Genomic DNA, 72,089 nt, shown 5'->3' on the forward strand with positions numbered 1-72,089 from the left:
TCCAAACATCTCCCTCCCAAATGTTAAGACTCATGCCAAGAACAAGCATGTCGGTAACAAGCATGACAACAGCCTAGAGATTGGACTTAGGTTCATATTTTCCTAATGATCCAGAATAATGGATCAGGGAGCATTTAGTAATGAAAACACTTTTTTTTACCATATTCGATTAAATGAATTCAAAATCAGAGCAATATCATTAAATGTGTCCGATCCTTTGACCATATCCGTAAAATTAGGGGTGTCAATACCTGTCCAGAGATTTTTTTTTTTTTTTTAAATGGTGCTCGAGGAAGAGAGAGAGGCCTAATGACGTCTCTCATCTCTTTTAAAATATAAATTCCAAAAAAAAAAAAAAAAGTGGAACCACCTGATGCAAAAAACCACCCTCGACAGCACCTTGCGAGGGTGAGGATGTCGCGACAGCGATCTTCACTGTTTAGTAGGTATCTAAAAGAACGGAAAAATAAAGTTCATAAGCTTATGAAAAAATTAGGTGGGGCGTTGCGAGAATCGAACTCGCGACCTCTCGCACCCGAAGCGAGAATCATACCACTAGACCAAACGCCCGAACGTGTGATTAACCTGCAATGGTTTTAGTAACATAGGCTAACTTTGGAGCGACGTATTTATTCCCTTCTACAGTGGAACATTTCATGTCCATTTCCAATTTTCCTTGTACACATTTTCCTAATATGCTAGGGAGAAAGGTGGCTGAACATAAATGTTTCATGACATGGAAACAGGTATTCTGAAAATTTTTGAAAAAGGTGTACAAACTTTCGCTATCATAAAATACACAACTTTTTAAACATTAATGGAAAATGTAACTAAACTTTGCACCATTTACAAAAAAAAAAAAAATTAAATGACTTTCATCAATTGAAGTGACTTGCTTGGAGGTTAGGCCCCTTACCTTTATTCTAATAAAATGGATATATACCAATACACCTTAACACTAGACAAAAACAAAGGATTGGCCCAACCCTTCACCAAAAAAATTAAAATGATACATAGCATAAAAACTATGCCTATACATTGAATTCAGCAAACTATTTATGAGTCAGCATGCTCTAGGTTAACTGTGACTTCTCCCTGTTTTACCAAAATCCTTTCCTAGAACCCACCAAAGAACCCAAACCAGGTAGCATTTGTCCTTCTTCCTTCAAAAGTTTGTCGTGTTTTCTTCACTCAATTTTTAATTAGGGAGACTATAAAGTAATCTCCACCATATTCCTTATGAAATCTCAGAATGCGCTCCAACACCTCCATTTCTCCTTCATGGATCCTGCCCTTGTCCTAAATAATCACCATACAGCCCATAAGCCCATTAACTGCATAACTGAGGCCAGCTATTTTCGGTCCGAGTCTGGTATGTGCTCTTACAATGTTAATTAATATTCCACTCCTATCTGAAACAATAGTGTCAATACTATAAAGCCCAGTTTGCAGCCAAATTCTCAGTTTAAGATCAGTCTCTGGTGACCATTTAACGGAGGAAAAGCTATATATACAATTCCTCCAAACTTCTTTTTTGAACCTATTAATCCGAGGTTGGACACTGTCGTAAAAACAACTTTCATCAATAAAATCATTAGTTTGGCTAACATTAGTGAGATGAGAGAGAGAGGGAGAGAGAGGAGCGCCATGACTGTCCATTGTCTCAAATGGAGAGTTAACGAGAACCATCTGATGAAAAGATTGGACGGTTCAAAACCTTCTTTTCTTTTCTTTTTTTTGTTTCCCCTCCCCGACTGCCTCTCCCACCCCTCCCACCGCTGGCCCGCCTGCCAGCAGGCCCGCCATGGTTCCGCCTATCAGCATGGGGAATGGCACCGGTGGATAGGGATATCAAAGGATCATATTTGAATTAGATATTCACATATTCATATTTGAATTCGAATTTAAATAAAGAAAAGTCATATTTGAATCAGAATCCAATTCCAATCTGATTTTTATATTCATATCTGAATCCAAATCCAAATTTTGAACTAGATTTTGTCAATTTTCAAAATTTAATAGCAAGATATTTGCCTAAAAATGAATCTGATTCAAATCCGAATCCGATCATATATTTATGCATATCCGAATTCAATCAAATGTCAGTTATTAAATCCAAATCTGATCTGTTTTCTTAATCAAATAATAATCTTTTTTCATATCCAATTTATTCAAAATGGTTTGGCCAAATATCCGATTGAAATCAGATCTACTAACATCCGGCATGGGTGTTGTAAATGAACATCTTTAAACATTTATTGTGGTATACATATAAGTACCCCACCAGATATGAGTATTTTTAAACGAGTGTCTCTCTAGCCAATTTTTCTGGCTCTGCCACACCTCCAACCAATTTTGCCACCCCTCGACCATTTCACGGGCAAAATCATGTGTTTGGTCATGGGCACACATAGAAGCCACACATTCCTTCACCGCATTTTGATGATGTTCATGCTTGGGAAGCGCGTTCGTCTGAAATTGAGTTTCTTAAGTTTGACAAGAAGAGATTCCATACATGGGTTTTAAAAGCAGAACAACATTTTATCTGTCAAGTCTGATGGAATTGAAGCAACGGAAATGGTGACCTTGTTCAACTCTGTATCTGCGCAGCAACATGCGGTTTGTAGCAGCAAGGGAGAGGCAGCTAGCAGATCCTATATTCAGAAAAGAAGTAGAGAAGAGGAAGAAGAAGATGATGCAGGATTCAACCAGTTTGCTTCTATAAGGCTTGACGGGTTTAATCCTTTTGGGATTAAACCTAGATTAAGCAGCGCTGGGAACTTTATACCAGCCTCATAGGTTTTCCGATTTTCTAGCTAACGGTGATCGTTTATTTTCGACGAGAGGGAGTCTCTCTCTCTCTCTCTCTCTCACACACACACACACACATTGATAGACAAACACAAGATCTATTTTAAGACAATATAGGTTGTTTTACTTGGTTGAAAACTTATTATTCATTATTTATTCGCTTTTGTTCACAAAAAAAAAAAAAAAATTCTAAACCTACTTTCAGTTGTTGATTTTTTGGCTAATAGCAATAATCTTTGGTACATTTCAAATTTAAGTGATTTAGAACCCGGCCTTTACTTAACCAACGTGTAGATCTGGTGTATCGGTTTCAATTTATTGGAAAGAAAAAATTATTTCTAAACCCAAAAGGAATAGCCAATTGTACGTGCAACTGAGTGCATGCATAGATATCCCTGCAGTTCAAGACTTAACTTTGTAGGAATAACTCTTGGTTTTAACTTGGGACCTCTTTTCTAAAGTTGTACTCAGCAAAGGATTGCGTAAAAAATAAAATAAAATGAGACGAAGAAAAATTTCATGAGGCAGGCCGAATTAAGTTTCTAAATTTTGACTAGGGCCGAAATATCATTTTTTTAAATTTTTAAATAAAACAATTAAAAAATTTAAAAAATTACATGTAAATTTTTTTAAAAAAATAAATTGAAGTAGGGTGAAGGCCTATGCAGGCCCTACATTGGCTCCGCCCTTGGATAACTGTGTCTCATTTTGCTTTGCAATAAAAGTAAGGATAGTTTTGTCAGTTTGACAGTCTAACTCTAACCACATGCAAAATATGCACCACGAGGGAGCCCAATTATAGTTTTAAAATTTTGACAAGAGCCGCTTCAAAATTTTTATATAATAAACGAAGTTTTTAAAATTTTACCCAGAAGTTGTGCGCTCAAATAGAAAGTAACTTTCATTTGCACTTTTAAAAATATCAAAAAATTAAGCGGGGCTTTTATGATTTTTTTTCTTTCTTTTTCTTAGAAGATCATTTCATTGCTGCAAAGAGTTTTCTTAGTTCTGCTTTCACATTCATAACTGCACCGAAGCTTTGGTACCACTTAATGAATTAGGAAGCAAAGCATCGTCTTCTCCATGCTTTCTTGAATCCTGAGAGGAATCTGAACCAGGCAGAAAGCGTGAGAGCAAGGCAAGCATCATCTTTCCAAATCTTAACAACTCGAAACCGGGCAGGAATCTGAACGGAACTCTGCAATATGAAGCACGAATTTTGCAGGATTAATGGCATACAGAATGCAATCCAAGTTGGCTTACTTCACCGAATGAAATGAACGGTCTCAAGTCAATTTGTATATTTTGAAGATGAATTGATCTGAAACCGTAGAGCCATTTGTTCCACCAGTTTGGTCCTCAACAAGATTAAGAAGAGGCAACAAGGAAGGTTTAACTTGAAATCCATGAATTTGAAGATGCGAGGTTTTCAAATTCATGGTATAATCCTCGCAACTTAGATTTGTGCATCTTTGAAACATAAGATTTCATATTTTTTGTTCAAAATCAAGAATATAAGATCCTAGGACCTAATATCCCAGATCTCAACCAAACCCAATATCACATTGAGAGATTACAATAGGTATCCTATTCAGTCAGATTTTGGAAATCTAATATCTTGGAGTTTTAAACGGCGAGGTTTTTCTCGGGTATAATACGGCAAGCTTGAAACAAATGGGAAAAATACAGTGAATTTTTAAAAAACTAAAAATAGAGAAAAATAAACTAAGTGAGAAACTAATACGAGTTTTCAGTGACTCTCATATAGAACAAAGAGAAGATAAAGACTCCAATCTGCCTGGTCCAAATAGTAGCCAAGATGGCCAGCTGTGCATCTTTGCATCTCAAATGCAAGTTCAAGCCCAAGTAGGAGGTATCCATAATTCAATGGCCCAATTTAACCAGGACCCAGTGTTTGATTGGTAGAAAAATACAAAAAAAACTTAGCAAAAGTTAGGAAAAAACAGAATTCATCACATCCATTTTAAGTTGTGCCATCTAATTGGTACTTCTTGTCAAGGCCTGAAGATAAATCTGAAACAACAATGATGGATTGTGCCCCTTATCTTTACATGTGCACTAGTGATGTTCCTGGTGAAGATTCCTTCCTCTTTAGATATTTTAAATGTTGGTCCACCATGGGTGTAAGCAGGCGCGGAGCCAAGGTAGGGTCCGCATGGGCCTTGGCCCCACCTCAAATTTAAAAAAAAAAAATTACATGTAAATTTAAAAAAAATTCACTTGTTTTATATAAAAATTTTGAAAATGATATTTCGGTCCTAATCAAAATTTTAAAACTTTAATTCAGTCTGCCTCACAAAAAAATTCTGACTCTGCCCCTGGTTGTAAGAAAGTCATTTGCTAATGCATGGGCTATAGAGATTTTGGGCTGCCCCGTGGTTAGGATGCAGCTAATCCAAGATTCTGAAGGCCACTTAGATGATCGTTTGGAGAGGAAGCTAAATGAAGAATTGCAACTCTTTTCAGGAGGAAGGAAGCATGTGGAGGCAGAGATCTAGAATTCGATGACTACGGGAGGGTGACTGTAATATGGCCTTCTTCCAAGCCATTGCCCATGGGTAGGGTAGAACACCAGCCGAGTCGAGTCAGAATTCATTCAGCTCGAGCTTAGCTTGACTAATGAAACTTCGAGCACGACAATAGCTCGTCAAAAGCAGTTCGAGCTCGACTCGGCAGTTACATGTTGAGCTCGAGCTCAACTCGATTAAGGCTTGACAAACTTGAATGAACTTTTATGATAACTTATATATTTAATTAATGTCAATATACTAATTTTTTAATTAAAAAAACGAGTTGAATATTTAAAAAATTCTTACACATCATTTTCGAGCCAAGTCGAACTTTAACCGTTTGAGTTCAGTGAACTTGAACTCAACTCGATTATTTAAACAAATCGACTCATGAACTCGAGCTCGACTCATTAAGCAAATGACTCTGTCACGAGTCGAGCACTCGTTGTCCATGGGCGTAGATCTAAAAACTATATTCATGAAATTAAAGCAGATGGTATCACTCTTAAGGACCAAGAAAGGACTTTGAAGGCCTGTTGCAACTTTTATGAGGAGGGAGATGGGTTTTTTTTTTTTCCATATGTTTAAGGTGGTCCCTTCGTTTCAAAGGAAGAGAATTCTTCTTGGCAGATGACCAAGTCAGAAGCAGGGGCGTAGATAGGTGGGGACTCCGTGGGTGTGGGCAACTTCATAAGTTCTTTTATTGGTTCTTATATATATAATTTAGTTTATTGTATATTGACTTGGCATGTGTTAGTTTTCGCAAAAGGTAGGCACATTTAGATTTAAACCAACAACTGGAAAGACCTTCTCAACAGGGCCCCAGCTAGAAAATTTAAGTTGAGGTGCTCTAAATTTCTAATTCAAGATCGTCAATATCGTTAGGGCAGCATTATATAATGAGCAAAAAATTGAATGCATCGATCTTAAAATTATATATATATATATATATGAAGAAGCATTTCTCCTTTTTTTGATACTTTTTTTCTTTAATTTTTTGTGCATGTTAAATTGTAATTTTTATGAATGGATTGATGGGATATGAGACCCTCCTCCGCGTCTCAAGGGCCTTTTTGGAAACTTAGTTCCCCTGAATTTAATAGGTATTTTGCCTTTTAAAAAAAAAAATTTGGTAATTTTGGAAAAAAAAGTAACTTTTTTGTCATTTCCCTTTCGTCTTTTTATGTACAGGGGTCTTTAACTAATATTTTAAATATTAAACATGTAGTATGAGGGTCCAAACATATAACCTTATCCGATTAGTTATAATTATATTTTAAATAATTAACCTTATCCGATAAAATCTAATTATAATATGACAGAGTGGCTAAGACAAATGTGAGCTGGTGGTGGGGAAATTGCTAAGGACTGAACATCAAGCAGGACTCTGACCGCAGCTTGGGCTCGGCCCAGCTACCCGAAACTTGGGCTCAAGGCTCTGTTCAATATATATATATATATATATATATATATATTACTTAATATAATTTAATATATAAATATACGTAATTATAATAATATAATAATGATAATAATAATAATAATGAGTCATTCGACCAATTGAAAGAGGCCCATAACCCAAGTTTAGGGTTTCGGCCTGGGCCAAAGTCAGGCTAGATATCCAACCTGATGCACGACGCTAGTAATTAAAGCTGCCCATTGGGTCGGAGCGCCGCCAGGTACTTGGTTCCTGCCCCGACTCGGGCTCGAGCTCGGGCCCAAGAAAATGGGACCCGGGCCGGTCTGGGTGGACCCGATTTGGACTCCATAATTGGTTTTAAATTTGTTTATATACATTATATATATATATATATATATATAATATTCTATATTTAAAAAAAATAAATTTAAACGAGTCGGGCTGGGCCAATGCCCAGACTTAGGAGGACCAATCCCACATAAAGTATATGTTTTCATATTAATACCTCATTTATTTAATTTTTTGCATGCTAACTGCCCCTTAAAACGTGTAATTTAAAGTGTTAGAATAAAATTACTTAATATACAAGAATAAGAGACAAGCGTAACCTGCATGCTTTTTGATATGGCTAAATGAAATTATAATTGCATCAACTATTTTTTAAAATGTGGCTCCATTAAAAAAGAAAAAGAAAAAGAAAGAAGGATAATGGGATCGAAAAAGAAGAGATGCTTCCGAGATTGTAGTTAGTATTTAAACGGGTTGGATACGAGTCAGGTTTAGATCCATGCATGTCCACGTGCATCGCTAGATATCGGATGTATCTGATTATCAATTGGATCTTCGATCTATTTAGTTACATTTGGTTAATTTCATAACTGAATCAAAACTCCAGTTCCAATACGATTCAGAATCAATTGTAATCTGGCTTGGTTACATATCAATTTTGGACCTCATGCTAGTCGGATTCGATTTTTCTTTTTCAAAATAAGATCCGAACATTAGCACCAACCTAATATGATTTGCACATAATTAATTGAGCTCGACAGAAACTGGATCCGACCCAAGTCTGAACGATTCACATCCAGAATTGCAAATCACAAATAATTGGATTCAAAGCTAATACAAGAACCCGACTCGTCCACTTAGTCTTGCATTAGTTCCGAGGAGCACGACCTCATGGGCATAGCTGGTGGATTCACGGACTGATGAAAGTCTGGTCATCAGCTCGATTCTCACGAGTTTCCTACTTTTATTGAATTGCAAATGATGGATGTGATGCACTTAATTGATGAATTTCTTATTTTCCATCCAAACCCTGAGAGAGCCCTGAACATGGAAGGTAGGAAAGGGGCGATGGAGGTAAACTTGGGCATGGGGCCCAATTCGGCCCGATTTATTTTTTATATATTCTTTGTTTAACATTGATATACATTTTATTATTAAAAATATATTATATATTTAATTTTTTTTATTTTATATTAAAAAAAATATATATTTTTTTTAACCAGCCCGAGCTTGAAAGTCGGTATTGGGTTGAGCCTGGACTCAATCTTCGGGTGTTGGCCGGGGCCAGACTCGAAAGTCGGGTATCAAGTCTGGCTCAAACTTGATTTTTGGATGTCGGGCTACTCCGATGCCCAGACATGGGCTTCAACTTCTTCAAGGTACCTCCATACTCAATCTTGCATTTCAAAACCATATCTCCATTTTAGGTGAGATTCCATTGGGGAAGACCGGGTCGGACTCAAAATCAAACCCACAGAGATCTGGATTGAAAACGGATTGATGTCCGACCCGATCCGTCTCACGGAAGCGTGACGTTGTCACAATCATTGTGTGGACCCCCAACAAAAAAACAAAGAACAGATGAAAAGTCAGATGCAAAATCAATCGATATTTTAAGGAAGACTTGACTTAAGGGGGGGGGGGAATATGTCAATTGTCATTTTATTTTATTCGTTTAGCTTAAACCAAAGCCGATTGTTGCACTGAGTAATGATGCGATAAGGAGGTGTCTTATATATTGATGGTGGGAGCACGTCCATTTCTTTCTTTCAGATCCCCAGCAAAATTTGTGGCCTCACAATAAGGCCATGTTTGTTAAACTAGATCAGAAGTTTGTGGAGGGAAACATGGATACGAGATCCAGATTTTCTCTTGTTTTAGGGATCCATTGTTTGTTTAAATAGTGGGTCCAACAATATATGAGACCAAAAGTGAAGTCTGGAGTGATCTTTAGTCACCAAGATACAGTGGCAAGGTCAAGGCGGAGCTAAAAGGGGGCCGAATTAAAGATTTTAAATATCATTTTTCAAAAATTTTATATAAAACAAGTGAAAATTTTTAAAATTTATATTTAATTTAAAAAAAAATGAGGTGGGGCCAAGGCTTAAGCGGACTCTATACATATAAATAAAACAACCAGCAGCGCTATGTCCTTGGGGTGCTCGCACATCTTTAGGGGCACCAATACTTATAAATAAACAAACCCCTAAAGACACCAACATGAAAATTTAAAAAAAAAATGTGAAGATCCCCACTTTGTTTAAAGAGTGGACCTCACGTAGTGTGGATTTCGAATGAGCCTCGGATCAAAATTTCCCAACCTATCAAGCACCATCACAGGGTGCATTTTTTAAGCCAAGGATCTCAAACCTTTGGTGATTAGGGACACCATGAATATCTGTAGACTTCACATTTTCACTTCTTATGGAAGTCCATTGTTTGTTTAAAGAGTAAGTCCTACAAAACAAGGATTTGAGATCTATGGGCAAACAAATCCACTATAAGGAGGTGTCCGGCAAAAAAAACACCAATACACTATTTCATAAATCTGTCCTAAAAAATGCAATAGATTCATAAAACACTACAATATAGCCCTCTACGCCCCTTCTTGTCCTTTCTCCATTCTAATGGAAAAAAAAAATTACAGTCACCCATCAACGGAAGGCATGAACTTAGGAAACCTGGAGTCATGGGGCAGTTTTCATATATATATATATATATATATATATATAACCCCCACCCCAAAAAAAAAAGTTAATGCATCTTGCTACTGACTATATATATATATATATATATATATATATATATATATATATATATATATATATATATATATATGACCCCTACCCCAAAAAAAAAAAGTTAATGCATCTTGCTACTGACTGCTTTTAATTAAAGTGTGACAAGTGTTGCTTTGACTGCTTTTAATTAAACTGTGACAAGTGTTGCTTTGATGAGGGTCATGTCTTTTTCCCTCGTTAATTAGAAAGCAAATTATCTATATATTTAAAACTTGGTTTTAGGCTTGTGATTTTACAGTAGCGTCTTCGATATTTATTATTTGTGATTTTCTAATGAACGCTACTACGGGTTCAGTGCACTTTTCTATTTGAACTATGTTTTTACTTATTTTATCTATTTATAAATTCCAAACTTTTTTTCTTATGATATCTCTTATTTTTCGGTACTATAGTCATTTTCTTTGGGCTTTTATCACCTTAGTTTGTGCTTCGATTTATTGACTATCATATTAAAAAGTAATTGGTATTTGTCACTTTCATTGCCTTTGCATTTATTTTAATCAGCTATGGGAATTGTGTTCGTCATTTTGGTCTATATGTCCATTTTAGGCTTTAGCTAGAAGCTTCATAAAATGTGTCATTTTTATCATGTTTGTGTTTATTTTTATCATTTGTCCTTTTTCTTATCATGTTACCATAATCAAGGGTAAATACAGGCAATTATGAGCATGCATGAAAAATTTTTTTATGTTAATAAAATAAGAAATGTTGAACATGGGACAATATATTGCTCGTTTTTCTATTGTTGTATTTTTCTTCAATGATAATATAAGAGCTTTTAATATAACAACTATGTCATCTTTTGAAGGTCATTTGACAGTCTCGGATCTCATATGCTATGTCGGATCTGATGGGGGATCCGAAGGCATCACAAAACGTTTGATTTGAGATTCATAGATTAAGAGCCAAAATCCATTCCTCTCAGGTCCGACAAGTCGAATATATATATATATATATATATAGAGAGAGAGAGAGAGAGAGGGAGAGAGACACTGAATGATATGGATGGCGTGAAATGTCATCGGATTATATTCGAATCATAATACTATTTAAGTAGCTGTTTTTTCATATGTCCAAGAAGAACCTATATATACCATATCTGAATTTGGATTTGGATTTGAAAATCCAAATCCAATTTTAAGATTAGCAATATTGGAAACTGCTTAGATTTTTTAAATAGAACCCGGACTGCATTACAATGTTTCAAGATATTACAACTTTCAAAACTTATGGACATTAATTATATGATATTCATTTAAAACTATATCCAATTCAAATCTGAATTTGAATTTGACCAGATATTTACTTGAATTTGAATCATAATCTAATCGGATGTCATTTCCTAAATCAAAATCTGATATGATTCCTTAATTAGATATCAATTTTTTTTTTTTCATAGCCAATCTTTTTTAATCAGTTCAGTCGGGTATTCCACATCTAAATTAAAGCTTTTGGTTTTTTTTTTCTTGTGTATCAAAAGATTGTGGTTCCTTTTTCACGAGTAAATTTTCTGCATTATTAAATGCATGTGCTGTTGATGAAATAATTTTTTTTTATTGAATGTCATCATATATCGTTGGAGGAAATGAACGGTCATTTGTCTTCTTTGTAATATTTCATGACAAAAATTGATTTGTGCCAATCATATGCTATCCTCAGAAAATCTTATAAACTATAGTTTTTTTAGACAAGATCTTATTTATATATCAACAACTAGTGGCAAAGTAGGAAAGTTTGAGTCCATCTTATTATTGCAATTGATTGGGTGCATGTAGAGTTAATGTCTGGGTGCATGTAGAGTTAAGGTCCAGTGTGGACACCCCATTTAGCTGGACCTGAATCCCACACGTGACAAAATAAAAATTTTACAACGGTTTACACAAGCTAGGTGGGCAGTTGCCCACACCAACCCCATGGTAGCTCTATTACTGTTAACAATCCACTGCCTCGATAAAAAAGGCCCGAACGTTTTCTTATTTCCTTAACTTTGGGGTCTTGGGTTGCATCGAGGTTACGATACACCCATCAACTACAATGTTGCGACTTCATTATTTACTATCAAAACAAATAATATCCACAAGAATTGAACTGACTTCTTGATTGTGTTCAATGTCTACCTTGTTTTCACATGAGAGTTGTACACGAGCAGACAAGCGACTACAATGCATTTAAAGAGGAACGGCAGGTAATTGGATGTCTACTGGAGGCAGTTGAGCGTGCATTGAATTCACCACCAAAGTGAACCTATTACCTACCCATTATGGCTTCAATCCACAACAGTCTCTTTCTTTTGTTTTACACGCTCGAGAAAAAGATGGACATGTAATGATTTTTTTTTTTACCATGGTAAAACTAGTCCATCGGTAAAGGCGCCTTCGTAATTCATCATGGGAAGGTTGAAAGAATCATGGGAAGGTTGAAAGAAAAACAATAAAAAAAAGTTGTGAATTAATATTAGATTGTAAAAATATCATTCTTTTTTTTTTCGTTTTTCTTTCAACTTTCTATCATGACCTTTATGAGTGGGTTATGTGACTCTTGATAATCAGAATTAACAGGTAGTGATTTTATATATTAGACATTGATAGAAATCATCCATACTACCAATTTTAATGAGATTAAACAATAGACGTTAAGTTACAAATATAAAAGTTAAGTTATCTTTTCATAGTCCAAAATAGTACAATTCAAAATGGAGAGAGAGAGGAAACGAATGAGTTTTCTTAATTGAAACCATGTGTTTCCTTTGAAGGGTACTTCAGATTCTTGTAAAAACAACTTAATTTTTTTAGTCCCAACTTGATCCTTACTGTGTGATGTTCTTCGCATCGGCGATGTAAGTGATATATATATATACATATATATATATATATATATATACACACACGCACACACACACAAATGACATGCCGAGAATCGTCTAGGTCATCAATTTCATAAAATGAGAGAAAGGAGGTTAAGTTGCAAATATAAGCCTGGTAATTTGTTTCAAGAGTTTGAGATACCTTTCGAATGGGGTGGGGGAGAGAGAAAAAAAAAACATAGAGAGAGAGCATATGCTTGTTGTTGCCATATGAAAAATGCACAAGACTATGCCACTAAAAGTTGCACAAATTGTTGTCGAAAACATAATGAGCCGTTATTGCATCACAACTGTTTCTAATGCTCATGTTTTTCAGTGACAAATTTTTAATGTTTTAACCATCTAGTAGCATCCGCACCTAACTAAATGTATGTTAATGGTTTGCATATGGTGTAGTGCTTGGCTTGAATTCATATCCAAATAAGAAGTGTATCAAATATTATCAAACTGATGAATCCAGTTATATAAAAAATTTGGACTATAGATTTGTGTTTTACATCTAAATAGAAATTTTAATTTTAATAAAAATATGATGAGGCAATAACTCACTACTTGAATAGCCACAAACTGATCCTTATTGTCAAAGTTAGCTCCTTATTAAATGAATTCAAAATAATACTTTTGCATTTGTTTAACATGATAAGTTGCTACACTTTATGAACAACAATAACCCATTGAGAATGACCTTAATAAAAAAAAAATTGGGGCATGCAAAAATGTTTCATTTGGATCAATAACAAATCAAAAGTTACATTTACTTATTATATTTCAATGTTTTGAATAGTGCAGAAAGGTCATTCAACATTCAAGTGTGTAAATGACTTTAAAGTAGTGGCATATATAAGACTTGTGGAATTTTGATAACTATATGAGATTGTCACCCAGTTTGGTGCAAAATCAAACTAGCAATTACTGGATAAATTGGCATCTAGGTTGAAAGTAGATTTTATTTACAAATTATATAATAATTAAAGTTCATATTTAAGCATACAGTCTATGTTAATGCCACAAAGTTGTACATTGAAGGATGTGAAAACTTGACATTGCTAAAACAATAAAAAAATCACTACTACTTAACAGCATGGATTTTCAATAAATTTTTTTTCCTATGATTGCAATAAATGAAACTGTTTGACTTGCAATTCAATTTTTTTCTTTTGAATTGATGAGTCTAACCCTAGAAATTAAAAGAAAAAATGAATTAATTCAATGACATGCAAGTATTTTCTCAAATGGCATAAAATTGGTCTGTTAAGTACATCGGTACAAATAGCAACCGGTATATCGATTTATTTGAAAAAAGGTTTACTTGCCAATTGTGTTATTGTAAAACCAATACGAGGATATCTAACATAGTCTTATATTGATTAAAATGCGAATTAATGATAAGTTTATCGACTCTCAAGCCCTATTATGATTGTCCTAGTTCATACTCCTTTTCAATGTGAAATGAAGCTGAACATGAGATCTACGATGCTTCACTCAAGACAATTTTGAAACTAATCACTGAAGTTGGTATCAAATATAAGTTCAAAACTCCAATGTTTGGTATAACTTTTTGAGAACACTTAAACTAAAGCATGTTTCATATCCAATTAGTGTTTATAAACAATTAGGAGGCTTTTAGTTTGATTAAAACATTTTTTTAGTAAAAAATTAAACGGTCTAGTTTTTATTCCTATCTAATGGCTTGGGTTCTATCAATTATTTTCTCTCTCTCTCTCTCTCTCTATATATATATATATATATATATATATATATATATATATATATATATATATATATATATATAGATTAAGAAAGAGAGAATAGATTTAAGCAAGTCAGCAGAACAGAAATTAAAAAGAAGAAGGGGCCCAAAAAGAGAAAAAGATTTTAAGGTGGTCCTTCGCACCATGCATCATGTGGCGTGTTCTCTATGAGACCATTGCCCATTCTCTCCTTAAACAGAGAGAGAAAGGAAAGGAGAGAGCGGACGAATAAGGGAAGAAATACGAAGGAAAGACAACGGAAAAAAAATATAAGAAAGAAAAACAGAAGAAAGAGAACGGAAAGCGGAGGACGTGCCCTTCTCTCTCAACCGCTGCCGGCGGGGGGCACCCTTATCACGCACACGGACACGCACACAAAGGGGTGAACGGCCCAAACACCGAGGGAGAGAACAGCGCGAACGCCGAGGAGACGTTCTCTCTATTCGCCATGGCCGTTGATGATCTGGAAATCCTTCTCTCCAGGTACCCGCTGCCTCCTCCTCTCTCTCTCGGTAAGGAAAAACTAGGGTTATTGGCGAGTTTAATTCAAAGAACGCGTGTTGTTTTTGTTGAACGAAGTTGCCCTAAGCTTTGTTTTCGATCTGGTTTTCCAGTCCTTAAATGTCTTTTGAAAATCTATTGCGAATCAAAACGTAGTGCCTTCGATTTGATTTTGTGTTTTTTTCGATGGAATTTTGGACGGTGGGTTCTTTCTGATTCTGGGTGTTTCGTGTTTCCTTTATTGGGTTTTCTGGCCCTAGCTATAGGGAATTTTGAATGGTAAGTTGGCTATGATGTCGGTTATTCCTATCGAATCCGGGGTTTGCGTGAGGCCGGCGGACCCTTACGGCTGCGGAGGTTCGAGTGTTGGGATGAATGGGGCTGGAGATTCTGATTATTTCGACGACGCGGGGGATTCTTTTGCCGGAATTTCTGGCGGTGGCGAGGAAAGACCGGCCATTGAAGGGATTGGGCCACGGATGGGGGCCGGCGCGTCTGGGATTGGGTCATTCCCCGAGGATGATGCGGACGTTGCGAAAGGTTCTGATTATAATAGGGTTTTCTCCGGAGAGCCCAATGTGGGAATTGGACAAGATCGTTATGTGGAGAAAGACAAAGAGATGCCAATCGCTAGGTCTTCTGGGGAGGCCAACGTGACGGCAAATAATGAGGGTTCAGGAGATTGCGGTGGACTGTTGGTGATGAGGAACGAATATGGGGTTCCTTTGATTTCGCCTGAGGAGAGCAATGTGGATGAAGCATGCTGTAGTTTGGGGACTACATCCAGGCCTTGTGAAGAAATAAATGGCGAGTTGCATGAAAATGTCGTCTATCGTGGTAATCAGTTTGGCAACGACTGCCCCTCTGCCCATTGTGATGTGCTCAAGGATCAGTCCACTTCAGACTGTCAGATTTCTATTGTTCAAAGGCATGCCGAGAACCAGTCACATTGTTCCTGGACAATGGAGGGGACTTGTCAAGAGAAAACCGAGCCAGTTCAGGCGAATGGTGCTTCTAAACCTAGTCCTTACAACGAAAGTATGATTACTGTTGAAGGGTCAAATGAGTTTAGTAAGCTAACGCTAATGGAGAGAGAATGTGGTGGTTCGACTCTTTCTTCTAAGCATAACCTGTTGGGGTCCCAAATTTGCACCTCGGAAATCACAGAGGAGTTCAGTGTGGATGAAGCTGAAATATCACAGGCAAATGCTTATAGCCTTGTTGGTTGTCCCCAAGAACATAGTTATACTATTGATGATGAGGGTGTCAACAATAGTGGTCACACATTGGCAGAGCAGAAAACATGTGGCGAGTCTTTAGATGTTTCTGCAGATAGCCATATGGGGCAACAGTTAGGTACTTCAGAGATGACAAAGGATCCTTGTGAAGAGGAAGAATACATAAGTATGGAATTCTTTCGTGACCCTGCTCACTGTCAAGAACATAATGTTGTTCTTGAAACAGGATCTGCAGAAAGCAGCAAAAAGATGGCATTAGAAAAAGAATGTGGGGCTTCTGCTCCTGTTTGTGATAAAATTGTCACGGTGGAATCATTATGTAGTCTGGCATTCATTAAAGAACAGGTGAAGTCTGCTGTTGTTAATACTTGTCGCTGTGGAGGAGGCAGCATCGTTGCTGGCATTGATGCCGTGGATGGTTTACCAAGAGAAACTAAAATCGGTCTTGAAGAACGTGCACCAACTGAGAGTGACAGTGAGAAAACATTATGTAGTTCGGGAATCACTCAAGAAACTTATCAAGGTAGGACAATGTTACACCAAGATATCAGTTCATATGACGCCGATTACTGCAGAGAAAGTGTGGGTCAAATTGAAGAGGCAGTGGATAGCAATAAATTACCATATGAAGAGAAGAAAATTTCTACACTATCAGTGGGCTATTCCCCCGAGACAGCTTCTTATGATCCTGCGGAGGGATCTGGGTCACCGCCATCAAGGTTATCCATGTCACATCAGACTGATACAGATGGTATAATCACATCAACTTGTGGTAGCAGTATTCTACCTTCTATACTGCCTTTGAGTTGTGATAATAGTAGCTGTGTGCAAGATAAAAAGTCCTTGAAATCAAAAAGAGTGGAAAGAGCATACTCTTCAAAGGCTGTTCCAAGTAGGAAATCCACTAGATTAACTAAAACAAGAAATGTTTCAGAAAATGGTAGGCAGGCATGTAGTTCCAAGATGGTCCCTGATATCATACATGTATTGTTCTCAAAAATGGCTAGGGGTAAAAGAAGTGGGCTTCGTAAACCAATAAGTGTGTCTTGTTGGGGAGCATTGGAAAATTTGCAGTTATTCAAACAAAATGGAATACCTCTGGATTCTGATCCTTGCTTGGCTATTGAAAAAGGGGCAGACAGTGAAGTGCTTAAAATATCTAAACGTTCTACTTCAAATGGTCGCCGACGCACAAAAGGTCGACCGAATGCCAACAGGCAGGTAAAAAGAAAAGGCTCACTACCCGTGGTTATTGAGAAACTCTCTGCAACTGGAAAGAACACTTGTAAGGGTGAATCTCTGCCAAATGAGGAATGTTCTAATTCTTTGAATGAGTTTGGAGGTTCTGGGATTACTGATCTTGAACCAGAGCCAGCTGAACATGTTCTTTCTTGTAAAGCTGCTGAAGAAAAATTGGGATCAGCTGACACTTTTGCGTGTCTTTCTGTTCATCACGCTCAGTGTGGAGGTGAAGATAATGAGAGTGCTGTTGCTCAAATAACATCTTCTGAGAAGTCTTCCCAGGTTTGTCAAGGATATTCGTCTGAAGCTTGTGTGGATGAAGTTCAAACTAAGCATTCTGAGACTTCGCTTTGTACTAGTCAAACTGATCCTCCTTGCAATGGTGGAATGCCTGTTCCTGTATCTTTCAGTGTGGCAACAGGTAAAAATTCTGAGGTTCAATTGGTGCCTTCTCACATAAGAACTGCTTCCACACTTTGTGAAGGGGCTTGCTCAGTAGATCTAGAGAAAGCCAGCTTATCTACCAAAGAGCCCGCTGTTCATGGAGACCCACCTGATGTAGTCTCAACTTCCTCCAAAGTTGGTGTTCTTGAAGGCATCCCTCTACCATTGCACACCTATTCCAAGAAAAGGAAAAGAGAACCTAAAGCTAGAGGAAGACTTAACAATTCAGGAGAAGCCACAGAAGCGGAAAGAATCTTGGATGAACAATTGAAGCAAAAGGCATCTAAGAAACAATCAAAGCAGAAATCTAAGAAGGCAGATAGCCTTAAGAAACAATCAAAGCAGAAATCTAAGAAGGGAGATAACCAGGAGTGCTTAAAAAACATTCCTGTGGTCAGAAAAAGAAGAGCAAGAAAAAAGAATCAAGCTGAGGCTTCAACCGATGATAGACTCGCTGACAAGGCTTTGATTTCATGTCACATTGATGAGAAGGGTGTCAATGACAGTCTACATGAAGGTATGAAAAAGGATTCACCTACATCTTGTGGAGTTCCTAGCAAAGGTGATCTTTCTGAAGAATGTGCTGCAGAGGCATTTCAGACACTAGAGAAGCACAACCCAAAGAGGCTTTTGAAGAAAAAAAAGGATGGATCAAAAAAATGCAGACCTAATTCCTCTGCCCCAGCAAGGCATAGAAAAATGGAAAATCATGAGAAGGGGAAGGTGAGAACAAAAAAAGCAAGCAAATCTGATGGTGTGGTAAGGGCACGCCTTGTGAAAACATTTGACAAGGGGAAGGCAAAAAATGCTGTCATCACGGAAACTGGAAGCAAGACATCTTCATCAGAAGCGGCGACAGAATGTGGTAAGTACAGTTTTTCAAATGTGTTCTGCATTCTTAATGAATATTCATTATTCGGACATTCAGTGTCTTGGTTTTTACAATTTTGATGAAGCAGCTAAGACTGATTGCAATATTTAAACTTTTGTTTTCAGATGATAGGTTTCATGGTAAAGCATCCTCGTGTGGACTACATCCCTGTGTTGGTGATGCTGTTTCTGTTGATAATAAGATAAGTTTTGTTACGATAAACCATGAGTCTGGAGGGTCTTCAGCACCACCTCGTCAAGCATGGGTGTTGTGTGATGATTGTCACAAATGGCGTAGCATTCCAGCAGAGCTTGCTGATAGCATAGGAGACACGGACTGTAGCTGGTACAATTTGCTTCACTGTCTTCTAGTTGTTCTTCTAGTCATTCTTTTTGACATGTTGGCATAACTGTTGCTTGGACTTTCTGGTTGTTATACTTGTGAACTAATTGTTGACATAAACATATGCCATACTAAATTACATTCCTAGATAGAATACATCGTCTTTAGGTTCTCTAGTTAGGTAGCAATGTGATAGTAATTAAGGCCTGAAGAACTTATAAGCCTGTGCTAATGGGTAGGCTTGGCCAAGTTACTCCCAAAATATTGTCCCACAAGAAGTTTGTATTAGTAAAATCTGTGCAGCTCTTTGTTTGCATAATGTTCTGGTGTGCCAGCATCAAACCCATAAGAGCCTACGGAATTAAGTACCTCACCAGTCTCATAAATAATTCCTGAAAAATCATCACAAAATAAGCCTTCTGATCTGATTAAATTCCCAATGTGACTTTGTAGGTTCAATTAATGAAAAGGAAGATGGAAGGTAAATAATTTAAGGACCAATTTATCAGGAAAATGAAATCATATTCTTTCTATCTGAGTGACACTTAAGGTTTTAAAAATGTTATTTGTAGGTAAAAGGGATAAAAGGGAAAGCAAAGTTGAGCCGAACAAGTTGTACTTTGGCAGAGCTTTTTTTGTGTCGACTAAAAAATTCAGTTTTTTCTTGGCAATAGTTGGTCTAAGTGATGCTATCGAATGTAGTTTAAAAAATTATGTTTTTTGAAAATAAATGGAATGTAAAGGATTAGCTTCTTGAGAATTACTTGTATGAAACCAATATTATTGGTGCACTCTATATGATAGTGATTTGGCAAAAGAGGGTTTTGGTTTTTGTGTATGAGATGAAACTTCTTCCTTTCCACCACCTAAATTTGAATAAAGCAATCAAGAAAAACTACTTTTTATTTGGTTATTAAATGAGGGTTTTGGTCTTTGTGTATGAGATGAAAATTCTTTCTTTCCACCACCTAAATTTGAATAAAGCAACTAAGAAAAACTACTTTTTATTTAGTTATTATTACATATTTTTTACTGTTGTCAAGTTTGTTGTTCTGACCATAGAGAATCAGCTGTTTCCTCTGAGCTAAGATTCTAGACAACCAGTAAAGCAATACATTTATGAAGCTGTCCATGCTAGAGCATTTAGCAGCCGATGGGGTTTTGCTTTTTCCCTGGTTGCTGGGAAATGTAGTGTTTTTTCTTCAATACAGGTGTACTTGAAAATCTAATAAAAACACAGTGGACTTTGAAATGCTTTACCATCACTTCTTTCTGCTCTAGGGTTATATATATGCGGGCGATGCATGTTTAACTGTCCAAGAGAAAAAAAAAAGGAAACCTTGCTCGTGCATGTCCAAATGCATTTGTTGCTATATGGAGTTGATGGCATTTGCTTATAGCTATTACCACATGCATTATTATACACAATACGATTTTATGTCGCCTCTACTTTGCATTGTAACCAACGTCAGTCTTTAGCAACCTAGTGGTGAATCATTTTTTAAGCGAATTTAAAATACTAAGTTTTACTTGTAAAGTTAAGAAAGATGTCAAGAAATTGTGAGGATGAACAGGGGGAACAAACTCGTATGTGTGTCTGTGTTTGCATCTTTTTAATTCACAACAAACCCATCCAATTTACTGAGAAAATTGTTGGTAATGTATTGAACAGCTCCATGTTTTCATTGTTGGGATGCTAACATATTTAATATCATTTCTTCTTGTCACATAAAAATTAGAAAAGTAAAAAAAAAATCCAGTATTAATAATGACCAGTTTCTTAAAAATCAAAGGCTGTCAAACATTGTACAACTGACAAATTTGCTATTATTTCTACTGCATCTTTTGTTCAGTTTTCTCCTTGTGAGTGAAATTCCTGTCTTGCTTTACTAATCATGCCTCTCATAATGCTTTCTAATGGTTCCACTGCTTCCTGTATTAAGGCGCGTTCATGTGCACTTTAAACTTGAGGGCATTATCCTTTATGACAATCATTGACATATTCAATCATGCCAGAAGATTCTGTGGGAATTGAGCATTTCCGTTGATGGAAGGTTGTCATTTCCTTCTGGTTGATCTTTTGATTGCCTTGTCATCTAAGAATCTGTGTCCTGGGCCAAATAATCATGTTTTGCTAGATTGTTCCCCTCCCATATCTATGGGCTGAATCTGGATCTAGCTTGCTTAGGCTCATAATTAGTATGATGACATTTATGATGAAGCAACGGTTCTTGACGAATAGGCTCTGAAGTGTCCTAATAATCTTTCCTGAAATACTTCAATTGATTGCTTTTTTTCAACATTTCTAGATCATAAGGTGAGTGAGTTTATGCACTAATCCAAAATAGAAAGGTAAAGATGAACTGTTTGTCAAGTGAACTTTAATCAAATGAACTTTGGGACCTTTAGAATCCCTATGAAGATCTTCAATTTTTATTTTCTGCCACCGTGACTTTGGGACCCTTTGAATAATGTTGTTAAAAGTATCTTTGCTAAAGTATTTTGTGAAAGGCATGCCTAAGCTTGCCGAGGAATGTATGCAGCTTATTGAAAATGTCTTGTGCTATTCCTTAGGCTGCCTATGCACTTAGCAACCTAGTTTTTTTTTCTGTTTAAAAGCCTAGGTTGTTTTTTTCTTTCTCTGCGTCTTTTCTTTATTTCATTTGGCCAGTTCTTTCTCTTCTTCTTTTGTAAACTGAAGTCTTTAAACCTTTCATTTCATTATCTTCTTCTTTTGTACTTACACAGATTTTTTTTTTCTAAGTTTTTGGTAATGCATTCAATTTTGTATTAGATGTCTGTTACTTTGCGTGTTTGTTGTGTATCTGTAGTTATAGTCGCAGTTATAATTTATATACTATTATACTTTGATTGGTTATGCTTTGCATGTGTGTGTTTTTGTGTGCGTGCATCTATTGAACTTTGTCTAATACATTTTCTTGTTTATTAAAATTATAGTAAAAGTCAGTGCATGCAATGATAAGATGGAAGCTGTGATTTTGTTGAGAGTTTATGTTACCTTTCTTTCTTATAATTAGATAGGTACTTCGTGTTTTTTTTAGGCTTTTAGGTTTTGGAAAGTAATTTGATGTAGCAGTTGATATTTAGTAAATTAGAAGATTTTACATAATCTATAATTGAAAATAATTGAAGTTCAATTGTAAACTTGGTCTCTTTATGCTATATAACTTTCAAACTTTAATTTTTTAACTTCATCAAATTTGATCTTTTCAACTTTTAAATATGTTTCTTATCATGTTACGAATGCTTAGTGTTAGTGTTATCCTGCATTTTGATGGTGTTGTTTTCTAAGTTGGTAGCCATAGGTTTTTCATGAAATATAATGCTTTTCCTTTTTTAGGACAAGATAATTCTCCTACCGCCTGAGCTCTGGGCTTAACTTACTAGCTATGCTGCAGTTAGCATTTTTGACAACATAGCATACAGCAAAAATAACATGGATGCAATTATACCAAAATAAGCAAAGGGAATAAGAATATGTAATGTACACCCTAAAAGTTTATATATTTTGTCTAATCTGCAAAAAGGAGCAACAGTCACCAACTTCTTAGAATTTATGAGTAGCTACAACTACAAGCTTATGCTGCTACTTTGATCCACAGTTCATTGTCTGGCTCTTGTTAGTGTAGGAATCAATGGTGACTTGTACCATGATCACACTTCAATGGTGACTTGTGCAACTGTGCATAAGAGAATCATATAGTGGTTTAAACTGCTGGTGCATTTTCAGTTCTGCTTCATGCCTTGGACCATGATCACACTTCTTGGTGTGATGTTTATCTGGTCTGTACCATCCAATGGAGAACTGTGGGAGATTTTGGCAAAAAAGAGTATATCATGATCCATCACATTTACTTTTTCTCATAAGTGCTATCCTTTTCTTTTAGCACTAAAAATTTGCATAAGCTATAAGTCTATTTGTGGAATCTCATTTTCAAGGCACTAGTGGCTAATCTACAGTAGCCTTTGTGAAAGTAGATCTGCAACTTGATGGAAGTTTTCAGCTTTAAGTTTTGTTCCCCCCTGGCTTCTTTCAAATTGCATGAAGTCACACGGTACTCAGATCTGTCTTAGTTTCTGTACACTTAATGGGCTATTTTGTTCTTTTCTTTCTTGAAAGGACTTGCAAGGATAATGCGGACAAGAGATTTGCCGACTGTTCAATTCCACAAGAGAAATCTAATGCAGAAATTAATGCTGAGTTGAATATATCAGAAGCTTCATGCGATGAAGATTTTCCCAGTACACAACCACATGCTAGCAGCTATGAAAGCCCACAATTGCAAGGTGTGTACTGTTCGGAGATGTGACCTTTTAGATTGAAAAGGCCATGTTGATCTCCCTTCTAACTTCCTTTTTCCTTTTGCTCAGTTCCCCAGCAGGATACTTGGACACTTATTAAACATAATATCTTTCTTCATCGGAACCACAAACATCAAAACATTGATGAGGTAGAGGCACAAGGGTTATTACTTTGTAATGATGAATCTAAATGCAACTATTGCCTTGTTTAGCGCTGAAGATTATTCTTTATTTTTTCTTTGTCTTCTATCAATTAACATGTTTGTCACCAAAGTCAAATTCATGACAGTAAAATTTCTTGACGCAAAGATCGTGGATGTACTGTACTTCCTGTTCTAGGTTTTGATACAGATATCCTGAACAAGGGCAAATAATTAATTGGATTTTGTTTTGCCTTTCTTCCCTTCATGATCAGATTATGGTGTGCCAGTGCAAGCCTCCACAAAGTGGGGGCCAAGGCTGTGGGGATGGATGCCTAAATCGATTGCTTAATATAGAATGTGAACACGGAACATGCCCTTGTGGTGAACTGTGTTCAAACCAGCAGGTTTCAGTTCTCTCTTTTTTATAAAATTCTTTGTTTTCCTGGCCTGATAGATGTTTCTATTATCTGTTACAAGCATAAATGGCGTTTTGCAGTTTCAGAACCACAAATATGCTACATTTGAGTGGGTCCGCTGTGGAAAGAAGGGATATGGACTGCAATTGCGGGAAGATGTCTCAAAGGGGCAGTTTCTTATTGAATATGTTGGAGAGGTATTTTGATTGGTACCTCAAGTTTTCCAAAATTTTTATTGCACGAGATATGTTCACCTTCTGAATGAATTTTTGTGCCTGGTTGGCATTGGCTTGCAACCCCTAATAGTTTTAGTAGTTCAACAAGTTTTTGTCAACCTTCCTAGTTGCATCTGCCACCATGTCCTTTATTCCTTTTACACTATGGAACTTTGGCAGCATGTGATTGTTGTTTGATGGTTTTCATTCCTGAATTTTGGTCTAACCAGGTACTTGACACACAAACATATGCTGCTCGGCAGAGAGAATATGCAGCCAGAGGTCAAAGACATTTTTACTTCATGACTTTGAATGGCAACGAGGTTTGATGTTTACCTGCTTATACATAGTTTGAGCAAGCACACTTTACTAGCTTAGTCAAACTTGTGTTGTAAGATTCTTTTTTAATGTCCATTAGATGAAATTTCAATGCCAATGCCTTTCCGGGATCATCTCTTTTCTTGGTTGCTTTGAACTTTTAAGCTGTGCAGTTTGAAGCCAAAAGCAGACCTAGCCCCTGGGTGTTAGCAGCTTGAAAGCCTAGTCAAAAATAAAAATCATATAATATTAATTATCTTTCATACTGAAATATAAGGTTTTATGTTTTTTGATGTGTTTTGCTTTATTTTACTTTTTTTTGCAGAAGATGGTAAAGGGGAAGGGATGGGTGCAGGGGGAGAGGGTGGAAGTGGGTTTTGGATCCCATTCTATCTCCTCTTCTTACTGTTGATCTTCTTCTTCTCCTCTTTGTTTCTTTTCTTGTTCTTCCTACTCTGTTTATTCACCTGTCTAGGCCTATCAAGGGAGTGTGCTATTTGGCACTTTTTGTTGTTGTCTTTTAGGCAATTGCTTACATTGCAAGTGGTTTTTAAGTGCCAATGGCTGGGCAGGTTTTATTTCATATGTCTAGATAAAGAAATTTGCTAATAAAAGTTCCAGATATTCTTATTTACAATCTTGGTAAAGCATTTCACATGGCTTCATTGCTGCTGCAGTAGATTAATTCTTTGAGGCCATTAGGCCTTTTCCGCTTCCCTTCTTTGAACATGATATAAGCATTTATATATGTTTCTTAAACGTTTCAGTTGTTTTACTAAGTAACTTCAGGTTTGCTGAAACATTTTAATATATCAATGCTAGTTTTGGTAATGCAAATTTCTTCCCTATATTATCTTTTTTCTATAGTATAGGATTGAGTTTATCTGTTTAGAACCTTATGTGCTTTTTTTATTTTGTGTTGTAATTATCCACCTACTAAATGGTCACACTTGGAATTACAGTCAATCTGAGTGTAAACTTTAATTGCGAGATTAGCTTCAATTGTGAGACTACAGATGTTTGTAGTGAAAGTGGAACATGAAATTAAATCCAGGCACTCCATCTAGGAGTGTAGATGGGGACCATGGTGTTTGGATGTGAGTACACCTTTTTTGGTTAATTGGTTGTGGGTCAGATTCATATTTGCAAAGAGAAGGACCACTGTATTGCCGAACTAGTCTTATGGCCAGGTTCAGATGCATCCCGACTATAAGCTAAATGCAATTACTAACTGGATGTGTTTTTTTTTTTGAAATAAAACTTGGCTAGTTAAGAGTTAGATCTATAATTGGTAACTCTGAACCCTGACTGGCTTTCCTGATTCCAACATAAAAATAGCACGACTGACATCGATTGAAAAAAACACTTCTGATCTTGAGTTGATTTCACGTTGTTTGGTCAGACTCATATTGGTAGCTTATGAGATGCTAATTGCTCAGACAACTGAACAACCTGAAGCTAACTCCATTTACATCCATTGATGAAATTTAATAAGCATCCATGTCGTGTCTATTTGAATTGTACCAGTTAAACGTGGATATTCCTTATTGGCCATCATCAGTGGTTCACCCATAGACTAGGTAGGTGCTCATATATTGTATAAATTTTATTTTTATTTCCTCTATAAGCCTTTAAAGTTTAAACATTCAAACTTCTTAACTTGGTTCATGTCCTTGCTATGTTCTTGTGTTATTAGTTGTACTTATGGTACTTGATTATTGCTTTTGTGTCTTTGCACAAGTCCTGCACTTTGATATGTGCAGGTTACAACTTGCTCTATCCACCTATGGGTGCCTACTGCTTTTTATTGTATTCTCTGAATAGATCTTAAGTTGTTGGAGCTTATTCATAATTTATTTTTGTTACTGAGTATTAGGAATTCTCAATGCTTCTTTTTTTGCATTAATAACAGGTAATTGATGCCTGTGCAAAAGGCAATCTTGGGCGGTTTATAAATCATAGTTGTGATCCTAACTGCCGTACAGAAAAGGTATTTGGTTACACTATTATGGATTTTCTTCTCTTCATATTTGTTGATTTACTTATCAAAATTGTATAATTTTGATAATCCGTAAAACATTCTCTTTGACTAAGTTCTCTTGTCTGAGATGTCCTGTTGTCCATCTTATATATATGTATATATATTACCTCTCTTTTTCTCTCCCCTTCCTTTCTTTTTCTTTTCTCATCTCTACAACCAATATTCCCCATCATAGAACTGGTGAATTATGGGGAGGGGCAAATTCCTGCAAAACGAGTCCGATTTTGGGATTATTGGTTTAAAACACATACAACACTCACACACACACATAAATATATATGTCTTATGTATATACATGTACATGTATATAAGTGGGACTGGTTTAACACACACATGCACACACACATATGTCTTTAATATATGTGTCTATGTATTTTCAACCAGTCCCGTTTTGTAAATAAACAGACCAATCTCTTTAACTTCTGATGTTGTCGACTAGTTTTTTCTATGATCTACCTTACATATGTGATATGCTTTTTTGGGTTTAGGAGATCCCATCTGTATACCAAAAACCATAGCTTCCCATGAATTGATAAGTTTTTGGACATGTGGATCACATCCATACAGTTGGATTTCTGAAAGTTCATCCTAGTCAATTGGCCGTAGTTCCAGTCCTCACACTTCCCATATTTCAAGACATGATATGCTTGCCTATCTGTAAACATATATATATATGTAAATACATTAAATATGCAAACACATACTGGCTGAGATACTTCTGGCCTTATGTTCAGGGTTCTGCCTTGCATTTTGTTTAGCATTGTTCATCATTTGAACAAACTAGCTCTTCCATCATGGAATGGAAAAATTTGACACTTGGTTGACCTTTAAATACTTGTGAAAATTATGAAATCTGAACCCGTCTTTTCATGCCTTTAAAAACTTATGCATGTGTTGATTCTGGAAAAATTCAGATGTTGGTTCCCATAAAGCTGATCTCAGATTCTCAATGATTGGATTCTTTGAGGGGACGTCTGATTCACTTGGAATCAATGGAATTCTAGAATCAAAGAATGAGAATTGCTTTATCAAACAAAGAATTTTGATTATGGAATTAGAGGCTCATTCCAGAATCAAAATTCTAGAATTATGATCCCACCCTAGGGGGTGGAATTGTGATTCCAGAATTTCTGGAAGTTTTTTATCTCTCTTTGGGGCACAATGCATGAAGGCCTTTTAAGTCATGATATTTAGAATTTTAATTCCCTTTTCATCAAACAAGTTATTCTTAATTCTAGAATCAAAATTCCATACTATCAAAAGAAAATTGGAAATGGGATATTCATTCCAATTCTAGGTTGAGGTGGAAATTTGATTTTGGAATTTTGATTCCTAAATCAAAATTCTAAGCGATTAAACGCCTCCTGAGAAAACAAGTCTACAATTCACCCTACAGTCAACATGCTTCTGATCCACATATTCTACTCTCCTTCTCTATCAGGCACCACACATGCATCCACATCTCTCTCTCTCTCTCTCTCTCTCTCTCTATATATATATATATATATATATATATATATATATTAAGGAATTGAAATCAGCCCGCTACTTCTATGGCTAGATGGTTTTTTCTTTTTCTTTTTTTTTTTTAAAATTGTGTTACCAAAAAGCGTTGCAAAGGGTGCATTTGCAATGGCCAGTTGCTTGGTCATGGTTTTGAGCGATAAAATGCACCTTTTTTAGCGACCATTAATCTTAAAAGTTAAAACCCTTAATGAATTTGATTTACACTTCATATTGATGATGTCCGTAAATGTAGTTTTTGAACCGAACTAGTCTTGACTATGATAAATTTAAAAAAAAAATGAATTCTTTAAAAGAAATAGAAAGTTAAGATAAATGGGTTATCATGATATGATTTATAGCTCCTATCCACACCTCATCAACAGCACTAATGACAATAAAATTGTGGCGTGTATGATTTATAGCTCCTATCCACACCTCATCAACAGCACTAATGACAATAAAATTGTGGCGTGTATGATTTATAGCTCCTATCCACACCTCATCAACAGCACTAATGACAATAAAATTGTGGCGTGCAACAAACTGTTAAGATCACATTAAACCAGCATTTTTCAAATTGACAATGTTCAAATTTCTAATTATTTCAATAATAATTGAGGCAAGGATCAAAAAGTTCATCTTGTTTGACCAAATCAAAACAAAGCAAACAATGAAATCTGGTGAAAGTTACAGAACAAGCATTTGGTTAACAGAAACTATTTCAAAAGTAAATAAGAAAGTTAACAGGATTAACAGGGGGTTTGTACACACATACACAAACACGAATGCCTGTATGTGCGTACATTAATGCATACATCTATACATACGTGGATGGTGTTGCTATCTACTGGCCATCCGGGCTGTTTGGCATTTTTTATCTGTTTTTTTAGAAACATAACCATATAGACAGAATCTTAATTGGAAGACTATGGAAGCTAAGTTGTCTATTTTTTTTTTAATTTATCTTCAGTCCGTAAAAATTGTTGTATTATTGTAAAGACAATGATTTTGTGCGAACTGATAGTCATTATGTTATGTCAGTAGGACCCAGTTGATTAACTGGAAATCTCAAAACTAGGTGGAAGGGCATAGCCGATTTTTTTTCCTTTTTAACGTGTTTGACACATTGAAACTTGGCAAATATTTGTGCGATTTTAATAGTTCTGAATCCGTGATTTAGTTTGTGTTGTGATTTATTTCTTCTCCAACTAACACTTGTGTTGTGAAGTGGTTAGCCTGGATCGTCCCTCATATGTTCTATAGTTTTATTAATACCAATTTTATTTTCTTTGTGCTAGTGGATCGTGAATGGCGAAGTCTGCATTGGCTTGTTTGCATTGCGTGATATTAAGAAGGTAAGTCCTTGTCTTCAACCACCAGTTATCTTATTCCTTCTTGTTCTTCTGCATGGTGAGAGTAAGTTGAAAGAGTGTGTTTTTATCCCTTTGATCACATAAGTAGTGACTGCTTCTCTTTCTGTTTAAGTTTTTCATGGTAAAGCCATAATAGACCATAGTTAGGAGATTTGATAAATGACAGGTATTTAAAATCTTGTAAAGAAAATGCAAGGAAAGTATATCAAAGAAAGGATACAAATGAGCTATAAACCTGTCATCTGTTGGTGGAGAAACCTTCTCAACCACTTTTTAGCAACTTGTTATCTACTTAATAATATTACCCTGGATCGATTATGATGTGGTATTCTCTATAACAAAATGGTAAAGCTTTTTTTGTCGCATTATGTTGCAGTTACTGCCTTTTTTGCCAGAGTCCCGCAAAATGTTAGATTGTTTTGGATTGGCTTCATAATGAATGGAAATCAATTGTAAAAATGCGATGCCATTCCGTCACTTAGTATATGCGGTCATGCAACTGAACACTGGTACACAATTCATAGAGTTTTATAAGACCTGTCTTCTAACGTGGTCTATTTTCTGTCTATGTATGTCTTTTTTATGATGGCTGTTATTTTCATGTTTGCATCTGTTTTTTAATTTTAAAGCATTTATTATTCAGATTATTCATTTTTAAATTGGATTTTCCATTGAAGGTTTGTGTCAATGACTTAGATTGTTTGCAAATTTTCGTTTTGACCCTCTTGGTGCATTATTCCATTGGAATTTTTGAGCACATCTTTGCAAATATATGTCTGACAGGTGGATGCCTCTCCATGTTCTTCTTTTGGGCAAGTGTGTTAGGTCCTGTCTTATGCCTGTGTAAGCGTCTATATTAGACAGCTCTGCCAATCCGTTTCAACCATTCTTAAGCTACAAGCATGCTGACTTCAGGCTTGTGCAAACAAAGTGCTTAAATTTACTGCTTGCGCGAAATTGACATGTGGTCTAAAAGAGAGCATACTGTTTTTTGCCTGTGGCTTATGGTCGGTCTTTGGATGGTGTTATACCAATTTGTGATTGTTCTTAAGTTATTTAGCACACTCTTCTACGTTATTTTGCACTTTCTAAGTTTGAATTGATTTATTTTGCACTTTGTAAGTTTGAGTTGATTTATTTTGCTGTATTATTTTTCTCATTTTAATTGTACTCCAGGGTGAAGAAGTAACGTTTGATTATAACTATGTACGAGTGTTTGGAGCTGCTGCAAAAAAATGTTTCTGTGGATCTCCTGGATGCAGGGGATATATCGGTGGTGATCCTTTGAATACTGAGGTTGTCATTGAAAGTGATTCGGAGGAAGCCTTCCCTGAACCAGTGATGATCCAGGAAGATGTTGGGAATGAGCAGCTTAAAGTTGAAATGTTTGACAGTAAAGTGCCAGCTGTTGCTCGTGTACCTACCAATTCTACAGTAGAAACAATGGGCACCAAGGATGCCCTCTCTGGTCCAAGTACTTCTACCTCCCTAGAGACCAGTGAAACCAATGCTATTCTTCCCAGGCTGGCGACTCCTTCAGAAGCTGCTTATGCCAAGGATGTTGCCCCTGATCTGCCAAAGGATGCTAGTTCAACATCTGCTGACATCAAAGACAAGTTATTGCAACTGCCTGCTCAGGGCAGTACTGCTATTAAAAAATCTCGTCTTGTTTTCTTAAAATCTTCTGGAACAGTGAAAAAGACAAAGCATGGGAATAGCCAGGGGAGATCGTCCAAGCCCAAAAGGATTCTGATAGTTGCTGACAGACATCGGTTTGAAGGAGGTGAACTTGGATTCCTGAGATGGACTGATGGTGTACCTTTTTATTTTATATTATATGTGACACTTGCATTCTTTTTCCAGTTGAAGAAAAATTAAACGAACTGCTGGATGTGGACGGAGGCATCTGCAAGCGAAAAGTACTATTTTATTACTGGATTACCTTCTATCTCTTCTGCTTAAGCTTGAATAAAATCATGCCTTTGTGTTCAAAAAATCTTGCTTTTGGAGATAGGCTTCATTGCACAGGGCACATGTCCAGTAATTTATGCTGTGTATTTTTTCCAAATTGAGGAATTTATGATTGTCAAATTTGGTTTTCCCAGCTTTATTGGTGACTTTGATTAAATTCATCAATGGATTTTTACTTTTTAAAACTATGTTGCCATAGCTCTTGCTTAGTCCTAGAACATTCTCTGAACATATTAACAAGTTCATTCTTTAGTCTGTTGTCTTATGATGGTATGTATTTTTTTTATTTAACCCATTGTTTTGTTCGACAGGATGCTGCAAAAGGTTATTTGAAGCTATTGTTCATTACTGCATCTTCTGGTGATGTGGTTAATGGAGCGTCTCCTCAAAGGTATTGCATCGATTCCAATTCTCTAGAATTTTGTGGCAAATATTGATAGAGCTTACAATTGTTTCTTCCAAGAAACAAATGGTTCTGATTTTCTGTTTTCCCTGGTGGCATCCCTTATTCCTGGCTGACCTGATTTTATTCTTATTTTCTAGCACTAGAGATCTGTCAATAATTCTTGATGCACTGTTGAAGACCAAGTCTCGAACAGTTTTATTGGATATAGTTAATAAAAATGGTAATAGATGCTGCCTTATCATTTCTTCCAACTTGCCTCTGTAATCAGATCATCCTCAAGGGAGTTCAAGCTTCTGATGCACCTATTTTTCAGGTTTACAAATGCTCCACAACATCATGAAGCAAAACCGGAAGAATTTTAATAAAATCCCTATCATTCGGAAGCTCTTAAAGGTATGTGGGAGTGCACATTTCTCTTCGCATGCATATCCTGTGATCCTGTTGTCCTCATATCCCATGTATGTGAAGTTGTGAACATGGATGTGTGTATCTATGCTTATGTTTTTGCTTAAGTTGAAGTAAGCCTTAAGCCATAATGGGGATACAGGATACACACTTTGTGTCTGCATGTCTTGAGCAAAATCCTTAAGCGCCTCCAGAGATTGGTGTAGATAACCAGCATGCCTGCACACAATATCCTTTATGGTGTTACCTTGTTAATTTGTTAATGCTGTCTCTTGTTAGTTACTCAAATAATTTATCAGTTGGTTGAACCATAAGGTGGGTTGTGTGTCCTTCTAAAAGGACTAGTTGGGATTAGTCAGTTTAAGTCAATCCAAGTTGATTTCAAAAAATACAATCTATAAAATTATAAGGATCACGCACAGTAAGTGCCAAAAGAAATCAAAGATATAAAATGTCACTATGAATCAAATAGACCATATGTATATATGTGTGTCTATGTGTATTTTACCTAGAAACTGAAAACACAATGCAATCTTTCTGCAACCAAAAACATGTTTAATAGAAAAAAGCAGTATGCAGAAAGTCACCAAAAAAAAGCAAAAAAGAAACAAAATTTAGTTTACCTAAAGGCTAGTTGGAAAAGAGTAGTCTTTGGCTATTTACCATAGAGCTGGGCCCTACTGATAGTGTGGCTATAGATGAGTTGGACTACGTACTTGTTTGATTAGTCAACTAGTTGATGGTTGGCAACCAAGTTCCCTTGTATTATATTGATGTCATTAGCTGCTCCATAGACTTCTATATATCATAATGGTTGTTCAAGGAAAAATAAGGGGTAGGAAAAGTTGTCTTTAGTTTTCTCCCTTAGATGGTTTTTGTTGTTTTGCATTAAAAATAAAGTATTTGCATGTTGAAATTGCATATTGTCAATCTTAACATGGATTGCAGGATTAGCAATTGTGAGTAGTGTTATCTGTATCATATAGGTCGGCAAAAGCTATACGATATGCCTATGATACACGTTTTTCATGTATATCGTAGGTATTTTGACCATATGATATGATATGGCAGTGTCTTACGATGTGCAATTTTTGATCGTAACCTATCATGGCTTATGAATGATAAATCATGACTATTCATTACATGTGTGATGATTTTTTTATAGGACACCTTTTCATGATTTTTCATGATTTCTTCTAAACTTTTTCTAGTTTTTCTGATTTTGCCCACTTCTTTATTAATTAAAAAATAAATTTATGATACATTTACACTATGTCGTATAAGCTGGGCTCGATCGATACACGTTATGATATGCCTTTTACAACATTGATTGTGAGTTTTGCATTAGTATGGCAATATTTCTAGGTGCCATGGGAAGAGGTTGGTAGGTTCATGTGGTTAAACTTTTTGATTCCCAATGACTTCGGGCTTTTAGAAAATCAACTATATGGATCAGATTGTGTCCCTAGAATTGCTGAATAAATTGATGAAATGATGTTTTCCTCATAAAAAACAGTGCATGCCTGCATGTGTGTGCCTGTTTGCATGGTTAGATGGTGGTTGCCATGTCATTAAACTAAATTTCCAAAGAATCACACAAACAACCACTGGTTTACTTATCTGTTCTTCTTGATATTCCTTTCTCCTAAATGCTTATATACCTGATCCATGGTGTGGTTGTCTGTAAGCACACATACACATGCACACACACCTATGTCACATAGGTATGGGTGCCGGTGCGGGTACGGGTACTGACCATTTTCAAAAAATTTGGGTGCGAGTGTACGAGCGTATATATATATATATATATATATATATATATATATATATATATATATATATAAACAATAAGAAATACTTAGAAAATATGTATCAAAATAAAGAATATACATCAACATAAACAAATAAATAACATAGAAAATTTATATCAACGGTTCTTGCAGTAGTGTGTTTAAAAAACCTATGAAAAACTTTAAACATATTGACAACCAAACAGCCCCCTAGTCAAATATGAACATCAATCGAATTTTCACATCCAAAGAATAGAATAAAAAGTAAGGTGGAAAAAATTAAATCAAAATAAAATTAAGCAGTTCGGATCTATAGGTACCCAAGTGTCAAAGTACCCATTTTGGGTACGGGTATGGACCTTACTGAAGTACCCATGTGACTTAGACACACACACTTATGTGTAGTTAAGTGTTCACAATTGAAACATTACAATAGTAAAAACAATCAAACTGACAAGAAAAACTGAAACATTTTAATGGGTTTCTAACAAAGTTTAAATTAGACTTTATCGAAGGTGACCAAGTTTAAAATTTGATAAAAAGTGGCATAAGGCAGGTTGACTATGCTGGTACGCGCTACATGGCATTGATCATGGCATGTCTCATGTCTCCACTTGGATCCTTGTGTCTATGTTATGCGGATATCCAATTTCTGGTATTTGCATTTCCTCCTATTGAGCATGGTGCAATCTCTTGGACTGGAGGATCTCTGGCCATTCAATGTGGCTTAAATTGCTAGCATGACACCTAACATTTTGTAGTATCTACATTTCAACAGTTCATAGACCATTCCATCTTTCTGATTATGTGCCATTAGACTTCATCTAAGTTGATTTCATTTTGCACTATTTAGTTGCTTTACCTTTTTATAGTTTTAACTTTTAAGCATATGGTAATCATCTTTTTCTTCTTTTTTAAGCATTTAGTTCCTATTTTTTGATACTAAAGGACATGTTCCTCTTTATATATGGAACTTTTAGATACTTTGATATCTTCGCAAATTTCTGCAGCACAAATTTGCATAATGATCAAATTGATAGGTGTAGGTGTGGGTTGTTGTGGAAGTTCTGTTGTTATCTGTTTTTTGCCAAATAGTGTAGAATCTTTTTGTATTGAGCAAAGCTAAGGACAGCCTGGGTTGCAGGTATTAGAATTCCTTGCTTCAAGAGAAGTTTTGACTTTGGAGCACGTAAACTCTGGGCCTCCTTGTACTGGGATGGAAAGGTTAGATACCCTTGGACATTTTGTGGTATTCTGTTGTACTTGATGTCACAGGACTTTTTTTTCTAAAATCCTTGTGGTATGGTCCATTCTTATTTTTGTCATTCATGATGAAATGGTTAATGTTGTATACTTCTGAAGTAGATGTAGACGTGATTACCAACAACACACACACACACTGGTTCCACCTAGGGGTTTGCCCATGTTGATAGGCCTTTTCCTTTGGAGATTACACCTCAGTCTGCGTCAGCGTCACATTTTTTAGCAACGTAGTTGAAGGTGCCTTCAAAAGTAATGTCATGATGACTTTATCTTTTCATACTTGTGCTTTAGTTCATATCTAGTGAAGTGTTTTTTTCCACAATCAATATGTTGAGTATTGTTTAAAAGAAGTTATAACATATAAGATCTTAAGGTGACCTTTATTTGTTGCTGTACAGAATCTTGACATGTTTTTTATTTGATATTTCTTATTTGCAGTTTCAGGGAGTCCATAATGGCTTTGACAAGGCATAATGATGTCCAGGTTTCACACAAACCTTTTTATTTCTCACTATTTATTTGTTATGCACTCTGGCATACAGTTCTCTGCCTGTGTTTCCCGAAATCCTCAGGGTTAATTTTAGCTTGATTTATTTGATTCCAGAAGATTAAGGAAGCTGAGTTAACATTGTTGTTTTTTTCCTATATGACATTCTAAAATCATTATTTTTCATCATGTTTGTTAGTTGAAACTAGTGATGAAAGGTTTTTTGACTGGCACATTTTACTCTTTTGGATATTTATGTTGTAAATTGTAAGGTTTATCCCCTTAAGTTGGTGGTAGGTTGTTTGGGCAACATAGATGTTCATGCTCCTGTATATGATGTGATACATGGTAAGTTGCTTTTTTCCCTGTTTTCGAGTACTGTCTGCATGGCATGTCTATCTTCATGTTTTGGGTCTGGCGTTAATAGGCACACTGCTACATAATTGTGCTCGACTCACTGCATCATATTTGTTGAGTAATGTCCTGACACCCATGTGGAACACATAATGGCCAAGTAAGAAAAGAATACGAAGTAAAAAAATTATTTATATGGATAAGAAATACACAATGCAAATTTAGAAACCCTAGGTTGCCTTTTTTCTGCTCAACCCTCTTCCCCTTCATCAAGAGAAGTGATTTTCTGGCGCTTAAGATGGGAGACAGAATTGCAATAATGTTTACTGTCGTGAAAACACATTGGAAGTTTGCTGATACATGGAGAGGGTCTTTTGTATGTACATAATTTATATTTCTGCTGCCCTTATGTCATAATATGTTCCTAATTGTATTCACATCCCAAGTAATTGTGTTTTGGAAGTCAATTCTATAGCATGCCTTGCAGTTGGATTTGTTGGTTGACTGTTTGTGATTGTTGCAACAGCCAGTGTCTTGTATTAAAATAGTGACATCTGTGCCATTCTGTGTAAATGGATGATCATTGCAGGTCCATCAAATGGCACGTGGTTTCCGAGACAAATATATTCCCCATACCATCAGGAAGATTAAATGCACAGACCGTGATGATGCAAGCAGTCACTGGATCAGGTTCTCACATAGGAACTGGCAGAGTCAGGCAAGAAGGCACACTGATGCAATCTGTTGCACGAGTAGTCAGGCCACTGAACTGCCTTCAGATTTTCATAAGACTGTCCAGACATCTTCTGTCACAGTCCAATCTGGTCTCAGTGAAAGCAACAAATGTTGGGAAGATTACACATCTGAACAAACAGATGAGCCTAGCAGCAGCATGTGGCGGAAGAGAAATTGGCAGGGTCAGCTTTCAACAGAGTCAGAAGCAAGCAGTTTGGCTGGTTTGCCTCCAGGTTCTTCTAATTGTCAGCAGACTAGGCTGCCTGATGGGCTCCATAGCCCAGCTCAAACATATTTTCCTTCTGTTCACTGTAGCAGCATGTGCTGTCAAGACACAGTTGACAAAAATGGGTGCAAATCCACTGAGCAGAAGCAGCCTGATGTTGCAGCTCCTGTTCAAGCAAAGCGGGCCAAACGGAAGAGCAGGTGGGAACCTTTGGATGAGACTCGTGCTCGATTATTTTATATCAATCAAAATGAAGTTCAGATAGTAGAAAAAAATCTCAATAATCAAAGAAGTGGTGCCAAGCAAGCTAAGGATTTTAAACAGCCTGCTCCGGCTCATGGCAAAGAAAATGACTACAAAAGTAGTTTTGTTAAGACAGTGGCACAGTCTGATTCTGTCTTCTCTGAAGCAGCTCAGTCATTGGCCAAGGAAGCTCCAGATGTTCGGCCTTCTGATGAAAGCCATGGCTGCCAATTTCCTTCTAATCATTCCTCATCGGAGGTGAATTTTCAGCAGCCTTGCAACACAATGGCCACCGTGTGTGGCAAGAGATCGTCACATTTGTCTCCATCATATAGCTCAGAACTGCCACAGACTCAACATTTGCAAGTGCAGCAGAACCAGCCTAATAGTACTAGTTATGCAAATTGGTCCGCTCCCAGTATGCCTTTTCAGTGTTCCCCGCCTCTGCCACTTGATACTTCTGCATTGCACCAAACAGGGAATGATTTGGTGCCTCCTGGATTTGAAGGAATGAGACAGTCCTCTCAGATGCCCCTTCCAAGGTTGGAACCAGCAAAGCCATCAGATGCAGCTGATACATGTGCATCACAGCCACTTGCTGGGGTGGGGAACTGTGGAAAAGATAGTGTAGGGAGGAGGCCTTTTTTCCATCAAAGATGGAATTCTCGTGGCTATCAAAAACATAGACCACCTTGGGTCCGGAATAGGAATGACTGGGGATTCAAGGGCAACCCAAGGAATATAGTTGGGGATGGTTTTGGTGCCTATGAGGTGCCTGTGAGGCAGATGGGTCCCGGTGGAGATGGTGATGGACATCCTCCAGAGACTGTGAATAAAAGTCACGGCTCTATTTACAGCCATCATCAAGATGATTTGCACCAGCAAGAAGCACATCGCCATTACCACGAAAAGCAGCAGCAACAACAATATCCATGTCATAGCCAACAACTTCCACAGCCTTACCTCCATTCCCACCAGCATCAACTGCAACAACACTGAAATGTTATTAAGCATATGCTATAAATTCCTGTATCTCATTCTTTGTAGGCTGTAACAAATGAGAATCCGATTTAAAGTGGATTATTCCTTTTTTCACAAATATTTCTTAAATTTCTATCGCTGTGATATGCTCTGGTCTCATATTGAATTATCAAATGCAACTGCTTTTTTCATTATATTATTTCATCCAACATAGATTGGCAAATTTGTTTAACATAACAGCGTTTTGGTTACAGATGCATTCCCGGGCATGCTACACGTGAGATAAGATCTGGTAACTATATGTTGTAGTGTGTAAAGGTACGTCAACTTTTCCTCCGCAGTTTCCCCTGTAAAAGAGTGCCTATATCTGATAAATTCCTTAAATGCTTAATATTTGGTCCTAGCAGTATGACTTTTTACACATTTAAGGGGAAAACACCAAAATCAAGGCTGATGGGAAATGGCTTTTCTTTAGATTTTACTCCAACTATCCAATAGAAATCAAATTCCTTTTACGACTATTGAGTTGTCTGAGGTGTAACTCACAAAAACTAAATTTTTCTTCTTCCATATTTTTTGTTATGTTGAGAGTAGCTTAAATTGTTACTTATAATTTCCTTTCTCTGTTATGTTACATTATGCTATGAATAACTTACTTCATATCCTGCATTTGATCGTTTCGGCAATTCATGGTCATTTGAATGTGAAATTCTTGGCTAATTTGTAATTACTGTTTATTTCTTATGAATTATGTATTTTTGGAGTATTCTTTTGGTCAAAGAAAACACAGGAAGCCTGTTTTTGTACACATTGCTTGAAACAAACTTAAGCATTTGCAGAATTTGTAGTTAAATGTGTGGGGGATCATGGAAAGGCCATTAGCATGTAACGGCTATACTTGAGCCCCCTGCAGTGCAACTGCAATGAACTGGACTTGCAATCCAGAATGAGCCTGTCAAGAATTGATTATGTGATGCAAGTTAGTAAGTAGCTACTCGTATTACCTTTCCATTGGTCTAGCACGGCAGGCGATTGGTTCCCAGCTCTCTGTTTGACGCACATCTCTGCAAAATACTGTTGTCAAGGTAACGTTTTTGGAAACATGTTGAAATAGGTTGACGCTGCAAATAATCCAAGGAAGATGAAAGACTGGGATGATCCTAACTGCTAACATGGCGTAACGAGCACGACGATTGAAAGGGGATGAATCAGGGAATATGCTCGGATTAATACCTTTTTCTTTTTCAGTAAGGTTCAGAGACCAGAACTTGGCAACCATGGTCAATTAAATTGGGTCATGCTGTTAGATATAGTAACGTTCATTGCTGAAATAAGAGCGAAGGGATGGCAGTGTTTCCTTCTTCCTTGCCAGACCTTCTCTTGCATTTGTTGAATGTTAATGGTGATGTTGCTATTTCATTCATTTTGGCGGGGCCTGAAAATTGCAGGCACAAGACAGACATCGGTTCCTAAGACTGATCCCTTTGAATCGAGCTTCCAACTGCTTGGATAATTTTTAATCACGCAGGACACCCAAAGCTTCTACCGGACCTTGTCATTTCTGTGTCTTGCATGTTTTCCGTTATCCTAACAGGTTTCTAACGCCAGGTTTCGCTAGATCATCTTGGCTGAAAACCTGGCGACTACCATCACCTAAAGAAATGTAAGGGACCTTTGTATCGCTGAAAGGTTCTCCAGTTTGACCTAAGCTTTTTTTGATACATAAAAAATGTTACCATTCCCATGTTACATACCAAAGATGTGCCAAAAGTTCTTAATCAGCTTCTGCAGTGCAATTCTTCGCCTAAGATGCAGCAGCACGGGCACTGGGTTGCAGTTTCAAAGGGTTGTCCTCAACGCTTCCTCATGGTTTACAGGAAATGTCACCACTTCAGCAAAATCACCAACAGCATAAACCAGTGCTGGATTCCCAAGGCAAAAGGCCATATGCAGGAAGGTTCCTTATTCTGAGGCGCTCAGCCAGCATGAACGCCAATGGTCCTCATCCTCATTCACAGGAACACGTGTAAGGTACTGCGGGATACAAACAATTCGATCAAGCAGCAAGGCACTTGTTCACCTCTCGGCAGAACCAAATGGCTTACTGATTTACATGAATAATTGGTTCCTTTTCACATCTTGAACATGATTCTGAACGGGCATAATCTAACCGATGATTCAACTTATGCACGTCCTCCAGGCATTGGCAATGCGACAACCTTATTGTTTACCTCGATCCAACTGCAGCCAGGGAGCTTCTTGTTTCCTCTCTCCTTCAATGCCAGCCGCACGCGAGCAGCATCTGCCCACCTGTTGTTCGAGGCATAGATACTAGCTAGCAGCACATAATTCCCGGTATTTTTAGGCTCCAACTCAAACAGCTTCCCTGCTATGCTTTCTGCTATCTCAACGTTGTTGTGGGTTCTACAAGCAGCAAGCAACGCACCGAGGGCGCCAGCATGAGGTCCCATTGGCATACTTCTCACGAGCTCATATGCCTCCGCCAAGCGGCCTGCCCGGCCAAGAAGGTCCACAACACAAGCATAGTGGTCTGCCCAAGGCACCATTCTGTGATCTTTCACCATGCTTTCCCAGAAGCGCAAGCCGTCGTCAACCAGCCCAGTGTGGCTACAAGCAGATAGCACGCCTACATACGTGATCTCATGTGGCTCAATTTCTTCCATCTGCATCCTTTGGAACACTTCAAGGGCTTCATAGCCATAGCCGTGCGAAGCTAGGCCACTGATAAGTGCAGTATAAGAGAACGCATCCCTTTGAGGGATCATCTCAAAACGTTGGCATGCCTTCTCCACGTTCCCGCATTTAGCATGCATGTCGACAAGCGCCGTCAACACATGGTTGTTTAATTCTATATTGTTGTGAACAACGAAGGAATCAGCCCAATTGGCGAGTTCTGCACCACCAAGTTGGGCACATGCAGTGATCACACTGGTCATGGTGACGGCATCAGGCTTCACGTTGGAATCCCGCATTCTATGAAACATCTTGAGAGCTTCCTTCGGCTGCCCATTCTGTGCGTAGCCCGTGATCATGGCAGTCCAAGAAATCAAATTGCGCTGAGGCATCCGTTCGAAGAGACGGCGCCCAGTCTCCATCTGTCCACATTTCGTGCAACCCACAACCATGGTTGTCCATGAGACAATATTTCTTTCAGGCATTGCGTCGAACGCTTCAGCGGCTGCAGAAAAATTCTCACATCTCACGTAACCAACGATCATGGCATTCCAAGAAATCACGTTTCTGACCGGCATGCTGTCGAACAATTTCCGGCCGTCGTTCATATCACCAATTCTGGCATATCCACCAAGAACAGCGTTCCATGAAACAACATCTCTTCTGGGCATTTCATCGAACACTTGGCGAGCGAGACCCAGTTCACCGCATTTCGCGTACATATCTATTAGAGCGTTCTGCAATTCAAGGTTCAACAGCAATCCAGTTCTGACAGAACGCCCGTGGATCTCGCTCCCCAGAAGGACCTCGGAAAGTCCGGCACAAGAGTTGAGCAGAAACGGGAGGGTGAAATGATTAGGTTTGACGTCCGCCGTCGTCATCCGCCGGTAGAAAACGATGGCATCCGACCAAAGAGAGCTCTTCGCTAACGACCTCACCATCTGATTGTAGACGGCGAGATTGGGCCTGCGGATGGTGTTGAAAACCAACTTGGCATATGAAGGTTTGGCTTGGAGGGGGATGCAGAGCGAGATGAGGGTGGCGACGATGGAGTTGTTCTGATGGACGTTGGTTCTGAAGATGTGGGCATGGATCTGCTTGAAGCGTGGAAAGGAGGTGCATGACTTGAGGAGGGAGGCCGTGGCATCGACTCCCATGATCGAACGGCGAGACGCATGACTCCCCGGCGATCTGCCAGAAAGATTCCAATGGGTTCCAGAGCCGCCGGTGAGCAGAAGAAAAAGAGCGGCAGTAGCCTCACCTCACCTGAGCTTGGGCTCGGCAGCAGGGGAGGGCTAGGCACGTACTAAATGAAAGTAGAGATGGGGTTTTCCTTCCTTGAAAAATTTTCACTTCAAGAACCAGGATTTTGCGTATTATCTGGAGAACGGGCATCACTTTTCTGGATTTCTCGACATTTACCAGCGATATATTAAAAAAGTAGGAAAATGCTTGTTGGGAACCGGTGTTGGCAGGAAGGCAAATGGTTCCGACTTGTATCGGATCCAAGTTTGGCCAAATTGATTTGTAATTGGAATAGTTTTTTTTTGCTCCCTTTTGCTTTTTTGAAGACCACCAAAATGTGGAAACAATTAACAGTTTACTGATTTTTAACATGTTAATGGATCATAACTATTGTTGGGTTTGGATTTGATTCCTATTTGGACAGATTTTAACATGTTCCGGAGCCTCAAGAAAATGCTATAAAGCGAAAAGCGGGATATGTTTACGAAATAGTTATATGTAAATAAAAAATATAAAGTTTAGAAAGTAGCAAGAAAAACATAAAAATGACCTAAAAAATAATAAAGCTTAAAGAATATTAATAGTCCCTTAAGGGAAATTGCTCTCAGAAATCTTCATGGATCGGTGGTGGTAGTATTGGGGTTGTGCAGTTCGTATCGGCCGATACATAGACAAGAAAAAACTGCCCCTTCCAAATATTAGCTAATACAGTTACCTATACAGACACAATATATTAAAAAATACAATTAAAAGTAAACTTCTAAGTTGTTCTTAAAAATGTCTTGGCCTATAGAAACTGATTCCAGGTACTAGATGGGATCCAACACCGATAACATTGCATAGAATACAAAAAGAATGCCATTTCATAAGCTAAGAGTGTAAATGCTTTTATATTACTTTCTTCTGAACAAGTACTTCTGAAAGAAGAATAAAAGGCACACTACCTTCCAGTCTGGAGCATTGTCATGTTATATGGGAAGACATGTTCTCTCCTTTTACTAGAGAAAACTTTTTAAATTTTGCAGGGGAAAATTTTTCAGGTTCCATTTTTGCACTTATAGAGCACAGTCTTGGTCATTTCAAACCATTAATAGATGGACATTCGTTAATTTCATACCATTAATACATGGTTCATTCCTAACCATTAATACATGGTCCCTTGTTTGAAGCCAACCTACTCCTATTCCAATCACCGACACTTCCACCCGGGAGGCTGGTTATGTAAGCTATCCCGCTGCTGAGAAGCTCACTAATATTCTAAACATGATATTTATGGACAATACAAGCATGGGCTGGGGTTTTCCTGGGGCATATACTGTTGAAAATTGGGTGAACTTGGGTCTAGTTATATGAAGTAACTCCATGAGATCTGGGCCACTGTCCCGTAGTGAATTGAAAATCTGTTAACCATATATATATATAGCTATCTTTATGGCTGAAAGGTTATTTTTTTATTTTGTGTCGATAAAAACTAATGCACAAGGTGTGCATTCTGTCACTAAAAACTGTAACCAAATAATTAGCTATCGTAAATGCACTTTTTGCAATAGCTTTTAGTGATACAATAAAAAATAACCATTCGGCCATAGATACACACACAAATGCACATCACACAAATGCAAATCACATTCTAGAAACATAATACTAATGACATTGCGTATCCAAGGCCTTTTGTTCTTCTTAGCATCTGTTATTCTGGCGCAAATCTTTTTGGTTCTTAAAAAGAAACAATTTGAGAAGGTTCAATTTGCCGAAATGAATTTCTAGATCCACGGATTCCTCAACATCGAGCTGGCAAAAAAGCTGATTTTTTTTTATCGCAATTATATTATGTGTATGCGCGGTCAAAAATCACGGAAACCCCTTTTTGCTTGCTTTTTATTATACTATTTTGAGATATCAGAGATGACTTGTATTCTAGATTAGAAAATAGCAATAATAATGAATTGCAAAAGAAGATGATTGGATCAAAATTTACAAAATTTAGTTTAGTGTGATTATGCCAGGTTTCTTATTGCCACATGGTAAATGGCACAAAATGCCTCAATACTTTTATATTCTATATCTAATAAACGCATAGCAAGGGTAGAAAGCAGGATAAATGAAGAAAAAAGCGAGGCTTCAGGAAAGATTACTCGTCTCCCAAATCTTCTTTCTACAAAGAAAGAAAAGTAATTTTATGCTCTTTCATTGCGTCGAAATAATAAAGGTTATGGGTCTCATTCGTCAAATCAAATAAATATGAATTGCAGGTTTAACAGAACTTCTTTGAATTCATAAGAAAGAAGAGAAGTATGGGGGATAAAAAAAGAGGGGCAAGAGAAACTCAATTGAGCAAATGGAATTTTTGCAATGAACTTATAATTTTCAATTAACTTATAAAAACAAAAAAGACTCGCTTAAAAAGATTTTTCATGTTCTAATTCCGGGTCAAAAAGTGGAAATCTTGGGTTTTTGGGTATATCAAAATCCTTATTAATTTGATTATCTTATTATACCTTATTATCTGATCTCATCACTCACATCAAAGTTACAATTCAAACTTTATTTTTCTATAGTTTCCTAGTTTGCAATTAGTTTAATATATAAATGATTTGTAAGGTGTCTCATATGTAGAAATCCATATTATTTATGTCATTAAAAAGATCTTTCTTTCTTTACTTTATTCTTACTTCGGAAAAGTCCACACTATATCTACAAATACTATGAATCAGCCAGTGGATTCGACATTTCAAAAATATTATAAAAATTAAGGAATGTAGTAATTTCATCGGGGCCAATAAACCATTTTTCATTCAGAAAAATCTAATACATGTATATATTATGATTGTGCTGATTGGATGAATTTCCACTTCTTATGGAATGGGTCAAGGTCTTGATCGAAGAGTAAGAACTCAACAGGACCTCAAATCCATATAAGGAGGGGTTAGGTCGTTGAGTTCTTACTCTTTCATGTCTACAGTATGGTTCTTCCGATTATTACAGGGATGATCCCAATCCAGAATATGATCCGTAGAAGAAAACACCGATTAAACCGATCACAAGAATACTAGTTATAGTACCTATCAACCAAAGAGGAATCCTTCCAGTAGTATCGGCCATTTACCTCACTTCCCTCTCCATTTCATCAAGTGGTCATGCTATAGACATAAACAGTCATGGATAGTTATGCGTATGATATCCTTCCAAATGAGGTAAGAGAATTTCCTTTCTTTCTCTCAATTGAAGAAATAATTGGAAAATAAAACAACAAATACAAAAATGAGTAATAACCCCCAGTAGAGACTGGTACGATTCAATTCAACGTTTTGTTCGTTCGGATTTGATTGTGTCATAACTCTATAATTAATTCAGATTAGATTTATTTATTTTATCGTTGGATGAACTGCATTGCTGATACTGACCCCAAGAAAAAAGCGGTAGGTACAGCTAGTCCGTGAACAATCAACCATCTCACTGTGAAAATTGGATAGGTTTTATCTATGGTCATTAAGGCCTCCTAAAAGGATCGACTAAATTCATCGAGTTGTTCCAATGAATTGAAACGGCCAGTTATTAATGAAATCCCTTGTCTGCTTTCTGTGAAATATTCGTTGGGTCGAGGGCTTCCAAACACGTCATAAGCTAAACCCATGCTAACGAATGACCAATCTGCAATGAATAGGGAAGGTATAGTAATGCTATGAATGACCCAGTATCGAATACTGGTAATAATATCAGCAAAAGCACATCTCCCGTACTTCCAGACATGCTGAGCTCCAATATTACAGTCAAAGGGGGATCGATTTCGTGAAAGATAGAGATCAGTAAATGGAGAAATACTGATATCCAATCTTTGTGAGATCGTCAATATTGTACCAAGGGTGTATTTACAGTATACCAAATCAGTACAACTATATTTCCTCTGACACAACAATGATGTTTCAATCAACATTGAAAAAAATATTACATAATTCATTTCTTCCTTTCTTGTTCCTTGTATAGGCCTAAGTAGGTGTCATTCAATAGAATAGAAAATTCCTTGTAATATAATGTTTTACCGGTTTTGGGATGGGCTGAAGATCTTGGTAAAGGTGACTCGATGGCTTTTATTTTTTATTTATATTTAATTAATCTACCTTATCTAATAATTCATTAATGAAATTATCATATTCCCACAATTGGATGCAAAATCTGGAAAAGAGTTTTCGTGATTGTAGAAGTAGAAAAAGGTATTTTTCGTTCTAACCCCTTCTAATAAGAGAGGTTGTTTGGACAGTACAATAGTAAATAGTATTCGATAAAAGAAAGTGAACATAGTTGGAGCAGTTGAAATTCATGATGCAACTATAATGGATTAAACTAATATGTTTTTTCATTAGATTGTTTCATTAGGTTCAATTCAAGGGTTTCCACCTACAAGAAGATAGAACTACATCACGTGAAAAGACAAAAAAATCTGGAACCCAGAACAACAAAATAATTGTAATTGCTAATCTTGGAATCGAGTTGTATCTGATATAATACTTTTTATTTCTTTGCTTTGAGAAGTCATGGGATACTTTTTTTCTTCTTTTTTCTTCCTTTGAGATATCTTATGTTATATTAAATATTAAAAATATTAAGTTATATTAAGTAAGTGAAAATAAGAAAGAGTCGTTATTGGTTTGTTCCAAAACGGATCCAATTGAAAAGGAAAAGCAATGATCCAAGTTGGAATGATTTTAAAATCAAATTCTTCTTTCTATCGCATAGTTTTCCATGAAAGAGAATTTCATTTGTGAATGAAGTTACAAGACAGAGTTCATATTACTATACGAGTTGTTCAATCAATTGTTGATTAGGAATCACGAGATCAGTAGATGTCACGAGGAATTCATAGTAAGGTAAATTTATTATTTATTTTTCCTTCGTTACATCATGTTTGTTAGTCATGTTTATAAAGAAATGATTGAGAAATCAAAAGAAAACAAATTAAATTGGAACTAACTCTTTCAATTTGGATTTTTTCTTATCATCGTATCTTGGTATCTGGCAAAAACAGAAACTTAGGCAAGTGCTTTATAAACATATGTATAAAAAGAACGTCTCATTTAGTTCCTTCATGCCTACTATAGCTAGTTATTTCAGTTTTCTACTGACTGCTTCAACTATAACCCCAGCTCTATTTATTTGTCTGAGCAAGATACGACTTATTTGAAATTAATTGAATGAACAATCAAATCAGAAAAATGAGAATTTTAAAATTCATATTTCTGTAAGATTCCATTCCAGGTATTCTACGGTTTTGACTTCCAGCATCAATTGAAAATTTGTGGACGTTGAGATTACAGGGTGATGCAGATTATTATTTAGATTAGAGATTGATATTACCTTTTCTCCCCTTTCAAACAAGACAACAAATCAAAATGATTGAAATTTTTTTATTTGGAATCGTGTTAGGTCTAATTCCTATTACTTTAGCTGGATTGTTTGTAACTGCATATTTGCAATACAGACGTGGCGATCAGTTGGACTTTTGATTGGGTAAGATTTCTTTTTTCTTGTCATTGACCTCATATCCTTGACCCTCAGAAGGTCAAGTTTAATTCGATTGATGTTCACAATTCAACTTAATGTGATTCAATACAAAGTAGCATCACACTATGTAGGATTTGAACCTACGACATCGGATTTTAGAGACCCGCATTCTACCAAACTGAACTAAGAGTGCTTTATCACGACAATAGATAATCTTTTCCCAATACTTCTTAGCTTGCATATATTATCATTAAATGATACTAATGATCATGCCATCCCCAATTTCAATTGATCTCATGTTACTGCCTGTAAGATAAGTAATAGGTAGGGATGACAGGATTTGAACCCGTGACATTTTGTACCCAAAACAAACGCGCTACCAAACTGCGCTACATCCCTTTCAATTGTTGTACAGTGTCATTGTAGAGAATCCCTGTCTTCTTTTCCACACCGTTATTTCCTTTAAATATATCTATATACATTTCTCTTGCCATTTTTTCTTTTTGGTCTCATAACATAAAATAAAAGAGTTTGAATTATGTATATATGAAATCTAAGGTGAAATACAAGGTATAAAAGAATGAGTATTTATATGCTCAAGAACAAAAAAAAAAAAATGGAACAAGTTACTTACTTTTTCTTTTATTCAGGGCAGGAGTATCTCATCTACTAGATCGTTGTACATATCCATTTTAGTTAATTAAGGATTCTGCACACAAATACAAGTGATCCACAACTATATATATAATATATCTGATCATATATGTGTTAAATAAAGGAAGAGGATTTTCAATGCGAGATATCAAAACATACCTTTCTGTAGCGCATGTGCTAACTACTCTATGGTTCAGTTCTTTATCAGGTCTATTGATAGAGATCAACCCAGATGCGTTGGCATTCCCCTTTTTTTCATTCTAGTTATCGGTGTGGTATTATCGATGTGGTAGAAGATGTTGGCCAACAATAGCAATAAATTCTCTGTTTGTTAAATAGCCTTTGTCCCTCCCTTCACTTTTGTTGAGTAGGAAAATAGAAAGAATAAAAGTGAATTAAACCTCAGCAAAACTCGGATTCAGGGTAGAATAAATAGAGGGAGAACAGAAATAGAAATGTGGATCTAGGCTTGGATATTCAAGATTAGATAGGATACTTAAATTAAGTGATACCGAAATAAAACACTCAGATTAGGAATAGTAATTGAATTGTAGTAAATAGTTGTATTACGTATTACTCTATTCTATTGATTACAACTTGCAACGAAATCTTTCATAATTAGATTTCTAGTTTGCAACTTCTATTTTTTCAATTCTCCTTTCTTCTTCTTCGGATTGAAGAAGAGAAGAAAGAGTTGGGGAAATCCAAAATACAAAGGAGGTTTATGCCCAAGGGTAAAAATCCGAGAGTTACAGTTATTTTGGAATGTACCAGTTGTGTCCGAAATGGTGCCGATAAGAAGACGGAATCACCGAGCATTTCCAGATGTATTACTCAAAAGAATTGACACAATACACCTGGTCGATTGGAATTGAAGAAATTCTGTCCTTATTGTTACAAACATATGATCACTAGGAGATAAAGAAATAGATTGAATGCGGTGTTGCCTTGCATGTGCCAACATTTGAAGGAACGGGAAGGAATTACATATAACATATCTAGGGGCAAATAAAATGCCATTTCGGGCGGATCCGAGATGAATAAAGAAATGGTATTTTAGAGAAGAAATGGTATTTAAGAGATAAGGAATAAACCATGGAGAAATTCAAGCGACCCCTTCGTAAATCCAAGCGATATTTTTGTAGGCGCTTGCCCCCAATGGGGTTGGGGGATCGAATTGATTATAGAAACATGAGTTTAATTAGTCGATTTATAGTGAACAAAGAAAAATATTACCTAGGAGAGTGAATAGATTGACCTTGAAACAACAATGATTAATTACTATTGCTATAAAACAAACTCATATTTTATCTTTGTTACATTTTCTTAATAATGAGAAACAATTTGAGAGAGCCGAGTCAATTTCTAGAACTACCGGCACTAGAACCAGAAAAAATAGAAATAGGACCACTCTTCAATCGAATCAGAACTCAAACCATAACTCAAATTGATGTGATGATACTTTGTTCATAAGCTTCAGAGCTCATATTCAATTGTTGTGTCAAAAAAAAAAAAAGAATGGGGGAAGAAGACTCATTTCAATAAAGAAATGTGTTCGTTCATTCCTACTACATTTTATTTTCCTTTACATTGCTATTTTGACTCTCCCTTCCTTCCTTTGGCTCATGTTAAATTGTTAATACTTCATACATATCCGAAGTTGTTTGAAAGACACAAAAGTCTAGTCTGTTCAAAGGGTTGAGGGGTAGGAATAGAAAAGATCATTTCCGATTCATACAAATCCAATCTGATACCTTTTCATCGCCGGACATAGTTCATGATGTATCTTGATTCATCCTATTGGCTCCGCCCATCCCCCAATGGATATGATACTTTGCATTGTATATTGGGTAATATTAATTTACTCGAATTAATTATATATAAATAAACCTCGAACCACCCCCCCCCCCCCCCCCCCCCCCCCTTTTTTATCCCATCATAATACAATGACATTAAGGACACATACATACATGCTTCTAGAAGAGCACCATAGTTGTGTCAACACAGCTGAACATGAGTATAGACGTGGCATTCATTTTTTTTGTATTTTTTGTTTAATAATTTATATAGGACTATTCAATTGTATTAGATGTTGCCAAATGACTAAAACTTAGAACTTTATTGTTAAAAAACAATCCCTACAGTAGCGTTAGGAATGATTTTATATCACGGTGAATAGACAAATTTTTATATTTTAACCATCTGACAGGATCAACTTATATAGGAATAAATCAGACAAATAGGATCTATATGCCGAGTCAATAGTGAACCAAAGCACGATTCATCAAGACACCAGCTACAAATGTTCATACATCAGAAAAAGCAATATGTGATCAAATAACAAAAGAGTGCAGTCCCTAGGAATCATCTGAGCATCTAAGAAAGAGGAAAAAGCAGCATATAACGCCACAGGAAACTTGCGCAATTTGGAAAAGACACATTTTTGGCAGGGCATCAATTTATGCAGCTTCTGTTCGCAAGTCAGGGAATAAATGAAATGAAATTAAATTAAATTAAAGAGTGCAGAAAGTAGTCTATGGCTTTGTATGTAGAAAGTTAGAAACATACAACAAAAATTAGATTCTAACTCTTCAATTGCGAAGACAACAGTTTTGTGATCAAATTATTAATGTTTTCTTTTGCGCTTGTCGAAGAACAGGAAATTCCCATTTGTGAACAGGGTAGACGGGATCATAAGGAGGTAAGACAACCATAACTGAGAAAGATTCAGCATATCGGATATGCAGGTTCTTATTACATGAAGACTGGATAAGAAGTACAGTTTACAACTTAAGAACATACAAAAATGAAAATGTTTTTCAATGAATCTGCATTTTCTAACCCTTAACAATAAAATGGCAGGATGCTCCCTTCTGCTAATTGCCAAGAAAACTGACTGAACTATTGTAAACTGGGAAAATATCCACTAGCATGTCTATCCATGGAGGGCACAGGTTTCACTAGCTTACACATCCATCCATGAAAATATAAATGGACAAACCAGGAATCTGAATACTGGTAAGAGTCTCAGTTTTCTATATTAAACTAGAACTGAAGGAACTTATGTCCAAATACATAAAAACAAACTTAAGTCCACATACATAAAAACAAGGTACCAAATATTGTCTTTAATATTGTCATCATGCTCAGCTTTGTTCAAGATAGTGCATCAAACCAATGCCCAGAAAAAGGAAGCCTTCATGCAGCACATCTCCTTATTGTAGTAAAGAAGCCCTGATGTCTTTCTTCTTCCGTAGCAATTGGCATGATCAACCTGCAATAGTGACAGAAATATAAGTTAAGGTGAAAAAAAGGAAAGTCAAAACAAATTGTTAGAAATAATAAACCAAAAATCAAGAGAAAATCGTAACTACAATTTTGCTATTTGTTCTGCTGCAAATTAGGCTGGATAGGCTGCACACAAAACCCAAATGGCTGAACCCTGGATTGTGAAGAATAGCTCTTTCCTTTTTTGTTGCTTCCAATGTCGATGTCTCTCAGTTCGCGCATTGCCATTTGTTCCTGTTGATGCTGTAAAACATTAAGGAATTAGCGATGCTACTTAAACTTCTAGAGTGGGAAAGTTATATGACTTAATTCCCATCAAACCAGTATATATTTCAGCTGCCTATTTTCCTCCTCCAGCATCCTTTCCTGAATCAAAAAGGAAAAGAAATTTACAGTGAACCTGAGAACCCATTGAAAGAGCACAAGAAACATTCGTCTTTCAAATTTCAAATTTGAAAATCAAAAGAACAGAACAGAAACAAAGATCCTCACATTTTTCCTCAGAATTTCGATGTCATTGTTTAGGCATTCGGTCTGCAGAAGATACTGTCACTAACAGAAAGAGAGTCGAAATTGAAAGACAAATGCTTAAAAGTCATCAAGTATCTTTAGCATAATGGCCACCTGCTTCATGCGCACATGGTCATAGCCAAACTGAAGAGAGTCTTCAAGATTTCGAAGTTCAACAATAGACAAGGAGCTCAGGTCTTCACCCATCAAATGCCTAAAATGTCACACAAGAAATTACTTCTTGACAACCCCATAAAGAAACAGATTACCAGAAGTAGGCCGGCTGAGATACCTGAGTTCAATCTGCATATTTTCATTCTCCTTTCTGATCCTATCCAACTCTGTGTTCAGATACTGTGCAATCATAGGGTAGTGTAAGAATTCAAGAAGCAGAAGCTAAAAGTTCCTTCAATGCTAAATGGGGAACACATGAACCTTTTACCTCATGCCTAGCATCCCAGAGCTTTTTCCCAGAAGTCTTCTGGTATCGAGTTAAGAGTTCCTTCAAGCTGCAACATCAAGCAAAAGGAAACAGGAAAAGAGTCACATGCAAGGCAATGTAACAGTAGCAAAAACATCGAGTTAAAAGTTCCTTCAAGCTGCAACATCAAGCAAAAGGAAACAGGAAAAGAGTCACATGTAAGGCAATGTAACAGTAGCAAAAATATCCCTCACCCACCAAAAGAAATAGTACACAAGTCCAGCTGAAGCTAAAATCAAGGACCAAAAATCTGAATGGATGCGCAGAAGAGCATTAGATGGAAGAAACAATTTGTACGTATAAAACTACTCACAAAATATTCGATCAGCTCATCCGAAGAAGAAAAACCGTTTCAACATTTTGAATGTGAGCCCGATGTAGTATAAAACGATACAGGGAAAGAAGGGGATAACCAGATAAAAGAAAATAAACAACAGATCTAGTGAGGTATATTTTTTAGCTACTGAAATCCAAAAACAGAAAATCAAATAGATACCACCAACAACAACGTCAAACGATTATCTGACAGATATGACAGTCCAACAAAAATAGTAAACAATAAACAAATGTAGAAAGCAATAAAAAGCTCAAATTTCACATGCCAAGATGATGAATATCGATCAACAGGGAAAAAACCGCTCTATGTATATGTGTGTGTTTGCAAATAGTACCAAATGAAGCATCTTCAAAAGAGATCTAAAAGCCAGAGAGAGACAGGGAGAGAGAGAGAGAGGAAACCAAGGAAAACCTACTTGGTAGAAGGGGAACAATACTCATTCAGCTTCCCAGCGCTAGAGAACAATAAGAGTGAGACCTGAGCGTCACAGAGAACACTGATCTCCCTCGCCTTCTTCAGGATGCCCTGCTTCCTCTTGGAGAAGGTGACCTGCCTGTTGGAGGCATTCTCTATCCTCTTTATCTCAATCTTACCTCTCCCCATCTCCAGCAACCGACCACTCTAACCCGTACCACTCTACAAAGAGATGGCTATGACAGAAGAAGAAGAAGAAGAAGAAGAAGAAGAAGAAGAAGAAGAAGAAGCATCTGGAAAAAGAGGAGGATGATGAGTTGGGGCTCTCCATTTTCGGAGCTGAGAGATGGTAGCTTTCGAGCACCATTAAAAACACAGACCATATACGGAATGTTTGCAAAGTCCAAACTAATTATCGAAGGGAAAACCATGAAACAAAAGGAACCTCTCTCTCTCTCTCTCTTACGTCCTTGTTATTACCAACTGTGGCCATCGTTGGTTTACGTTAAAAAGAGGCAATCGATCAACTATGACAGTTCACACGTTAACAAGTCGGTCAGTAACCATGACTACCGCACGCTTTCATTAACGTTGGTGACCCTGGTCAAGAAAATCTCGTGAAAGACACGGTCCTTTTCTTTATCAGTTAAAACTTTCGAATAAACTTATACAAAATTGTAGTCCTAAATTACTGATTAAAAACTTCCGCTTCAAATATCATACTCGAGCGAACCTTACTGTGATAAAATTCATTGGTTTCGTTTTGCTAAGCGTTGTTGACGTAACCATTCTAGTTCAAGTTGTTCTTTCTCTTGAGATTGTATATATCGTTTCAAAAGATTTAGTGGGCATTGATCCTGAAAAACTAATTTGAAATTGTTAAAGTCAAACGTGGAGACAAAGATGAAGATAGCGATAAGTTAAAAATTTGTAGTGATTGACAAGAAAGAAATAGTTTGAAAGTACTTTTGGAAATAAGTTTATAATAATCAAGCCTTGCGTTCTTATACAAGTGGATTGGAAAGGGATTTTAGTTAAAAAAAAAAGGAAAACCTACTTGAACTTTATTACTTAACTGCAAATATGTTTTCGCTGTAGTGTTCTTTACACCCAAAATATGAGTGAAGGAATTACGATATTTTCATTATTGAATTTCATGCCTCCGTTCAGATATAGAACAACACATGACACAGCGAATATTGACATATCAGTTTCCTGAAAAATATGGTCACAGTTATATGTTTTAAGGCAAAACATTTCTCACCGGTTTTGTTCTATTTCCGTGCTATGCGGTTACTAGGAAAATCCTGTTCCCACGGTTAACATTTTTTGATCCACATGTAAAGGCTGCACATCAGAAAACTCGAGCTCGAGTCGAGCTTGCTAGAACAAGTTTGAGCTCAACTCGACAAAACAACGTCGAACTCGAATTCGACTCGTTTAACTCATTTATGTTAAGCATGTCTCGTTTCTTTAACTCGTTTAACTCGATTAACTCATTTAGTTGCCACTCGTTTAATTGTTTTCTAATTAAAATTCAACATTCATTGTGTAGTCAAGCCGAATCGAGTTATTACAACTCAAACTGGATTCGTTTAATATTTCAAGTATATATTTGAACTCGAGCTCGACTCGATTTATAAACAAGTCATGTTTTAATAAGTTGGTTCGAGTAGAGCTCGAGCTGGTTGGACTTGTTGTGCAGCCCTATTTGCAGTTTATAGATGACCTCCTTGCCTAGAGAGGTCATTGAGCATAAACAAAATGTGGAATGTTACTTGAGGCTTTTCTCTCTAAACAAAGAGAGATTGGATTAATTTTTAGTATCAGTAGAAATTAAAGAAAAAGAAGAAAAGTGGGCCATTTAGATTGTTTTAAGTTCTAGCCTTCTAGGGTATGATACGTCCACATCCATAGGTGGGTGTAGCTACCAACTTCTAGTTATGTCAATTATGTAATGAAGGCTGGAAACTTTTTTGCTCTCATAACTAAACTTTTTTTTTTTTTTTTGTCTCTTTAATTTTTTTTGTAAGTGGGAGGAAGAGGTCCACCACCTTTAGGGTTAAGAGTTTGTCACATCGGATCAAACATGAAAGTAGTGAACCATCAGTTAACTGTGCTTTATGAATCGAAAGGAAGAACATACGACCTGTCACTCACAGTTACCTGTAACTAAGACGAGTATAGATTTGGCTTCATGTGCAACTTCCTTACTCTTAAATTCAAGTACTCAAAATTTTCTCAATTCCTAATGACGACGTCCTATTTTCCGAAAAAAAATTCATCGTGTCTTCAGTTTTGAGAGCGGATGACGTTTTAAAGTTCTTGTTCTTCAACGTTCAGAAACGTTCAATTCAAAAGAAGCGATTTAAAATCAGGTAACTGAGCAAGCAATTGAAAAGCAGGCAGCACTTAGCCGAAAATTCAGAAATTTAAGCCACGTTTTTGGGATTGGGAACAAATTTTTATTCATTAACAATGATAACTCTAAGTCACTCAACTCATTCACGAGAGTCCTTTGATACGTGATAATGGATGGTTAAAAAAAAGGAAAAAAAATGTGAACTATACTAAATGACCAAAATGTCCCTTATATATATATATATTGGTTGGTAACTAGCTTCAGAATCATTTAGTTAATCAAAGCCGTTTGATTTATTATGATAGGCGATTAGTATTAGTTCGCTTTTTTTTTCTTCTTATTTTTCTCTCAACTATTCATAAGCTTTAGATTGGTGGCTCAGTTAGATGGCAAGATAATTCTCGATAAATAGAGTCATCATTCACCTACTATATATTACATTGTTTCATACGGGATCAAACCTGAATAAGATTATACAAACTATGTAAATAGATACAAATAAGGATCTCTAAGATGGTACATTTCATTTAGGATTAAAAAGAGGTAGAATCGGACTTTTTTTTTTTCTCTTTTTTGATATCTATCGTTATTCATTTCTTTGGAGAGTTATTGCATTGAAGAGAGAAATATGTTTGATGGTATATTTTTCGATGTATATAAGGGATCCTCCACATAATTCAAATCGACCTAATTTGATTTCCAACTGGGCCCTATGTGACATGACTGATCCATAGAAATGAGAATGCACATGCATGGTGGGCCCTTACATGACTAACATCAACTTTGTCGACATCAGGTTACTTTTGAATAATATTTGATGTCCCCATTTTGCTTAGCTTACTATAATAATACTTACTGATGAGAAATCATGCATTTAGAGAATTAGAAAATATGAATGAATTATGACTTCTGGTGCACATGCCCATCACTCACAATCACTCATAGTTCCTTACTTCCTTTAAAAACGGACTGAAAGGGACATTAGGCCGGCACATTTACGTGATCGTCAAGAGCCACGTGTCATTTTGGGGTTCTTGCACGCACACGCATGTATGCACATGCAATAATAAAACATAAGAAATTGCCTCTTTGAGTTTGAGTTAGGGCTGTACAACGAGTCTAGCCATGGCTCGACTAGAACTCGCTCGAAAAAGCTTGGCTCGAGCTCGACTCATTGATAAACGAGTCAAGTTCGAGCTGAAAGTTAAATTTGAATCAATAAACGAGTCGAGTTCGAATTGCAAGAACTCGACTCATTTAAACTCGACTCGACTCAATGAACCGGTTCAGGGTAAATTTTTTTTCTCTTTCCATTCGGTCTTCACTTTTCCTTCTTCCCGTTCACTCTTCCTTCTTCTTGTTTGCTCTCTCTTGCTGTCTTCCCTCTTCCATCGACCACGACGACCAGATGATGTCGACCAGACTTGAGGGCACTTGCTGCCTTCTCTCACTGGCCGCCGCTGCTGCCTTAGACGCATCCATCGCCTTTCCCTTTTTTTCGCTGCTGCTGCCTCAGACGCATCCGCCGTTCCTCTTGCTCTTGCTGCAGCTCATTCTTCCGCCTTCACACAAGGTACGCCTTCGACCTTCCTTTCTTCTTCTTCTTCTTGTTCTTCCTCCTCCTATAGAGAAGGAATAGTTCTGGATTGAACCTTGGCAGGAAAGGTCATGGGAAGCAGGGCAAATGCTTCTTGGAGGGTGGCCCTAAGTTTGACCCACTGCTCCAAAGAAGACCGAAACTCACACCCAACCCCTCCATATTTGGCATGTGTTGGTGCCTCCATATGCCTTTCTGGCGCTGCCTCCATATGCCTTTCTGGCGTACTTCAACTTGTGCATCGGTAGCCCTTTATGTGCATCACAAAGAGTTGGCCCTCAAGAAATTGAAGCGGAGACTAGTCGCCTACCTGCCCTTATTAAATCCCGTTGGACTGTACCTTCTTACTTAATAGTAAAGCATAAGGAAGTGCATTCTTAAGTTGGGCGAGCGAGGTTTGACCGACTGCTCGAAAGAAGGCCGAAGACCCTACTCAACCCCTCATTCCTCAAGATACAATGCCTGCGTCGATGCCTCGAGATGCCTCCCTGCAACGTTTCAACTTGAGCGTCAGTGAGCTCTTATTTGCAACATAAGGAGTTGGCCACTCAGAAACTCGAAGCCAAGACTGGTCGCCTACCAGCCGCTAGTGGACCATGCCTTCATACATAAGGAACGTGGTTTCCAAGGCTTTTGTTAAACAAAAAAACAATCTCTCAGTACTTAATTTTCGTGATTTGATATGCTACATTGCTTCTTTTCCAGGAAAGGAAAACGGCATTTTTATGTTTTAGTAAGTGGAAGAGTCACGAATCCACATATATGAAAGATTGTACAAAATTCTTACTTATTCGTGAAGCATATTATTAGCCATTAGCGGTAGAATCGTTTTAACTATGAACAGAACCGGTGGAACAACCGATTCGGTGAACTGGCGGATTCCCTGATTCAGATGAACTGGGTTGTGAATCGGCCAACATATTGAAAAATCGGTGTCTATAATATGGACAAATGCAGAAAATAATAATTTCAAAAATAAAAACTATCATGCTACCAAAATGTGGTCCAAGACTTCTCTTGCCAACTTAATTAATCGAATGAAAGCAGGTCCCCATGATTGCCCTTTTTATGTACACACACTTTCTTACCCAAAAAATTGTTTTTATACCTTACTCCTTCACTTTTAGCAGGGATCCATTTAGACATGTTAATATATCCGATTTTAATTTGGATATTTGACCGAATCGTTTTGAAAAAAATGGATATGAAAAAAAATTAATATCAGATTAAGAAATTGGAGTGGATTCTGATTTAAAAAATGACATGCAATTGGATTCAGGTTCAAATATACATAAATATAAGAATAGATTGCGGTCAGATTTAATTTTGAATAAATATCATATATCCATTGTTCTTGTGTTTCTTAAATCCATCAAATTCGGTTCAATATTCGGATTTGGCTTCAGATATGAATATAAAAATCAGATTTATATTGTGAAATCAAATTTCATACTCAAATTTGGATATGACTTTTCATTATTAATATTTGAATCCAAATATATGAATATCCAAAAAGGAGTATATAATTAAGGATACATCTAATTCGAATCCGATCTGTTGACATCAGACACGAGACCCATTGTTCATACAAGATCTAGTTATTCATACCTTTATCAGGGACCAAATGTTAATATTTTGACCTTTATACTTTTAATTTTTTAAGTAGCACCCTAGGTCTTAAATGCATGACTCGGTGCAAGGCTTAGCTGATTCTTTGAGGATTCTAGATTTGCTAAGAAAGACAATAAAATGATGTATAAAGTCTCTAAGTGGCAGTGTTTTTTCTTCTAGAAATTAAGGGTGGGCATCGCCCGGCCCATTTAAAATTTAAAAATAAATTTTTACTTCTAAAATAAAATTTTTTAAATATAAAGTATATTTATTAATCATAAATATATATTATTAAAACAAAAAAAAATTAAAAAATACTTTTTTAATCTAAACGGGCCGGGCCAGGCTGACCCGAAACGGCCTATTGGGCCCGGAATCGGTTTTTCCCTGCCCAAGCCCGGCCCGGCCCAATGCCCAGCCTTACTAGAAATGTGTGGTTGTTAGTCAGCAATATTACCACTGAATATCATTATTGCTGGAAGAAGCATAAAACAAAGAACATGAATCATTGAATTCAATTTTATAATAAGAAGAATATTGTTTTGAGGGGAGAGACCCTGTAGAGGCCGAAGCTCTTTCCTCATTTCCCTTACCTTTTGGTTTTGAAAAGAAAGGCAAAGAAAAAATAAGTGACAAGCTAACGAAAGCCTTGTATGGCTTAAAGCAAGTCCTCCAACCTTAGAATATGAAATTTGATACCTGTTTCATACAAAAATGGATTTCAAAATGGTCAAAGCGAACCATCTTTGTATGTGAAGAAAGACAGTCAAGAAAATTTTGTTGGTTGAGAAATTCAACAGAGCTATGATGAAAGAATATGTGATGATGACCTCGACATCATGAAATATTTTTTGGTAATTCAAGTTAAACAGATAAATGTTGAAAATTTTCATTTCTCAAGAAAAATATATTGATGACTTGTTAAAGAGGTCATACATGCCAAAGTGCCAGCCAGTGAATACGCTAATGGCAATAAATGAAAAGTTCTCCAAAAAAGATGATGGAAAAAAAGTTGACGCTTCGAGGTATCACAGCTTAATACAATGTTTGATTTATGTCACAAATACAATGGCTAATATTATGAACGCAGTGAGTATCATCTCCAGATTTATGAATGAGATTTAAAATACTTCATCTTACATAAGAGAATCTTAAAGTATCTCCAAGGCACAAAGAAGTTGGGAACTAAATATATTACTAAAAATCATTTTACTTTGCTTGGTTTTAATAACAGTGATTGGGCACGTTCTGTTGATGATAGAAAAAAACACTTCAAGTTCTGTGTCTTGCTTGAAAACAAAGGTATTTTTGTGGTCTTCTATAGAGCAAAATACTATTGCATTATCATCCACCACGGCAGAGTACATAACAGTTGCTACTGCAGCATGTGACGTAGCTAGTTTCACTAAGAAGAGCAACTGGAGATTTTCAATATAAACAAGGAAATTCAACCATTATCTAATGTGAAAAAAAAATCCGCAACTGTTACGACAAAAATCCGGTTTTTCATGTACGTTCAAAGCATATTGAACTTCGTCGTCACTCCATCAAAGAGTTAGTTGAAAATGGAAAGATTGTGATAGAATTCATCCCAAGCAAAGACCAAATTGTAGATATGTTTACAAAACCATTTCCAACAGAAAAATTTGAACAACTCTAGACTTCGTTGAGAATTTCAAATTAAATGGGGGTGTTAAAAACTAATTTGTAATTCCAAATGGATTCAAAATGTTGAGATCCATATCCAAAAAAAGGGAGGGTGCATACGGTGGATACTGAAAGCTCTTGATTTTCCAAAAAAAATCTTGAAAGTTGAACATGCTTAAGAAGATGAAATTGTAATCTCTTAAGCACGTCTCGGATATAATGAAAGCAATTAAGATGTTTAGAAATTCTTCCCAACTAAGTTTACATAAAAACACAAACACTTGATTGAGGTAATGAGAAAAAAAGAGTGCAACATAAAAATAGAAATATCTCATTCCTACCTGCCTCCGTGTATGAATTTCGTGCACCACTTTAAATATGACAAAAAAAAAACCCATAATTAACACAAAAATAAACTTTTTTGTAAGGATAAAAACAGAAACTGCAAAAAGAAGCTTTAAGGATTTGATAAAAGTAAAATTTGTCATATCATCATGACCGATATACCCTTTAGACAGTAAAAAAATGTTTTTGTTTTTTACTTGACTTATAGCGTTATCTCATTATCTCATAAATATTTAATTATGTCATAAACATTATCTCATATTTATGTTAAGTGTTAACTCATACATTCATTATTTCCTTATCTCATAAATATTTTATTATCTCATAAATATTATCTCATATTTATATTAAGCGTTATCTCATATATTTGTCTATTATCTCATTATCTCCTAAACATGATCTCATATTTATATTTAGCGTTATCTCATATATTCGTCTTTTATATCATTATCTCATAAATGTTTTGATTTCTCATAAATATTATCGCATACTCATGTTTCACATTATCTCATATATTTTTCCTCTTGTTATCTCATTATCTCATAAACCTTTTATTATCTTAGACATACTATCTCATATTTATTTGTTATCTCATGCATATGCAATATTTGTGCATAAAATAAAATGTACATATATTGATAGTATGGTACATATCCAGTGTACGTTCATTACATAAATGGAGTGGCTTACATAACTCTCACCGATTTCTCCCACCCTAGTTTTTTCTCTCTCTCTTCTTCATCTTCAAAAAAGGTCCATTTAACTTCTTGTTCGTCTTGTTGTCGCATGCCATTCTCAAGTATCCTTGCATGAAGATTTTGCTTTTTACTCTTCCACTCAGTTGGCTGCTGATCTTGAATCTGCCATGGTCGCCTGCCCACATGTTGTACTGCAGCCTGTCTTCGGCTGGGAGGGAACCGAAGGATGCTGTGATCGAACACTTGGAAGACTCCACACTCATCGCAGGCATTTATGATCCTTTGCGAAGCCGATGAGCGGCGCTGCCAAAGTTGTGGCCACTGGCCAGCCAAATGGGCAAGAGAGATGAGGGGGATGTCGTACACTGAACTGTTGCCGACCACCTTGGTAGGGCTGTGCATGAGCAAGTTCGAGCAGAGTTGAGCCAGCTCAAACTTGACTCGAGTGTCTAGAAAGAAACTCGAACTCGGTTTGAGCTCCAGTCGAGTCCGATTTCATTAGCTCGAGCTCGATTGGACTTGACTTTTTAAAACTTGAACAGCTTGATTAAGCTTGAGCCGAAGATTGGCTTGAGCCGAGCGAGCCAAGCAATTCATTAATTTTTTTTTTTTTAAAAAAGAGGTGGAATATAGATATGAAGACGACAACCTTGGGCTGCTGGTCTTGGTTGTGGACCTGGTTGACTGATGGGTCTGAGTCTTAGGGCCTTAGTTTACATCAAGACCTTAGTAAGAGTATGGTACACTTTTTAAATTGAGGGCAGCCAATTCCACCCCTATGTCTCTCTCTCTCTCTCTCAATTAACAACCCAATAATGCACCTCCCTCCCCCCTTGTTGGGAACCTGAGCTAGGTCGAGTCGAGACTTGGGTGGAATATGATATACCTTTCAAGTTGAGCATTGGGATCTCTTCTTTTACGATCAAAGAAAATAGCGGGAATCAAACAAGTAGCATGTCTTCTACATGCCCACCTGCCCAACCAGCAGCTATAATACGCCCCTTGTGACAAGGTACGTGGGCAACTTAGAAAATTACTTTTTATTTATGTTTTTATTTTTTGCTTTAACATTGTTGATAGTTTAAAGAAAAAAAAACATCTTTCACAATTTTCTTAGTAAAAGATGTCATAAAAGTTTAAGTGTGGCATAACTTCATAATGAAGACGTTAAAGGCTTTCAATTGATATGAAGTCCACCTTAATTCAGTCACACAATTGAGGACTTTGAATTTAAGATTTTGAATAACAAAATTCCCCATTAGGCCTCAAATTCGTGAAATATATATTTCAAGTCAGAAAGGAGGCTAAAAAATAATTAACACGGGTAGATAGGCCCATCTCCCTTCAGCTTTGCATGAGAAAGAAGCTACTTCTTTTTTTTTTTTTTTTCTCTCAAAGTACCCCTCCATACTCCAATTCTGTCTCCCTTTTTCTCTTCTCCCCTAAGTCCCTCTTCTCTTTTGTAGGGATGTCAATGGAATGGACTCGAATCTGATATGCTTTTAATTGTTTCTCCTTTTGCAGATATTCATATCTTCGAATTCAGATTCAAAGACAAACAAAAAAAAATCATATCTAAATCCGAAATCCAATTTTACATTCCAAATCTGATCTGAATCTGATTTTTTATTCATATTTGAATATGAGTCCACATTTTGAACCGAATTTGAGCTATTTTCAAAATTGAAGAGCATTGAATATAGGATATTTATTTGAAATTAAATCCAATCTGAATTCAAATCTGACCAGATATTTATGTATATCTGAACCCAAATTTGAATCCCATCGAATATCATTTTCTCAATCTAAATCCGATCTGATTTCATAATTGGATATTAAAATTTTTTATATATCTAATTTTTTATAACAGATCGGTTGGACATCGGATTCAAATTGAATATATTGGCATCCTTACTTTTCTTATATTTTCAAACACTCATTTCATTAGAAGAACTTGGAAACGAAGCCGGCAATATTCAATATTCCCTTCTGCTAGACAGGTCATATGTATATAGAGAGCCATTAGATTTTGCATATAAAAGTTTCCAAATTTGTCAGTTTGGTCTTTTTGAAAAAATAAGAGTTGAACCCGATAAGAAATTTTCAAAAATTTTATACAATATGTCACATGAATATTCGGCACCCCACCAGAAAAAAAATGTTTAATATATAAATTTAGAGAATGAAATAATTATATTCAGTAGAATCGACCATACCATTCTTGGTGAACATTTTACTACTGCCAAATCTTTTGCCAGCTGGCTTGTAAGTTCATGAAACATCACTTACACTTTTAAGCTTGGGCATTGGGTTGGGTACCGGACAAGTCGCCGTACCAGAGTAGGCTCAACTAAGCCTGGTTTGACTCGACAAGAATTTTTTACTATTATTTTCATTGATATATATATATATATAAGTTATTGTAATTATTTATATTTATATATTATTTTATATTAAAATAGATATATTTTTAATTTTAACCGAACCGAACCCAAGCTCGAATTTCAGGTGTCCATTGGACTCCCATATCATTCTTTGAAAAATAAAAAAGAACAAAGAATCGAAAGCTTTCTTATTTCCCAAAAAGGCTTGAAACCTTTAATTACATGATCGAAAATTATGTTCTGTTCATTTGGAAAGCGTATTTTCTAAACTCGCACCTCGCACTACCCAAAAAAAAAAAAAAAATGTAGATTCATCGACGCTTAACAAAATAGCGGTCGGTAAAAGTCTATTTTTAGCGACGTTCAGGAGGTGATGCCGCATGCCGCTGAAGAGTACCGGTGAAAATTAACTTTCACCAACCTCCACCTCCAGACGTCGTCGACAAACAAGTTAATCGACCCCGTAAAAATTTGGTGGTCATTTGAAAATTTCCCTTTCAGCTCTCCCTGGAGAATAGGTCCTCCTAAGAAGGAGCAGCCAATATTTGGTGCTTACCGTGTCAAAGCAGATCTGAGAAAGGAGCACGTTCACTCATTTTATCTCCTGTTCTTTCTTCCTGTAGATAACTGCAGCGTCCGGAGGGGCTTTGCACGCATGACCACCACCAAGGCGATGGGGAAGAAAGCTTTCAACTCCACTCTGGTTTTCATCTTTCTATTGGCATTCTCATGCGGCTTTCTGCTACGATATGTAGATTGCAGGGGTCCAATCTATGTCTTACCATCAGGTATGAATTTTTCCTGCACACTGAAACCCTGTTTGATTATGTTTCTACAAACATGAAAAGCAATCTCATTGTTCAGTTTAATTAGTTTACATTCACGTATCCATTAATCAGTTCGATTGAAAGCCGGGTGAAAACCCGGTCATCCATTCTGGTGTGCCAAGGAAAGCTCGGTCATCAGCTCGATTCCATAGATGCCACTCTAGACTGGTAGGCATTACTCTCAAATTGGAAGAAGTAACTGTAAGTCTATAATCACAAAAAACGCGTTATTTTTGAAAAAACATGAGAAAATGAAATGCCATTTAAAACTTTTTAAAAACGTGTTTAAAAAAACGTTAAAAACACAATTTTTCATGGTTTTTTTTTCATTTTTTATTTTTTTAATGTCAAACAAAATTTTTTCATCTATTTTTTATTTGTTGCAAATTCACTTGTCATTATTTTCTCACGTATTTTTTTTTCCAATTTTTAGTTTTTTTAAAAAAGTACCATTTCTTCTCGTATTTTTTTGAACCCCACTGTATTATATCCGAGGAAAACTTCGCCGTCTAAAACTTCAAAACTTTATCCGAGGAAAACTTCGCCGTTTACAATGTAACTTCACCCAGGTTTTAAAGCAACTATAAACTCGGAGGACAAAGAGATTTTGACAACTTCAATGCATCTTTGTTAGGCTTGGGCATCGGGCCCGAATATCCGTTGGGCTGCTGGTACCCGGCTCGACCCAAAGGGGCCTGATTAGGCCCGATTTATTTTTAAATATTATTTTTATTTAATAATAATATATATTTTATAATTAAAACTTTTTATTTTATATTAAAATGTTTTTTTTATTTTAATAGACTCAGATGTCGGGTCGACCCAAACCCAGCCCCATGCCCAGGCCTAATTTCTCCTCACTTAAAAGGCAAAAATTGTGGAAAAGAAAAAAACCTATTGTGTGTCATTTCATTGGATTAATGTAATAAACACGACCTGTTTATTATTGTTGAATTGCAAAAAATAATTTTGAAAAATAAGTTCATCGAAGAAAAAATTGAAAAGTTTGTTGAAGATAGGGTGCTCCCCAAATTATGAGCACCCACTGATAAGAAGTTCAATTTTTTCATATATTATATACTATTTTATTCAACCAACTGTTGTACACATATATAATTTGCATGCCATACTTAGGCAAAACAAGTTTTAGATCTTGTAATTTTTTAATAAATATGATTATATATCTTAATATTTCAAAAAAATAATACCCAAGATATGCTAATCTTCAAGATGTTGAAAGATATTGTTTCATGTGCAAATGACACTACCGAAATCCTCATGACTAAAAAATCGTACTGAAGGGACACATAAGGCCTGATAAATTTCTAATTATAACAATAATATCATGACTTTACAACATGAGTGTTGGTAGAAATAGGTGCCGTAGCATTACTCTCTCATTTTCTGTTTCTTTATTTATGATGGATTGGATCTGGTTCTTGAGTTTGGTAAAAATATTGGTATCTGTATCTGTCAATCAACTCAATCCACATAATATGGTTCCTAAAAGCAGGGGTAGAGGTGGGCAGCATGTGGGCCGTTGATCACACAGACCCACAAAAAAATAATTATTTTTTATTAACACTTCAAAACAATTTTTTTTCATTTACAAGTTTTTTTATGCTCTTTAAAAATTTAAAATTTATTACTACAACCTTTTAAACGATACAAAAGAGAAAATTATTAGTAGTTGGTTGCTGTCTGTGCCCACTCAAAAGCTAAGGCATTCTTGGACCAATCTAAATAATTCATATTCATGTCAAGTACTCGGGGGTGGGCGGGGTACTTGGGCCCTGGCCCAACCTCAAAAACATTTTTAAAAAAATTACATGTAAATTAAAAAAAAAATTATTTGTTTTATATAAAAATTTTGAAAAATGATATTTCGACTCTCGACTCGGTAAGCTTGTTTGTTTGATTTTCATCATGTCACATAATGTGCTTGGTCACAACCGGGAACTTTAGAATCAGCATATGGCAGACTCAAATATAACGCAAACAATAATCAATCGCATCTGATAGTATTGTTTGGCTTTACGAGGGTCACCCACCGGCAAGTAGGACCGTATGAGGAGCTGAGCTACCTAGAGGTCGGTTGCTATGCTTAATTCTGAGCTCGGCTCACTCGAGCTTAACTGAAAATTCAAGTTTATAACAAGTCGATCGAGTTTGAGTTACATAAACTCAACTCAATCAAACTTGAGTAAGCTCCTTTAATCTATGTCGCCTTTTTTTCTTTTTTTATTTTCAAACTTAAAACCAAGGAAAGAGATCAAATCAAATAAACAGTTAGTAAACGAGTCAAGCACGAGCTAACCTTATACACCCCGACTCGAGCATGAATCGGGTCTATTTAAGCTGACTGAACTCGACTCGGCTCGTGTACAGTGCTACCAATAAGCTAATCTTCCCTTTGCAATGCATATAACGATCTGTCAGCTGTTTATTTCTTTGATTAGTTAGCGACCTGATCCTGATTCCATCCACACCAGGCAAGAGGGATAATCTTCCAGCAGCTCCACGATATCGGCGCTTCCCGATCCGGCGAGGACCTGAAACTGTGCAGTCTGCAAAGGCAACTAAACCTGGTGATGAGGCCAAAACAGAAGGCCTAAGCCCCAAGGCTCCAGCACCTCCCCAGGCAAATTAACAGTGCAGGTCTGAGGGATACTCTGGCTACTAGAAAATGGAGAATGGCAAGTCATATTACAGTAAAAGGAGAGCTAAAAGTATAGTGTTAGTAAAGATTAGATTATGTGTGATGAGATAAAGTTTTATTTGCAGTTCAAAGTGATTAATGCATGTAATGGTCTCTGATCATAAGGTTTGGCTCCTTGATGAGAGAACCAGTTTGTTAAGTTCTTTCCATAGGTGATTGACGTCCTTTGGGACATCGAGCAATTCCTTTTGTATGTTTCTTATTGTTTTTCTTTGATGGTGAGGAAAAACCATTAGCGCTTTTTGGTTGTGTAAGACCCTTCATGATTTGGAAGTAATGGACATATTTATCATGTCTATTGTGGTTGTTCTGAACCATAGTTGAATATGAAATGGATGTAGAAATCAATAGTGGGTGTTGTGCCTCGACGTTCATAGTAGTGTGGCATGACACTTAAGTTGACAGGTACACCGTTGCCACCACTGGTGTTGTTCAAATCGGTAGCCTATACAAATGGCATGTATTTTGTTTAATTTTTATATGTGTGTGTCTATATATATATATATATATATATATATATATATATATATATATATATATATATATATATATATATATATATATATATATATCTGATTTGAATCGGATATCCAAGCGAACTGATCCGAAAAAGTCGGATATGAAAAAAAATCCGATTAAGAAATTGGATCGGATTAGAATTTAAAATGGCATCCAAGCGGATTCGGATATACATAAATATCCAATCAGATTCCGATATGGATTCAGATCGGATTCATTTTTAGATAAATATCCTATATCTAATGCTATTACATTTTGGAAATTGGCAAAATCTGGTTCAAAATTCGGACTCGGATTCGGATGTGAATATAATTCGGACTCAGATTATAGAATCAGATTTTGGATTTCGATTCGGATTCAGATATGACTTTTCTTTATTCGTATTGGTGTTAGAATATGTGAATATCCGAAAAAACGGATATGATTAAGGGTATATCTGATCTGAATTCGATATGTTGACATCCCTATTTGCGAAAAGAAATAAGAAAGGTGCAGGCCTCTTCACACATTTATAGAGGGGATGAGAGAGGTAGAAGAGAAATCAATGCAGCAGGACCATTGGTTTTAAATATTTCGTAAGACATTTTGATACGGAAAATCATATGCGAGGTCATAGCAGACCAGCAGGCCCTTGATTAGTAGGATGACATATCTCTGCTCCTAAATTATTTATATTTAAGTATTCTTTTCATCCCCCTCTCAGAGTTTTAAGCCTCCTTGGATTTATGAGAGACCCTTTTTGCCTGACTGTTAGTTAATTTTATCGTTCGTCGATCAGTTTTGACTCTCAACTGGTACAGTTTCTTTGTTCTGGAAGATTTTTCCTGCCCGTCACTAGGGCTGTGCAGTGAGTCGAGCCAACTCGAGCTTGACTCGAACTCAAACTGCCCCAACTAAGCTCAAGCTTAACTAAGAACTAACTTTATAAACAAGTTGAGTTTGAGTTCCATGAACTCGACTCGATTAAACTAAAGTAAGCTCATTTAACCTAGGTTTTTTTTTTTGTAATTTTCAAACTTAAAACAAATAAAATATATCAAGTCTAATGGAGTTCCCCACTAGCCGAGCTTAAATGAGACGGGCTCGATCGAGTTGAGCTCGAGCTGAGCAACATGTACATACATTTTGCTTTCGACAAGCTTCTTCCTCCACTGCACTTACAGGAAAAGCATACTCGATGACATGTCCGACCAATTGGAGAAGGTGGCACTGATAACATGGATTCGAATTTTATTGCCCTTTTGTCTTGCTCTTGCATTCCTTTCATTATAATAAGCAAGAATTACTTACCTAGAAGGGTGGAGCCCCATGTGGGCATGTGTGGGCAGTTGCCCACACGGTCCCACACATTTCAATCGTTTTTATAACGGTAATCATCAACAATTTGTTTGTTCATATACTAGTGCCCGTTAATTATTTACCTAGTGCCCCTTAATCATATTATTATATAATGTCTAAGATGTTTTGTGATATATATTCCTTAGTAAAAAATTTCTAGCTTCACCCTGATTACGATCACCCAAGTCTTTGTTAAGTTTTATTACAGGGAAAAGGATAAAGGACCATATAAAATTTTACTTATGTCTTTAAATATTTGTTAATTTTCAATTGATTGACATCACTGCTGAAAGAGATTCATGAACCACCAACAGGGTTAATATCCATTATTGTACAAATAGGTAAAGATTTGGCTTCGGGTTGGTTCCATTCACCAATGAAAGATTTCTGAACTAAATATTTGTAGAAAGAAAAAGATGGTATTCAATAGCATGACATAAAGTGAAAGATGACATATAATTTCGTATTCAATACACAAGGCAAATTCTTGCTATTTTTGGAAAATATGGATTTGAGTTTTAAAAATTTTCCCTCTATTCTTGCTTCACCTACCAAATAACTTCAATTTCCTAAAGATATATCATATACAGTTTTGTACTACAAATTGTTCATTATAATCAAATTCAAACACCATCCAAAGCTCAATCTTTGAGTTTCACCACATGATATTCTAGGAAGACCAAACCCTCAATATGAGTTCCACAAATAAGTATGCGTCCCTCATTTTGTGTCTTCTTGGTATTTTAGTCAGTCACGGCTCGTTAAGTGAAGGCAGCAAGCCTATTTGCCAAGAGAAAATATTATCACGAGGAGAAACCAGTCAAGAGTCACGTCATCTTCTTCATCACTCTGTCTTTTTTAGTCAGCTATCAATATTTTTGCAGATTCAAGATCAGATCAAACATTAAATATATAGTTAACAAAATTTCAGTTGACCGCAAAACAGTGGCCTAAATCTCGTGGGGCTGCTTTGTAAAACAGTGACCATAAACCCAACCCAGATTTACCCAGCTTTCAGTTCTGAATTAATGACTCAAAGAGTGGGCTTTGTGGGGCATGGGACCCCACCCGCTAAGCCTAGGCATCTGGTCCACCCAATGCCCAACCTTAGGGGGTCTCCATAATGAGTCGGCTCCGTTGTGACCCGATTAAATTAAAATATATATATTTTTAATATAAAATAATAAATAAATATAATTAATTGTAATAAAAATATTATATATATAAATTAATAAAATATATGTAATAAATATTTAGCTCTAGTGTTCCAAGATATACAGGATCTACTAAAACATTTTCGTTGGATGAGATGGAAAGAGCTACAAATAATTTTGATCCGGCTCGAGCCGTCCAAGAGGGCGGCTTTGGACGTGTTTAGAGTAGCTATCAGGTGGTAGTAATGGTTCTCAAAAGAGATGCTTTGTCATCTCCATCACATAAACTTTGGTGACGGGTCGGCCCGATGCCCTTTTTCTCGGGGTCAGGTACCGAGTGCCCGCCGGTGGCTCAGCCCAGCCCAGTGCTTAGCCTTACCACCCACTTCCACTCTTGAGCTAGTCATATCAAGGTGACAAAAGTTGATATAGGTCTCCGGATGTTTCTTTATCTTCACTAGATATTATGTTAACTGAAAGGTCATTTCAGTTGTTTCTTAATATAAAATTTGAAAAAAAAAAAGGGAAAGGTCAATAAGACTAGATGCATATTGACTAATTTGATTAACCCTAGAAGTAATATAGAGACCAAAAATTGTCCAAATCCACTTTGTGGCATTTGATTTTTTATGATATCCAAAACTTATATTTTACATGTGCTACTACTAAGGTTGCCAATATTATATTTCAACATTAATATTGGTCTTAATACTTCTTCTAATTTTCAGTTGGATAGTGGTGACGTCTTCGATTGTGTGGATTTTTACAGTCAGCCTGGCATGAGGAACTCTTCAACCAGAGTCTGTTTTCCTTTCTCTCCTTTTCAAATTTGTCTACTAAACACATCCTTCATTTACATAAGCCTAATCCAAGAAAGGAATTTAATCTTGAAATTCCAACTAATATATAATCACTGGAACTTAACCTAACACTCAAATTTAGTGCGGATTTGATGCATTGCATGCTTTTATACCATAACCACAAATACCATTTTCGGGTTTTAAAGGGTGAGGTTTTTGTAGGTATAAAACTGCAAAGTTGTTTTTCATGAGAAAAAACAAGAAAATTTTGGTAAATTTTAAAACAATTAATCTTTCCAGGAGAAAAAGAAAGGCAGTTAAACAATCTTAGAATGACAAAACGGCCAAAATAAAATCTGGTAACTAAAAACTACCAAAAAGTATGAGAAAAACATGAAAAAACACATGTTTTGTTTTTGAGATTTTTTTAAATACGATTTTTTTACGTTTTGTGCGGCTGATCAATCTTTAACGTTTTAAATGCGTTTTTTTTTTAAAATATACATTGTTTGTTATACATAAGCTTGATTTCACCTATACCCTAATGTTTCCGCGAAGTACTTTTCCAGCATCCTGCAACTTCACTCATATAAACCCCGAGAAGAATCTTCAGATTCAAGATCATCATGCTCATGATTTAAGACTAAGCATTCTATATAATATATAT

The 72,089-nt window shown here is 36.4% G+C and overlaps 3 protein-coding genes and 2 non-coding genes across 9 annotated transcripts; 1 reads left to right on the forward strand and 4 right to left on the reverse strand.

Moving 5' to 3' along the window:
* Nucleotides 1-498: 498 nt before the first annotated feature.
* On the reverse strand, nucleotides 499-570 carry TRNAP-CGG (transfer RNA proline (anticodon CGG)). The gene has a single exon. It is a non-coding gene; the product is annotated as a tRNA-Pro (tRNA).
* A 14,122-nt stretch (nucleotides 571-14,692) lies between these two features.
* On the forward strand, nucleotides 14,693-38,493 carry LOC116257377 (uncharacterized). Of its 4 annotated transcripts, none has more exons than XM_031634067.2 (18): nucleotides 14,693-14,977; nucleotides 15,233-18,755; nucleotides 18,887-19,106; nucleotides 23,245-23,411; nucleotides 23,496-23,575; nucleotides 23,842-23,973; nucleotides 24,066-24,182; nucleotides 24,431-24,523; nucleotides 26,431-26,508; nucleotides 29,364-29,420; nucleotides 30,615-31,221; nucleotides 31,302-31,357; nucleotides 31,721-31,800; nucleotides 31,953-32,035; nucleotides 32,129-32,208; nucleotides 35,155-35,234; nucleotides 35,712-35,757; nucleotides 36,704-38,493. In XM_031634067.2, the coding sequence occupies exons 1-18, from the start codon at nucleotides 14,924-14,926 to the stop codon at nucleotides 38,315-38,317; spliced, it is 7,167 nt and encodes a 2,388-aa protein (XP_031489927.1). In that variant the 5' UTR covers nucleotides 14,693-14,923; the 3' UTR covers nucleotides 38,318-38,493. The 4 variants fall into 4 exon arrangements, with proteins under 4 accessions (XP_031489927.1, XP_031489946.1, XP_031489935.1 ...); XM_031634086.2 differs by having other exon boundaries at nucleotides 14,694-14,977; nucleotides 15,227-18,755; XM_031634075.2 differs by having other exon boundaries at nucleotides 14,694-14,948; nucleotides 15,227-18,755.
* A 914-nt stretch (nucleotides 38,494-39,407) lies between these two features.
* LOC116257392 (pentatricopeptide repeat-containing protein At3g29230-like) lies at nucleotides 39,408-42,254 on the reverse strand. The gene has a single exon (XM_031634106.2). The coding sequence runs from the start codon at nucleotides 42,148-42,150 to the stop codon at nucleotides 40,483-40,485; it is 1,668 nt and encodes a 555-aa protein (XP_031489966.1). The 5' UTR covers nucleotides 42,151-42,254; the 3' UTR covers nucleotides 39,408-40,482.
* A 5,808-nt stretch (nucleotides 42,255-48,062) lies between these two features.
* TRNAP-UGG (transfer RNA proline (anticodon UGG)) lies at nucleotides 48,063-48,136 on the reverse strand. Its single transcript has one exon. It is a non-coding gene; the product is annotated as a tRNA-Pro (tRNA).
* A 3,264-nt stretch (nucleotides 48,137-51,400) lies between these two features.
* On the reverse strand, nucleotides 51,401-53,732 carry LOC116265777 (agamous-like MADS-box protein MADS9). Of its 2 annotated transcripts, none has more exons than XM_031646790.2 (8): nucleotides 53,423-53,732; nucleotides 52,632-52,698; nucleotides 52,482-52,543; nucleotides 52,304-52,403; nucleotides 52,172-52,213; nucleotides 52,001-52,045; nucleotides 51,766-51,922; nucleotides 51,401-51,665 (listed from the first exon to the last, which is right to left on the reverse strand). In XM_031646790.2, exons 1-7 carry the CDS (start codon nucleotides 53,608-53,610, stop codon nucleotides 51,773-51,775), a joined length of 654 nt encoding a protein of 217 aa, XP_031502650.1. In that variant the 5' UTR covers nucleotides 53,611-53,732; the 3' UTR covers nucleotides 51,401-51,665; nucleotides 51,766-51,772. The 2 variants fall into 2 exon arrangements, with proteins under 2 accessions (XP_031502650.1, XP_031502591.1); XM_031646731.2 differs by having other exon boundaries at nucleotides 51,763-51,922; nucleotides 53,423-53,727.
* Between the last annotated feature and the right edge of the window lie 18,357 nt (nucleotides 53,733-72,089).

This window comes from Nymphaea colorata, chromosome 1 (genome assembly GCF_008831285.2).
Source record: "Nymphaea colorata isolate Beijing-Zhang1983 chromosome 1, ASM883128v2, whole genome shotgun sequence".
In the NCBI taxonomy this organism is placed as follows: domain Eukaryota; kingdom Viridiplantae; phylum Streptophyta; class Magnoliopsida; order Nymphaeales; family Nymphaeaceae; genus Nymphaea; species Nymphaea colorata.

Bases quoted from the DNA above. Each gene is read 5' to 3' on its own strand.
- LOC116257377 (XM_031634067.2), top strand. From the start codon at position 14,924: ATGATCTGGAAATCCTTCTCTCCAGGTACCCGCTGCCTCCTCCTCTCT. The intron at 31,358-31,720 runs GTACTATTTTAT...TTTGTTCGACAG, and splicing joins GAGGCATCTGCAAGCGAAAA to GATGCTGCAAAAGGTTATTT. The intron at 35,235-35,711 runs GTTAGATACCCT...TCTTATTTGCAG, and splicing joins CCTTGTACTGGGATGGAAAG to TTTCAGGGAGTCCATAATGG.
- LOC116265777 (XM_031646790.2), bottom strand. From the start codon at position 53,610: ATGGGGAGAGGTAAGATTGAGATAAAGAGGATAGAGAATGCCTCCAAC. The intron at 52,699-53,422 runs GTAGGTTTTCCT...TTGATGTTGCAG, and splicing joins TATTGTTCCCCTTCTACCAA to CTTGAAGGAACTCTTAACTC. The intron at 52,046-52,171 runs GTGAGGATCTTT...TTTTTGATTCAG, and splicing joins TCGAAATTCTGAGGAAAAAT to GAAAGGATGCTGGAGGAGGA.
- LOC116257392 (XM_031634106.2), bottom strand. From the start codon at position 42,150: ATGGGAGTCGATGCCACGGCCTCCCTCCTCAAGTCATGCACCTCCTTT.